The 72,089-nt window shown below is 40.5% G+C and overlaps 1 protein-coding gene across 3 annotated transcripts; it reads right to left on the reverse strand.

Moving 5' to 3' along the window:
* Positions 1–852: 852 nt before the first annotated feature.
* Positions 853–59,632, reverse strand: MBOAT1 (membrane bound O-acyltransferase domain containing 1). Of its 3 annotated transcripts, none has more exons than XM_015854750.1 (14): positions 59,473–59,632; positions 37,207–37,352; positions 36,600–36,677; positions 32,965–33,060; positions 29,394–29,405; positions 21,932–21,987; positions 19,250–19,304; positions 16,487–16,670; positions 14,925–15,117; positions 10,701–10,804; positions 7,737–7,801; positions 5,512–5,644; positions 4,184–4,335; positions 853–2,711 (listed from the first exon to the last, which is right to left on the reverse strand). In XM_015854750.1, the coding sequence occupies exons 1-14, from the start codon at positions 59,560–59,562 to the stop codon at positions 2,579–2,581; spliced, it is 1,497 nt and encodes a 498-aa protein (XP_015710236.1). In that variant the 5' UTR covers positions 59,563–59,632; the 3' UTR covers positions 853–2,578. The 3 variants fall into 3 exon arrangements, with proteins under 3 accessions (XP_015710236.1, XP_032298399.1, XP_015710237.1); XM_032442508.1 differs by lacking the exon at positions 29,394–29,405 and adding an exon at positions 33,874–33,935; XM_015854751.1 differs by lacking the exon at positions 29,394–29,405.
* Between the last annotated feature and the right edge of the window lie 12,457 nt (positions 59,633–72,089).

Here is a 72,089-nt window from a genome sequence, read left to right on the forward strand (position 1 = left end):
AGTACCTCAAGTTTCTAATAGAACGCACTTGTAACCTGCGTTCCTGCTTTGGCTCTTTGTGTTAGTTCCAGCCAGCAGAGTCCCCCCAGCTAGCAGTGACCATTTGCAGTCTTTCTATAAAGCAGGAGTTTCTCCCCCTGAGAAAATAACAAGGACAGGGAGACTCAAGAGATTTAGAAAGGCAGCTCCAAAGTGAATGCCTCTTTTCAAAAGAATATTTTACAGCAATTTAGATCTAGCACTACTCTTGCAAGGCTGACATGTAAGCTGCCTAGTCTACAGTAATAAAATATAGTTACAATTTTGAGTTCCTTTTTTTTCCCCAGCTTTGAGATTAGACTAACTTGCTAGTTTCCTTACAATGAAATATTTTGGGGAAAAAAAACATTAGAAACTTATTTCACATAATAATATAAACTAAATATAAACACCGTGAATGGTGTTTATTCAACCTACCATTTTCAGGCAGAACTGCAGACTGAGAATACAATGTGATGAAAGGATATGAGTTTGCTACCTAGCATTGCAGAAGCTGAAACCTACAACAGACGTGTATGGCATTAGAGTGAAGCAAATTCCATTCACATGAACCCCTGCAGAAGGTGCCCCACTGACAAGGCCTGGCCTCTCATACAGTGCCACTCAGAGAGGTACCACAAGGACAAACGAGCACCAGCCAAGTTAGGGACAGGTTCTACTTCCACAGAAATACATGGCGTGTTTCTTGTCTCTGTTTCAATAGGAGCATGACCTAAAACACATCATCCGGTCCAATCCAGCAGACATGTGGAGTTCAAAAGGCGCTGACTCAGTCACCCATTTTCACATTTGACTTCCATTGACAATGCCAGGCAGTGACACAAAGCAGTTTGTTTATTCAGAACAATCTTTTAATACCATCTCGCCTTCCAAATAAATTAGCAAATAAAATCTCTAAATCATGAGGTGATCACAGGACAAAATCTTCCCACCAGAGAAAAGAAGATCAAACACTTTTTAACCCTCATTCTGGTTTCATTGATTTGTTTCCTCCCAAAACATTAGGACTCTGCACAATTTTCATCTGCCATGAATAACAGAGTGCAGTAAACAGCAGATTCTTCTCTCAATCATGTTGGTTACATGATCAAGAAGTACCAATACTTTAACAAGGGAAGTGCTGCTACAAAATCCTGAGAAAAATATTCCTGGAAAAGTTTTGTTTTGTTTGCTTGTTTGTTTATGCTTGTTTTGATGCGTGCTGTCAGCCTGTTTTTGTTTTTCCTGGGTAAGTGTGTACAAACAAACAAACAATAATAAAAAGACCTTGAGGCAAGTCATCCCAAAGCGCTACAAGCCCTTAAGAAGGAAACCTCGCGTCTCTGTAAGCTAGGGACTTCATAAGCAGGGAAACCTGCACTGAAAGGCTCAGTCACTTGCTGAGATCACACAAGGACTTGGTTGTGACTCCTGTGATGCTCAGAACCCATCAAAATCTTTATCTTGTACTGAATTAGTTATGATTCCTAAGATAATTACTGTTTAGATCTTGTTTTAGTGTTGCCATGCTGGAAAGTAACCCCTCCACAAGAAAGGAGGTTTTTGAATAGAACAGTCTGATCAATTATAAACCCTTTTTAGATTTAACTCGTAACTGTGAGCCCTGGAACTCAAAACTTGCATTGCTTCTCAGTTATTTTCATACTGAAATGGAAGGGCTGCATCACTGTAAAACTGCAAAGTAATGCTGATGTAGCAATGAGTACCAGCTGCGTCATTACTGAAGCCCAACTCTACAGGGTTTGTATTAATTCCTTTGCTACTCTTTTCTTTTGATTTGATTTTAGACGTTGGTCTGGACAGATGACAGTGTTCCCAGACATCTATTCCCAAGGGACTTACCCTCATGCCAGCAGGTGCCACTTGAAGGGATTTGAAATACCCCTGCCACTGAGCTCAGGCTGCAGCCCTTGCACTTCTGGGTTTGCCCTGCCCGGAGAGCAGGAAGAAGGCAGCAACAGCATACTGAGCTCCTCCTTTCTGTAGTTTTTTGCTCGTGTGTCGGAAGGATCGTGAGGCCCCACTTTCACGTTCTGTATTCGTACTGAAAATCAAGATCAAGCGAACTTTTGCCCTTCTGCTCCAAAACCATGTCATCATGCCATCTCCCTATTGAGACAAGATATGAGAAGCCCTCCTGTCAGCCATCCCAGCACCAGACTATCAGGCAGCAGATTTAACGCTGTGATTCCTGCTTCCTGTCCCTTTAATCACCAGATTCTTGATTAATAATTGTATGTTTCTGTAAAAGGGCAAAAATGCCTCTCTGTGTGAAAAAGTTTAAATATATAAAAAACATTTCATAAAAATACTTAAAAAATCAAAATGCCCCATGAGCCTGTAAACATAGCCTGTAAATCTCTGTTAACTGGAGTCATTTGAAATGCAGTCTTTCAGGCTCTCTTCTGCCTTGTCCAGTAAGATTTTAAGATAACCTATATAAATGCCACTTGTATTTCAACTCCCGTCGCTCCCGTCTTCTTCTTTGTTTCCATTATGACAGATCGTTTCCCAGTGTTGGCAATTTCCTTTGGAGATATCATTTGTCTTTGCTTTTAACAGAGTTCTGGTTGGCCTGATTTTGAGGTTTTCTTACAGAGTGCGTTCGAGGTCTGATTGGTAATAAAAGCAAAACCAAGATGCTTAGAATGTGCATGTGAAAATACATAGACCTGGGAATAAAACCAGAAAGAGAATATTATATGTTTGTTGGTAGTAACATGAATTGAGCAACCTCATTAAGCCCATATAGAATTTAGTTCTAATGGATGAATGCAGATTGCATGAACATGACCTAGTAAGCACCAAAATAAAACCCTGAGTCTCAGTCTATGCATCAATGAAAACATTGTCATAGACGTTAATGAGGCAAGGAATCAATCAGCTAACTCCAGTATCCAAAGTCTGACAGCTCAGATAAGCCCACATAGATGAACCCTAGATTCACCGTCTCTCTTTTAATGTTAGAGTACACCGGGCTACGTTCTGAAAATAAATCCTTCATGAACATCAGATTGTACCAGTTAAAATTAAAATAAGCAACTGAATGGGAAAGAAAAAGAAATATTTCAAATGCTGAGATCTGAAATAAACCAAAACATTCACTTTTTATCTGAGGAAGGTAAGATATTGGCAGCTACAGAAGGGACTTGTTTTTTATGGCAACTACTCAGAGATACCTTTCTTTGATATCTTAGTAAATATCAAATATTTTTATTTCCAATAACTTTGTACACACAAAATTGAACAGAAACCAAAAATACTTAAATTAACCACATGAGGCTGTGCCCGCTTGGAGAGGAACCAGTTTGGGAGCAGTGTGGTCCAGCTCTTAATAATGGAGATGCATCTTTGTGTGGTCTCACTTGCGCTTTTTGCTGCAGTCATTAATATCCTCACATGGTGCTTACTACCACTGTTGGATATGCAAAGCTCCAAAAACTCATGTTCTAGTCCAATGGTTTAAAATTTCCTTGATTCTGCATAAAGTGTTAATTACTTTGAAATTCACTAGGGAAAAAAAATACTAAAGTGATGATTCAGCTGGGGACAAGGATGGAAACATAATTTTCTTTATTCAAAATTTGGGTATTCAGTACTTTTTTTTTTTTTTTTTTATACTGGCACAGTATAAAAGTTGTAACTAACTTAAGTTAGTTATATATATTTATTTCTGTTGTTTTAAGGCTAGCAATGTGATTTCATATTGACCATCATTTTTGTTTTTATGCTAGAGGAATGAATCCTCTTTCTTCTTATCAAATACTGTTATTCTGACATTTCATTGTAGAACCAAAGAAAAGCTCTGTCAGGCACCCTCCTTAACTACTGCTCCACACAGCTGGCAGCTAGAAACCTGTTCTTATCTCACTGAGCCCCTCCTTCTGCCAACTCACATTATTCTTAGCCTCTCCAGCCTTGGCCACTGCTAAAGGTGGTTGAGACCTGAGTACTTTGAAAAAGGAAGCTGAGTATGTGAAAACTCAGATGAACTGAGAACATAGAAAAACTGAGAAGTAAGCACGAAGATCTCTGCCTTGGCCTTCATAGCTTAAGTTATAGGAGTGCAGAAATCACTTCTTACGTTACCAAATATCCTGCTTATGCTGATCTGGAGTGCTGTAGTCAGGAAGAGAGAACTTACTTGTAAAACTTAATTGTGGGCTCAACAGCCAGCATCACAAAGGGTGCAACAGTATAGCACACCGCCAGCTGTGTGACAACCCAGGTAGCAACATCATAGGCCATCTTGAGAGGCACTGATGAGAGGAAGTAATGTCTGCAAGTGTTTCTTATCTGAAAGTCAAAGAGAAATAAACAGAAAATAGCATAAATTTATTTCTTAGGCTAAGTCACAAAAACATACTAAAGTGTACGCACTGCACTCTCCACAGAATGTTAGCATGGAAAGCACCGAGAATAAGAAAGCAGGCAGAACTGCACTGATAGACGTACAAAGATCCTGTAGTCAACCAGTGGTAAACAGAAGAGTGTCCCATTTCCTTCTGTTATACTCACCAGAGAAGACTCTCACGTTACATATCCTGGACAAGACCTTTGAGGAGGGAAATTGTCTTGATTTTCCTCTCCCATTTTTGATTTAGTACTGCTTATTAACTGTGAAACAGTTACTTCAAATGAACAAGTGTGTGTTTATATCTGCAAGCATACTCAGCTCTCCGCAGATTTTGGTATAGCTTCCCATCTTTTAATTGGATCCTCATAAATGAAGGGCAAAGCACAGGTTAAGATAGCACGATCAGCAAAATGCTCTAGCCATAGAGGGTAATACTGACCACTACTCTAATGCACCTTTCAAATTCACTTGATTACCTATCCATAGTCAAACACCAAGTCAATAGTGCTGCTTCCCAGCCCCACCCAAGTGGCTGGTTCATCCTGAAGGACCACCAGTGATAAACGCATCATCAGTAAGATGCAAAATTTGTTTGGCCTTTGGTGGCTCTTCCAAAAATCAGGCCCATGAACAGAGCCCAGCTTACTGCATCGATTGTATAAACATTATAGCACTCCAACTTAGGCTAATGCTCAGACCATCACAATGTCTTGTGAAAGACTGTGCTGAGAGTTGATTATTAGTCAGCACACACACAGGACATGAACTAGTAGAGGTATGGACTCAAGCTTAACCTTGAATGCCAAGCTATTTTGACTGCATTCATCTAGCCAGTAGCAGTACCAAACTTCTAACCGTACACCCGTGCAATGTTTTCTCTGACAGCCAGGGGCAGCATTGCAGCACACACAGAATGAGTGCTAACTATAACTGCTGGGATGCTTGGTAATTAGCATTAACAAAGAACAAAGTTGCAGTGAACATCAACCCCTGCAAAGGCATGACAGAGCTCACAGCAGGGACAAGCTGCTTGGATGTGCCAAGGTGGTCCCTGCAGTTGATAGCTGAAGAGCATCTACTAAGGGCCTTGGAAGAGAACAACAAAAGGTACATACTGCTCTGGCTGCGAGTGTGATAAGGATTCCAGTGAGAAACGTAAAATAATATCCAGGATAGATACCATGCCACAGGGCCGACAGGATGAATGTTAAAGCAGTAGGATACCACGGAGCTCTGTCATAACAAACACTGTAAAGAGGAAAACAAAACAAGTGGCTGAATATAGCAGAAGAATGGAAACTATGCTCCAAATCTCTTAGTTTTTAACATCTCACTGTTTTCCTACATGTCTCATCTTGCCTCAGTTACAGACCAGGACATGAGCTGTTCTCTCTTCATTTATTTGGCAGGTTAGCTAGAAAGAGTTAGCATGCTTCTTCGCAATGAGGATCTAAAAAGCACATGTAAAAATACTTCCAGCACTCACAGCAATCGAATAATTAAAATGGCAGAGAGCAGGCAAGATTTCTTATTTACCGTTACACCTCTATACTGGAATTACACATTTCTCTACAAAACTCTGATGGTGAATCAAGAATAAGTAGAAGGACAAACAGACATCACCCTTCCCCAGTAAAAAGTACTTTTAGGCACTGTCATCAGAGAGATGCTAGGAACAACAGAAAGTGCCTTTGGCTATTGTAAAGCAGCCCAAAATCTTACTTCAAAGATGCAGGTGAGTGATACCAGTTCAAGAACACGCTAGCAAATCTGTGTATCCACTTGAGTTTTAAATGAAATGTTGTGTTTCAAAGAAAATAGTCAAAATAATGCATTTCCTACCACATCATTGGAATTGTGAAAAACATAGATAGTAAAATTAACTTAGCAGATAGTAAGATAACATTTAACAATAAAAATAGTAATGAAAACTACAACATACCAGTGCCATCATTTCAGGCACTACATCAGCTGACTGTACTCTGAGCTTTAATCATGCCAAAAAGCGTAATTAGCAACAGGAGATTGTTAGAGCTATAAAATCTAGGCTTATGCTAGCATTTACATGAGCAACAGATAGGGTTTAAAATAAGAAACTTCTTCTCCATATCCTAAACAGAGGCTCAGTAGCAAGCATCTTGTGATAACTCAAAGCTGGACTGCACTCTGAAGATTTGGACTTCTGTCCAAGTCCTAATTGAACTGGATCCCAGTGACCCAAAGAGGTTTGATTCTGATAGTAACGTGCATGATAAACATAATATAGTATAGCAAGAATGATGAAGGCAAAGAGCAGCCTAAAACCTGATTCCTAACTTAAATCTACCCTCCCTGAGCTTGTGAGAACCAATGAGGTTCAACAAAGCCAAGTACAAGGTGCTGCACTTGGGTTGGGGCAATCCCAGGTAATTATACAAACTGTGAGAAGAACCTCTTGAGAGCAGCCCTGCAGAGAAGGATTGGGGGTCTTGGTAGATGAGAAGCTGAATGTGAGCCAGCAGTGTGCGCTTGCAGCCCAGAAGGCCAACTGTGTTCTGGGCTGCATTGAAAGAGGAGTGGCCAGCAGGGAGAGAGAGGTGATTGTCCACCCCTACTTATCTTATGAAACCCCAGCTAGAGTACTGTATCCAGGCCTGGAGCCCCCAGTACAAGAAGGACATGCAGCTCTTGGAATGGGTTCAGAGCGGGGCCACTAAGACGATCAGAGGGCTGGAGCACCTCTCTCATATGAGGAAAGGTTGAGGGAACTGGGCTTGATTAGCTTGGAGAAGAGAAGGCTACAGGGAGACCTCATTGTGGACTTCCATTATTTGAAAGGAGCACATAAACAGGAGGAGGTATATCTGTTCACGAGGGTGGATAGTGATAGGACAAGGGAGAATGGTCTTAAACTGAGACACAGGAGGTTTAGGTTACATATCAGGAGGAGGTTTTTCACTCAGAGGGTAGTGATGCACTGGAACAGGCTGCCTAAGGAAGTTATGGATGCCCCATCTCTGGTGACCCTGTACATAGCAGGGGGGTTGAAACCAGATGATTACTGTGATCCTTTTCAACCCAGGCCATCCTATGATTCTGTGATTCCCCTTATTCCATCATCACAAACCCAGCTCCAGAGTCTGTCTCCTTCTTTCCTGTAGTTCCAGTTTAGATACTGAAAGGCCACTATCAGATCACCTCACACCTTTCTTATAGAACATCAAATACCACTACATTCCACTAAATGTTATAGGCAGAGGGAACAAAGAAAGAACAAAAGACTATAAACGTATAGAGATCCACTGTCAGTTTTTTTTCAGGACGTCTAAACCCAAGCAAATTACTCTTCCATTATGCTTACCGTTTTAGCCAGGCAGCTGTCTGAATATTCCAGTTTTCAAGGTACATTTTAAAACTTGTTGCAGTCTAAGAAAGAAGTTCATGTGAAATGTTAGTATTAAAACCTGTAATATAATACTGGCATTTTAGATTAGAGAAATGCTAGACATGAAAAATATTCCTTCTACTAGCTGATTATCATGAGGGTTGTGCCACAGTCCATCATTACACTAACATATTTTGGAATGGAATTATCTAGTTTGATTGCTGCTAACACTTGGCACTTGCTTTGTTTTGTAAAATTAAACATGTTTAATTATTTTTCGAAGGATGGGAAATACGAAGAGCTTTCTCCATTTTAAAGTTTGGCCTTCCCTACAGTTCACAAGCAGCTTCATTTCTGGAAGAGAGATTTTGCTACCCATTACAAAGTGTGGAATTCCCTAGACTGCCATTAAAACAAAGTGTTATGAAAATTAAATAAATGCATTATTATTTGGAAAAGGAAGAAAATTGGAAAAACGTGGACAGAGTAATTACAAGACTAAATTTAGAACATAGTTTTCAATCTACTATTCAGCTTGAGATACTGGAGCAGACCCCAAGGTCCTGGAGGAACTATTTGTACATCCTCACAGAATCAGCTCCCCTAACCTGAGGGAACTGCTGGAACCTGTCCAGTATCCACTTCCTCCCTAGCAAATCCCATCTCTGGTAGATCCCTGACCCCACTCCCCCTTGCTCTATGCTTGCTGACAGCAACTCCCCAGGGTCTCCTCATCAAGTAGGGATAAATGACTAGTCTCCGGTGATTCAGTAAAACCACATCATTTTGTCCTATCAGGTGAAGTCAAAAGAACACTATAAAGAAGGAATAAAGAGAAATGTTTCTGAGGGGAAATATTCAGATATTTTTGTGCTTTCACACAAGAATCCTGAAGGTTGGCACTTCGCACTCTGTTGATAAAGTTAAAAATGATTAGTAACTCCCAATGCAGTACTGCTGCATTGTAATTGTATTACTGCACCTAAAGAAGCCAAGAAAAATGTATTTCTCATCCAACTAATACTGATGCTGTCTTTTGTAAGTTCCCCTTACACCAGTAAGAAAGAAAGCAGTCACTGGCTGCCAGAATATGTATGCTGCCAAGGTTTTCTTTAAATTCCCACCCCCCACGTTTAAGCACTTGTCACATTTTAATGCCCTCACAACTCTTGTTATGTGCTTTTCTACAACAGACTACTACAAATCAGGTCCGTCTGTAGTCATATTTATCACTCAAGTTCTCAATCCTCATGTAGTTTTACACATAAAAGTGGTGATTCCTGCATAAAATGTACTGTACAGTCACACTTAAGCTATAACTCCCAGAACTGCCATTGGCATATAAAGAAACAATTCAAGGCTCACGTGAAGTGACACTGTCTGTAGCCTCTCTTCTCATTACATGACCAATCAAGTGAGGACGTTTTATTTCCTGCTGACTCAGGTGCTCTCTCAAATAAAACTGGGAAATTTGGAAAGACACAGCAGATCATCACACCTGGCAGGGCTCCTGAGGCTGGAATGGCCCCTCTGCTTTACAATACTTTCTCCACTCCAAGCCCTAATATTTGTGTAAAGGAAAAAAACTTCCATGGGTCCCACAGTTCAGCAGGTAGAGAGGAGTTCCTGTTCCTGTTTACTTCATTCAACTTAACTGGAGAACACTACCTGTACTTAACTGTCCTCCTTTCAACATGAATTGCCTTAGCTCACCCAGCTGGGATTTGTTTCCTGCCCCAAAACCAAATTAGATATTGATCCAAGATCTCAGAGTGGTAATTAGGGTGCTGCTAGCATTGAGGAGTATAAAGCATTTCTGGGATGTGTATTCTGTGCCACTGAAGGAGGGAAGTGTAAAGGATTGCAGTTAAAAAAAAAAAAAAAGAGAGAGAAAGAAAGAAACAGATAAATGATGTTGAGAAAGAGAGAATGTACAAAGATAGTTCCAGCTTTGGCATCTTTCAACATTTTTCAGCTACGAATTACAAAAGCTGTTTCGTTTTTGAGAAGAGCTATTACAGCACATTTGCATAGTCACAGGTCACTCAGCCATAAAGCAATCTGTTTTAGTCTGCTTTTCCTTTTAAAAGCATAACTACAGAATTACAGGGGGAAGTTCCTCCTATTTCTAAAGAAAAGCAGCTTTTAGAAAAAACAGTCGCAGACATGAACGTTTTCACATCCCCCTGGCATTCAGAGAATATTCTCTGAGGCAAACAAATAATGATGCTGGCTATTTCTTACATCAAAGAAAATATACAAATATCTTACAAAAGACTAATGGACACTTAAAAGCATGCTGCAGTAACAAGAAAAACATGTGATATATGATTGAGAAAACACATGGTTTGCTGGACAGATCTCCAGATCGGCTGTCATCTAAACTCAGCATGGCACCAGCAGTTTCCATTCAGGTTTCCCTGTATCTGTTACAGCTCCCACCCCTGCTGGTCCCTATTTAGAAGAGGCACTCCAGCCACATGCAGGAACTCAGCTCTTCCATGTGTTTGTGCATTTTCTGCTGCTGATAGCTTCTCTCACTACCAACACTCGTCTCAACTGGATTATAAAAGGGGAAGACTGCTTGAAGTAGATGGATGGAATACACTGCAGATGGTGAAGAATCATAGCTCCAAGCAATTTATTGACCCACTGAACTCAGCTACAATCTACAGTAATTGACTGCTCATTTATTAAACATCTGATTAATCATTTATTAGCCCTCTATAAACTATTTACAAATGCAACCTGAATATAGAGCATTACAAAGGCTGCGTGACAGATGCTATTTATCTGCCCAACAGATAAAATGCAAACCCTCTCCAAGTTAAAGACAGGCACACTGGTGGCATGGATTTACCTTCATTCCAGCAAACAGTCTCCCCACTATCATACTTAATTATCTGTAGTCATGCCGATGTTGCTATTCCTTTAACTCACCTCAATATTCCAGATATTTAAGTTGGACAACAGGTCCCAGCGGAAAGCACCTTTTTCGTCAACTCCACTGAATCCATACCCAGCTGCATTGTTGACTGCATCTGCTGCAATATGAAAGCAAAATGGGTCAAATCAGACTGTTAGAGAAGTGTTTTCTTGCAGCTGCATATGGCACTAAACATTCAAGCCATCTTCGTAGGACTAGTATCTTCTCTTTTAAAAACAAGTTTGTCTTGGCAAAGGGATGACCTGGACAAGGAGACTGAGTACACCTTCAGTAAATTTGAAAATGACACTAGGTCAGGAGGAAGTGTCGACTTGCCTGATGGTAGGAAGGCCCTCTCAGGGATCTGGACAGACTGGATAGTTAGACTGAGGCCAACAGGATGAGGTTCAGCAAGGCCAAGTGTCAGGTACTCCTGTACTTCAGCCACAACAACCCCAGGCAATACTACAGGCTTGGGGCAGAGTGGCTGGAATACTGTTTGGAAGAAACTGTCCTGGTCAAAGCTTGGCTGAACATTAGCCAGCAGTGTGCCAAGGAGGCCAAGAAAGCCAACGGAATCCTGACTTGTATCAGTAATACTGTTGCCAGCTGAAGCAGGGAGCCCTTTCCTTGCTCCAGCCCACTGACTATCTCAGTGGCCCCTCTCCAGCAGCTCCACATCTTTCCTTTCCTGGTGGCCTGGATTCACTACTCCAGATAGGGCCTCACAAGGGAAGAGCAGAGAGGGACACTCACCTACCTCACACTGCTGGCCACCCCTCTTTCAATACAGCTCAGGATACTGTTGGCTTTTCAGGCTGCAAGTGCACACTGCTAGCTCATGTCCAGCTGTTCGTCCACCAGAACCCCCAAGACCTTATCCACACAAAAAACTCATTGAGAACACCATGCACTTGACTTTGTTAGACTTCATCTGGTTCATGTGGGCCCACTTTTCAAGTGTGTTCGGGTCCTTCTGAATGACATCCCTTTCTTCTGTTGTATTAACTACACCGCTCAGATTTGTGTTGTCCACAACCTTGGTGAGGGTGCACTTGAACCATCAAATATGCTATAGATAAAAATGTTGAAGAGCACTGATTCCAAGACAGACCAACCCCTGGGGGACACTACTCAAGAACTGCCTTCACCTGGACATATAGCCACTGACAACAACCCTCTGGCTACAACCATCCAAACAAGTATTTTTCCCTTGAAGAGCCAAGTCTTCAAATCCATATTTCTTCCATTAAGAGATAAAGATGTGGTGGGGCATCATGTCAAAGACCTTGCACAGCTCCAGGCAGACATAATCAATTGCCATCCCTTTGTCCACAAAAGCTGTTACTTCATCACTGAAGGTCGTCAGATTGGTCAGGTACTATCTGTCCTTGGTGAAGCTGTGCTGGCTGTCTCATGTCACCTCCTCATCTTGCATGTGGCTTAACATATCTTCCAGGAGGATCCGTTACATGATCTTCCAGGCACAGAAGCAAGGTTAATCAACCTGTAGTTTCCTGGATTTCCTTTCTCACATCCTTAAAAATGGGAGTGATGTTTCCATTTTTCCAGTTGCTACGGACTTCACTTGACAGACAAAAAAATTCAAATATGATGGAGAATAGCTTGGCTACTGCAATTCCTTTAGGATCCTAGGAAGCATGTCATCTGGCTTCACAGACTTGTAAGACACTAAGCCTCACAGGCTGAAGTTCTTGTAGTTTCCCAAGACACCAAGTAACTATTTGGCCCTTGCCTGGGAGCCATTTCATCAATGGAGCTCAAATCCTGCTTTTAACATGCCCCTATGAGAAACCTATTGTCTATGTAACAAAAAAATAGGAGGTGGTCATTATTTTATAGATGGAGACACCACTGAAGATATAGGAAGAAAAAGGAAAGCAAAAATACAGTTAAGGCTTTTCTTTCTAGATCAATTACAAAATATAAGCTTGCAATAAGTCAAGCTTTAAAAAGGTTGGTGTTTATTTCTGGAGAGTGAAAACTGATTTTGCTATGTAAGTGCCAGGAACATGGGCACAACTTCTTGGAGAAACTCTAAAGTGAAAAACCAGGGAGAGAACTTAAATAAAAGCAACAGTGAAAAAAAAATAAGTAAATAGATAAATAAATAAGCAACATTGTCTAACCTGACACTTTCCGTTTATTAAACAAGCTAGATTTTATTGTTGGAATGAAAGGTCTTCCAACTTTTATATCTTTCCCTGTTAAAAAAACAAAACAACAACAACAACAACAAAAGTTTGTCAAAAATTGTATTTACTGTATGTCCTGCCAGCACCTTGCTATGAGACCAGAGAAAAGCTGTAAGACTTATAGGATTCTACCTGCTAATAGACTGTCATTGTCAGTAGAGGTTTGTTCCTCCTCGCTCGATGGGTAGTAGGGACTACTTAGTGCTTTTTTGTCAAATGCAAGAAATCAGAAATCCAGGGGCACAGCATCACCACAGATATCCAAGACTCTTGCCTCACATGCTAACATCCAATAGAAAAACATGGCTTGAGCAAAGAAGTATCTTAGCTGTCCTGACTTCCAATTACTTGTGAAAACCCAAACTCCATGAATTTCAGCAGAGGTTTCCCTGCTGATTTCAACAGCTCTAATATATACATTTTGCTCCACAAAAACCCTTGGAGGTAGGCACTCAATTCCAAATTGCTTTCAGCAGCAGCTCTGAGTCAAGTTTGTAGCCACGCTTCGCATAAATATTGTTCGTGCAAAGAGAAACCACATTTTTCTGTCTTGCATCTGACATTTCATGAATCTGCAGGAATTCAATATTGCAGATCTCACACAATAGTACAACTGTCCCCTTCTAAAAGCAAGAAGTGCTTATAAGCAGTTTCAGCAAGCACTTTTAGAATGCCTTATGCTATAGCATTGAAAGCTAAACAGCAAAAGGATAAAATATCCGCTGTTTTGTTTCTTGAGTTTGTAATGTGAATAACTGAGAACTCAACAATCAGAATGCAGTGCATGCTTTTCCCAGCACCCCTCCACTGCATGATATTTCTGCAGCCTTTAAGGGTCACCCATGTCCTAACTCGATTAATCTCTTTGATAATGACCTAATGGTTAACTACGATGTTGGAAAAAATTTAGGTGGCGATTTAATGCTGAGCACCCCTAAAAAAGAGTTACTCAGAAAAGAATTCTTTACCTCATAGCATTTCCTGCCCCAGAGATGCTAATCCTCAATGTTTTTTTCTAAATCTGTCAATTTTATTTTCAGCATCACAATGAATTTCTCTGGTTCTTCCCATGCTATCTCAATGATATTCTCAGACTCAAACACACGTGTCTCTGCAGAATCTACCTACACACGAAAGTCTTGCAATATCAGCAAAGAATTCAGTCTCACAATTTTCAGCCTAGACAAGAAGGTTTTGAATCCTCACACACAGGCAGGAAAGGTGACTTCAAAAAGGAAGAAAGTAAAATAGAAAAAGATTATTTTGACCCCTGAGCTAGTTGGATTCTAATAATGAAGCCAAGGCAATTTGCTACTCTCAATAATGAATTCTCTTCTTTTTCTTTTCATTTTCCTTGCAGAAGCTCTTGGTCCTTCTCATTGCCTTCATCATTCTCCACCTTCCCCATGGTTCTTTGTTCCTTTCTCATTTGCTCGAGGATAGCACCTCACAGTGCCCTGGAGGCAAAGCCTAACTGCAGTCCCCCCACAGTTTTCTAATACAGATGCACATGCAGAAGTCCCATAACAAAAGAGAGGTCTGTTCACATAGTAACATATTTGTAAGCCCGAGCCAGACTGAGTGTAAGCTTGAGTATGACTAATTTTAACCTACTGACCCCACTGACATAAGTGTCAAATAATGAACAAAGCATAAGAATTGAGGTTTAGAAGAGGTAATCTTTCCCTTTTTTTATTTTTTTTTTCCTATGAATGCATGTAAAAATTATTTTAGTGTAATTATGAAACTTTAAGAGGAAATTGTTACACTGACTCTACTGGTGAGAAGCTGAAAATTAGAACAGTTTCCAGAGGCAGAGGATATCCGACAAATTGGAAGAGATTTTATGCACATCTCCCTACTTCATTGGGAATCAGCAGAAACATGCATACATCTTCTGTGTAAACTACAGGTCTATGCACTATTTTATTTCATTGCCCTCTCACCATATCAGACCTTTTCACCCACCTTCCCAATTATGAAATGATTTGTTACAAAAATAAGTGATGTAGCCAGACTTACCTAACGTCCATGCAAAGTAATACTTTGGTTTTGCAGACTGTGTCACAACATACAGGTAACCAAGTCTTGTTAAGAAGGGCGTTTTATCAAGAAATTCATTATCAATAATATATGCCATAGGAAAGTTCTTGGTAAGTGTCAAGAATAAAACAAGAGATACCAGTGTGATACACAACTTGTACATCACTGCTCCCTAAAAAATAAATGACATTAAAATGTAAATTAGAAGCATTTGCTTGAAGGAAGAAAAAAGCAATGTTCATGACAAATAAAAGCAGTGCTCATGGCATATAAAAATAACATTTGAGAACCAATTAAATCAGCAGTGACAACGCTGACAATAATTTAGAAGACATGACCAAAAATAGACACAGTCCAAGAATATGTCTAACACTGTTTACTGAGCTAACTAGAGATAGGTACAAACAAGAAATAGAAGTGAAAATTGGCAGTGGAGGTCCTAAAATGAGAAAAAAAAAAGAAAGAAAAAAAACAAACAAACAAAACTAACAATAAAAGAAGCCAAGATAAAAAGGAAAAAGCTTTACTATATGCACTGTCATGTTTTGGAACGAAAGACATGATTCCTCCTAGAAGCCAAAAAGCATCAGTATTCAGCACAATGGCAGGCCTCACTGTCCAGCTGCCATCCAGATGTCTTGCTAAAATCACTTGTCAAAAAAGCATAATCTCATACAGCAGCATACTTTCCCATGAAGTAGGATATCTGCTACACAACGCTGCTTTCTATTACTACTCTTCAGCTTTTTATATAAATATATATATAAAATAATCATGTTGTTTCAGTAGTTAGAAGCTCAACTTCATGTAGACATCAAGAATAAACACTCCTTGATACGGGCACAATAAAAAAAGTAAAAGAGGCACTTGGCGACCACGCAAAAATTGACTCATGCACTATTAAAAGATTAATAAAAGTGTGATATGTTATTGAAAAAACAATGCATTTCAGAAAATATAAATATTTCCCACTGTGCATTAATAATGGGTATTTATTTTTAAATGGTTACAGTGCAAATCTTAATATTTGCTGCCGACTTGCAAGTAACACAGTGAGGGCTTTAATCTGATCTCAGTAAGACTAGTGTAAATCTGAAGTCTTGCAAGGCACCTGGACATACTACAGTTTCTAATTAGCCACGATTTCTGTACTCCTAACATATTCTGCATTACAAGTGGGATGTGACTTTGCTTTCTGATATGTGTGCTGTTTTCCTCATCTGTCTGGAGCTGAACTGCAATTTGTAGTTATTAGAACCTGAAGAAAATTCCCACTGCTGCGCAAAGGACACCCATTGACCAATGAATGACCCATTCTGCAAGCTGAATATATTTGGGGAATTCAAGGGAAGATACAGCCCCTTCACCCCTGACCCTGCGATGAAAACAGCAGCCACTTTACAGGAAAAAAAAATAACAACAAAAACACATTGTAACATTTACTGGAAAGTTAACTCAAAACTGTTTATTTCCTCTTTGTTTTAAATTATGAGAACCCTCTCTTTTCCCTTGCAATCAATCTTTGTTGTTTTAAAACTTACAGTTGGAGAAGGATCAGGAAGTCTGTCATAACCCTTCTGCTTCCAGTTCACTTCTAATAGTTTCATGTGCACATGCCTCCCTTCAATGAAAGCTATGTAATCCTTATAATTGCTGCAAGGTCCAGCTATGATGCTCATAAAATTGAGGAGATAGCTTAAATACTCCAGTAAGGAAGGTCTTGTCCTGTAAGAATCATCCATGTACAACAAAAGAAAAAAAAAAAGATAAATCTTAGCAAATGTTTTAACGAACACTTTGAGTTGTACCATCTGCCTCAGCCCTCTCCTAATACCCTCCCATAGCTGAAAGCTAACTTTATCTTTTAGCTTTTCTTACATCCCACTGTTGTCTGGCAGATGGCAGTCAGAACAAGGGTAATGAGTAATGTGGAAGCACGTAAACCCCAGGTGAGCAAATGCTACCAATCTGAAAAGCTGTATTATTATTATGAGAAGCCATTAGCTTAAAAATAGGCCATAAATCTAAGTATCCACTCTCCAACAAACTGACCTGCATGCTATGATCAGGCCAGCAGTAACAAGAGTGAGAAGCTGGTGCTGTTCTGGACATCTGCCCAGTAAGTCATGGGTCAGTAAGGGCTAGAAGACCACCAGCTGAGTAATGTCAGCCCCACCAAGCTGTTGCAATGCAACACTTTGTGTTGTTACGCAAACTATAGGGCAGGGAGCTTTTAAGACAACTGACAGGAGTGCTCCACCACACTTTTGAAAGCAGCTGCCTGCACAGTTTAGCCCTCCAAAAAACGGAAGCATAATGTGAGACATACAAGGAACAGAATGAAGAGGCTCTCTGTCCTTCTGTGCAAATAAAGGAAGTAATTGCTTGTATTGCAGCACGAACAGGAAAAGGAAGTAGGGTGAAAACACTTAAAATACATCTGAAGAAAAAAGTCGGAGAAGGTTCATCTTGTCTGCTTTTTGCATTTCACAGGGCATAAATCCCCAGTTCCTTTGGAGGTTTTAGCATCAGATATAAAAAGATCCACTGTCACTGCAACAGAGCGGTAGGATTGAAAAGAAAGATGTGCAGGCCTTTCTCCACTAGTACAGTTTCTAAAGTGTTGAGCTTTCTTTATTTATGTGGCAGAAAACGTGAATGCTTAAATTCTGTACTGAGATACACAGTGTTGTCTATTAATGTGCTAATAGCTCCCAGATTAAAAGAGAATCCAGAGCACGGTGTTTTAGGACTCTCCAAGATACAAATGAACACGCACAAGCAAAAGCCCACTTAAAATTCTTTCTGATTTAAAGATAAATTTCTAGCAGAAAAACTAAGCAACAGTTAAGCAATTGCTCTTGCGTACTTTTATTCTGAAGTGGAATTAGTTTGAATAAACAGTTAGCTTAGCCAGGATTTTCTGCATTCACTCTGTGGGTTACTGTAGATGCTAGTGTCTGAATGATACATTCCCTGCTGAAATAATTTCACAGAAAGATGCAGAGAACTATTTGAGGCAAGGCTCGTCTTTTCTGTTCTGTGAAATAAGAACAGTGATTTGGGTTTCTGAGAGTAAAGATGAAAATAAGATTCAAAATAAAGTCATTAGTTTCAGCTTAGATTGTGCATGAAGGTGGGTGGGGAGACATGAGCAATGCATAAAGGAATGTACAGAGGATGAGTGATAAACAAGAACAAACCGAAAACAGGGAAGACAAAAGGCTGTATTACCAAAGGGGATTTTAAACTCCTCAATTATGGTTTCTCTGCCACTGACACTTGAATTATTGACATCCTCTTCTACATTATGAGCTCCTCTACTGTACAAGGAAAAAAAAAAAAAAAAAGCCTGTTTGGTGAGAGTTTGACTGCAATTAATCATATGGTCACAAGGGCCCAGTGCAGCTGAACAATATGCTGTAAGCTTTAAAAATAGGCAAAAAGCTACGGGCCACAGCAAAAGTTACATAAACGTTCCTACAAGATACTTGCTTCTCAAGAAAGTGCTCTCTTAGTTTCAGAAATTCACAGGCAGATTTTTTGAGAGCTCTCTTTTCTGTCACAGAAATAATTTCCTTGGCCTTCAACATACACTCCAAGGTGAAAAGTAGTAGCATAAAGCTGTATGAGCACATGTTCAACGTGTTGTCTCCTTGTGAAAAATGAGCAGACAAGGCCCATAACTTGGAGGAGTAGGAACATTAATGTTGCAGAGGGAGACAGGAATAAATAAAATTTCAGTGTCTGAGAATTATGGTGAAGAAAAGCTGTACTTAAGAGTGTCAGAGTAAAGTCAAAAAGGATTTTTAGTATCTAGTTTGCCAACAGAGCCTAGAAGTACTCTGTTGTTGAAAAATAGTGTATTAGAGATAAAATGAAGACAACTGGCAAAAAAACTACACAATACAACCTTAGCTTGAATGTTAAGGGTTTAAATCAACAAAAGCCACTTTTATTGTACTTGGAGGATACAGTTAAGCCAGTGAGATGATGCCAAGCACTCAAATGCTTTAGAGACAAGCACGGGGTGATAAAGGTTCAAGTCCTAGGCTGAAGAAATAAGGAATACAGCAGAGAAGCTATGTTCATATTAGGAGGGTAGCAACAGTACTATTACAAAAACAAAATTCCTCAAGCAAATAGAAAAAACTGGAAGCTCTTTTATCCCGTTATGGACTAGGAAGAGGCAGGTGACATTTTCATGGCCAATTACTATCAACAATGAAAAAAGAAAAAACCCAAATTATAAATTTCTTTAGATGAAATTAAACACACATCAATGCAGGAATTAAAATTCTTACTTCACAGCAAGTCGATTTTGCTCGGCAGTAAGTTCCTCAGCTTGTCTCCCTATTCCTAGAAAGAAAAGTCACATTAGACCTTTTTGAAAGCCATCTCCAAAGCCTTCTGTTTCCATGGATAGGAAGTTCCTAAGGCTTCAAGATTTCTTTGTCACGAGCAGCTGTAATAGCTCAATTCCCAACTTTTAGGTCAAGTACATTCACATTCCCTTTATCCTGTTCCTTATCTCATGCCCCCTTTTTCACCCTAGATACACTTCCAGGAGAAGCAGTCATAGTATTCCCACACAGACAATGCAACTCACAATGCCACCAACTGGCAACAACCCCCAGCAGCCTCTGCTAACAGTCCTGTGCAGGAAAAACCTCTGTTCCCAGAAGCTGCTGGCTCATTCAAGCTCCAGCCTCCTGCTGTCTCCTTGGTGAGAAATGGAGCATTTCACAGCAGGAGGATCAGGCAGTGGAAGAGAAATGGGCACTCAAGAAACAGAAGCTTCATGAGTGTGAACTAGCAGACTGGCTGCCTGCTGGTGGAGCAAGCTGAAACTCACACATTGGTAATAACCTGGAATTGTATAAGGTCCAGCCTGGAAGAGTAAACTACTATTGAGTTCATTAGACCTTTGGGGCCAGAAGCAGAAAAGTCAGGAAAATCTTGTATAATGGCCAGCACGTAAACAGATGTTGCTTACAGTAGCAAACATCTTAATAACCTTCACTCTGAAGCCTTAGTTGTGCTTACTGTGAGAAATCCTGCCAGCTTCAGCAGAACTCACCATGGAATGAGTCACAGCACTTGATGCTGAGAACACATATATACATCTTCACTACATCAGGGGCTTTATATCACTTATCATTACAGTCCTCAATGTACTGGCCATAATTATTGATGTATATATATAGGACCCATTACTTAAAAAGACTGTTTATAAGCTGCTCACATCCCTTCTCTCTTCACTACTTCATTTCCTCAATACTGAGAGAGTGTAAGCTCCAGAGAAACAGTTAAGCGCTTAGTTACTTCAAGAGCTGGTTATTTTGTCCATTTCCATTTAAGGGCAGCTGCATCAAATTTCTACAAATTTAGATTTGTCTGAACTGCAAGCTGTCTCCATTTGAGCAACCATTCCATGTGTGGATATTCACAATTTAATAAGCTTTTTCCATAAGCAGTTTTGGTTTAAGATGCTCCTGTCCCCTTCTGCTATCTCTTCCCTTCTCCCTTTTAATCTACCTCCAGTATTCTAGGGGTAGATATAGGCTGCACATCAGCCTATAGGCATGCAGAGATACCTGAGCTGACTGGCTTAAATAACAGGGGCAGAGAAGCCTCAGCAACATGAAAGTTAACAGCAAGGTCAATTAGCACATGCAGACCTTCAAGCTGTGCAGTCATGAAGGAGTAGCAGATACAAAGCATTATGAACTGACTGCAACTCCTGTTCCCTGTTCCCCTGTGCTGCTTGGGGACAGGAAACATAAGAAAGTGAATGGAAGAAAAATGTTTATAGTTTGCTTTTAGTTTTAATGCCCTAATCTGTTAGTAATAGGCTAAAAATCAGTCTTGTCTGTCTTGCCTGTGATGCTACCTGATGAGTGATCTCATCCTGGAGCCCTTCCTCATTGGATTTTCTCCCTCTCTTCCTCTGAGAAGGGGGAGTGAGGGAGCAGTGTGGTGGATTTCAGTTGCCTACCAGTGTGAAATCACAACACAGACCCATCCAACATAAATTTAACTTGCAAATGCCAGATCCTGCAGTCTGTAAGAGCCACCACCTAAACACAGCAGTTCTAGAGGCTAGTCACCCATAGCTTATAAATACAGTGAGCTTCAGGCCATTGGAAGTTCATAGTTCAACACCAATACATATACGCAATAATAGTACTGATGACAATTAGCATTTCTAGTCTTTGCTATTACAGCACAGAGTAAGAATGGAAACAACACTATTTTACCTGCAACTCTGCTTTTCCCACAGAAAAAGCAATTGGATTCCATCTCCCACAACTCATTGAATACGTCACAGAATGGCTTAGACTGGGGATCTTAAAGATCATCTAATTCAAATCCTCCTGCCATAAGCAGGGTTGCCAACCACTAGATCAGGCTGCCCAGGACTCCATTCAATCTAGCCTTGAATGCCTCCAGAGACAGGGCATCCATAACCTCTCTAGGCAACCTGTTCCAGAACCCCACCACTCTCTGAGTAAAAAATTTCTTCTTAGCATCTAACCTAAATCTCCTTAAAGCCATTTTCCCCATTGATATCACTTATGCTGTCAATACCATTGACACCATAAACTTTCTACACTGATTTTAATGGCTGAAGCTACAGATCAAATAAAGCTCTTGATTTCTGAGAATCAAGAATTGCTTCAGAAAGCTTAACAGAGATACATTATAGCACTTAAACAGTAAATGCAGATACAGAATAAAATCCAAACTTCATGCCAAAGAACCAGAGGTTGCACAAGGAAAAATAGTTGTCTTCATTACTGAAAGGACAGTTTGATTCTATAGAATTGATCAAAACTTGAAATCTCTTGTTTTTCTCTACAAAGCATTTTTCTTCTTCACTTGGAGCAGCCCACTGAACTACATTCATCTTCTCTGTTATTCCACCACAGAATGTACTGGGAATAAAAATGCTGTCTTCATGGGAAAAAAATTCCCTTACTTACCATCATGTAGTTGGCATGCAAGTGTTGTGATCTTCTGTGTAATTATCATCAGCGGACTGTAACAAAGACAGACACAGCAGTTACACATCTTGTAACACAAATTATTCTCAACTTTCTTCTGGAATGTCTTTATCCCTTTAAAAGGCATAACTGTATTAGCAACAAGTGGAAAACATCCAATTAAAATTGAAGGAGCAACTCAGGCATAAGACAATTGCCTGAGTTCAAAACAACCCCACAGTAACTTGCACTGGAATTTTTAATTGCTAAGCACACACAAAGCCTCATTTTATGCCTCCCCACCCCACAGCAGTGCAAATTGTAATTCAGAAGTCATGCCACTAAGGACTACCAGATTCTGCAGCCCAGCATGCTTCCTTCCATGCGAAAACCAAATTCAAGCCCCATTGTATGCAATAGCAGAATAGCAATATTGCTGTAACATAACACTGCCTTTCCTTGCTGTAACTCTCCAATCATGTTTCCTCACTGCCCTAAACAAATGCCAACTCTGCAGATACACACACTTATTTCCATATGTGAATAGTCCAATTGATAAAGTGCAAACAGCAGAATATCTGTCAGCATGACACAGCATCCCCCCTGCTTCTTGGCTTTGTGACTGCTGGGTGGACAGCCTGCCCATCCAACTGGGTGTGTTTGGCACATGGGATCTGGAGACTCCCAAACATACAAACCAGCAGAACCTGAGCCAGGTTTATAGGCTACAGTGCCAGCAGCTTTAGGGTCAACCAAACAAGCAATATACAAACAGACATTACATTCAATAGCGCTGCTTATATTTCCAATATCTGGCTTTACCAAGATTCTTAATACTGTGGGTTGCCACAGCTGATGTATAGGGAGGCAGGGGGAAAGGCAAAGTACAGCTTTGTGAGTAGAAAGAAAAGGAACAAACTGTGAGGAAAATCAATCAGACCCTCTCAAAGAGAGGCTCCATAATTGCTATCCATGTACTGCTTTTAAGTGCTGTAGAGCCCTAAACACCAAACCCACCACTGAGCACCTGTAATCTGGAAGAGTCCATGTCAGGAAAAGGGAGTGATGACCATGTGCTGCCCTTGCCTCCCCATATTATTCTGCCACCACGGACGCCAGCAAAGGGTGCCCAAGTCTCAGACCCCTACAGAATTCTAACAGCCACTGAATTGTGAAGGGTGATGAGGACACAATTACTTTTAAAGCATTATTTACAATGATTACATGTCACACCAGTTCCACTCAATAATTTTTATTTCTCTGAGGATTAATACAATGGATTATTTCTTAACAAGGTCATAAACTAACAGGATAAGCCATAAGAGGGTTCTACCTTGAACAGTAACAATGTCTTCAAAACAAATTAGAAGAGGAAACCACCTATTTACAGAGTTTGACTGGTATGGAGAACTTTTTAAAGACAAATAGATGACCATTAAAAATTGTATGGCTATTTATTTTAAACACCTTGATAAATTTTCTGGGATCCAATGAAAGAAAAAAAATGTTGAAGGCTTTTTTTGTTGTTGTTTTTTAAGCTCAAGCACTGTATTTGCCCCATCCACTTCACAAGATAAGGAAAAAAGAGTTACATTCAGTGGCATCTCTGTCTAAAATAACAGTCAAATGTTAATATCCTGCATGGTTTTACAAGAGATTCTGAACCATCCTTTTACCCTAAACCAACCCACTGGTTACAATCAAATGTAAACCCAGAGGCTAGATAAATTGTGTACAATCTCATCCTCATCATCCCACTGTGATAAATCAAGCTGATTTTCAAGATAATTAATATGCTGCGCACAGTAAAAAGATTACTGGGAAAAGATATTTTTTTTTCATTGTAAGTGGTTTCTTATTTCTTTATTTATTTTTAATACTAAATATATCCAATCTGCTTCAGGAATCTACACATAATTCTGCGTAGGTAGAATAACTTGCATTTTCTAACCAACATGTATTATCAGTCAGTTTTTTAATCAGAAACTATTTCTATGGTTTCAGGAGCATCCCCTTGAAATATCAGTAAAAACACTTACTTGCACAAGAAATTCAGAACAAGCTTTTATATATAGAAATCTGGAATACAACTGTAACACAAGTGTCTCTGTAGCATTAATTCCTGGGTCATCTAGATCATAGATTACAGCTAAAGAATTGACAAAAATGACTTTTCTCCATTGTCCAGGCAGCTTCAACAATGTGAAAAAGTCATTCTAAGTTTTATTCCAATTAATCTTTCCATTTTATGAAAAGTTCATTATAAGCTGTTATCGCCAGTACTTTATACAATGTATTTCTCCAGTTTTCCCATTCAAATTCTAGCTTTTCTTTCAAAGATGCATAAACCCCAACCCTTTAAGGATACAAAAAAAAGCAGACTTTTTAATCCTTAGGAGAGACAGAGATTTTCAGTTTAGACTTTTATTTTGTCAGTACTTGACCCTTTAGCTCTATGTGTGAACGCTAACACTAGTTTAAAATTGCTTCAATTTGTAGCGTGTCTGTCTTACAGCAAGCACTTTATGCTGAAGTGTGCAAATTTTAACCTCAGGCCCAGAGCCAAAATTCTACACCTTTAAGAGACAAAAATCTAGATACTTGTCTTTGAAGATCAGGCCCCCCACTGTCAGCCAGAGAGATTATACAGAGAGTATAAGTCTATGGGGCCAGATGGCGTGCATCCCAGAGTCCTGAAGCTGGCTGAAGGTGGTTGCGTGAGCCGCTCTCCCACATCAATATGTGAGAAAGTCGTGGCTGCCAGGTGAGGTCCCGGATGATTGAGGAAGGGTCACGTCACTCCCATTTACAAGAAGGGAGCAGGGACGACCCGGGGTAACTACAAGGCCGGTGAGTCTCACCTCTGTGCCTGGGAAGATTAATGGAACAGATCCTCCTGGACAACATGCTTTGATCACATAAAGAACGAGCATGTGATCCGAGACAGCCAGCATGGCTTCACCAGGGGAAGGTCAATGCTTCACTAATCTTTGGCCTTCTATGATGGACAGTGACGGCGTTGGTGGATGAAGGGAAGGCGACCGATGTCATTTTACCTGGACCTGAGCAAGCCTTTTTGAACATGGTCCCCATCACGAAATCCTCATCTCCAAATTGGAGGGGAGGTGGATTTGATGGGTGGAACAACTAGATGGATAAGCAATTGGGTTGAAAAGGCCGCAACAGAGGGTGAGTGGTGCAATGCTCTATGTCCCAGGTGGAGGCCGGTAACGAGCGGCGTCCTCAAGGTCTGTCCTTGGGACCCGGTGGCTCTTTAAAACATCTTTATTAATTGAACATCGAAATGAGGGAATGGAAGTTGCACCCTCAGCAAGTTTGCTGATGACACCAAGCTGAGTGGTGCAGTCGATACGGTGGAGCGGAACAGATGCCATTCAGAGGGACCTTGACAGGCCTGGAAAGCTGGGCTCGGGTTGAGCCTAATGAGGTTCAACACGGCAAAGTGCAAGGTTTTGCAACTTGGGGCCGGCAAGAACCCCAGGCACCTGTACAGGCTGGGAAAAAGGGAGTTTGTCCTTGAGAGCAGCTCGCTGAAAGAAGACTCTAGGGTCCTGATAGATGAGAAACTTAACATGAGCCAGGCAGTGCGCTCTGGCAGCCCGGAAAGCAAATGGGATCCTGGGCTCCATCAGGAGAGGGGTGGTCAGCAGGGATAGGGAGGTGATCGTCCCTCTCTACTCTGCTCTTGGTGAGGCCCCATCTGGGCAGTACTGTGTCCAGGTGTGGAGCCCTCAGTACAAAAAAGATATGGAGATTTTTGGAAAGGGTCCAGAGGAGGGCCACAAAGATGATTCAGGGGGCTGGAGCACCTCCCTATGAGGACAGGCTGAGGGAGTTGGGTTTGTTCAGCCTGGAGAAGAGAAGGTTGCGGGGTGACCTCATTGCAGCCTTTCAGTACCTGAAGGGAACTTACTCCAGGAGGGGAGTAAACTCTTCGAAAGGGCTGATAATAGCAGGACTAGGGGAAATGGTTTTTAAGTTGAAGGAGGGGAAGATTTAGGTTGGATGTTAGGGGAAAGTTCTTTACTAGAAGAGGTGGTTAGGTCCTGGAACAGGCTGCCAGTGAGGTTGTGGATGCCCCATCTTGGAGTGTTCAAGACCAGGTTGGACGGGGCCCATTGGGCAACCTGATCTAGTAAAGGCGTATGTTTGGTGGCCCTGCTAGGCAGGGGGGTTGGAACTACATGATCCTTGAGGTCCCTTCCAACCCGGGTAATTCTGTGATTCTGTGATTCTGTGATCCCAAATGCAAACAGTTCTGATGGGCTGATTAATCAATGGAAGCAAGAGCACAGCCTGCATTAAAACTGTATACCATGTAAACACAGAGAACCCAGAGGTCGTTTTTATCTATATTAGGAATTCACTGTCTCATTCACAGCACATTGCACCCCAGTAGAACAAATGAGTCTCATGCGCATTTTTCATCAGAGAAGACACACCATCTCCCTCCCTCAAGCCTGAACTCCAAAGAAGATAACAAACACGACACTCCTGGCCCATGGTTGGGAGGGCGACTCTCATGTTACAGATCCACCCATGTATCCCACATCCTGCTTGGGGAGGTGGAAACCCACTGCACAGGAGCAACGGATGACTCTCTCTAAATCTTTCACAAGATCAGCATTAGGTATCATCAGACATTTCACACAATGAGCGAGCAAGGTTTCAGGTGAGCAGGGAGTATCTTCTTCCTCCTTCATCCATCAATCATTCTCCCTCTGGGGGCCCAAATCTTCACTGCAAGAGAGGGCATAGTACTATGCAATAGGCAGCACTGGGACTCTATCCTCCTGGCACCCTACTGAGGTGTGGGGCCACCCCTTCTGCACAACCATAGCTTGTTCCATTCCTCTCTGCCACTCAAATGTCTCTCACATACACGGACAGAGCAAGTCTAAAACTGCTTTTGTTTCTTTAGAATAACAAATACACCCTTTTAAACATCTTCACAGAGCAATGCACGAGAACGCAAATCTTAAATCAATATTGAAGTCAGACATGGAAAAATTGGATTTTATTTAGGGGAAAAAAAAAGCTGAACAAACAAAAGAACACAATTTCCTAAATATGCACAGAAGTTCTGATTACTAAAGCTTGAAAATATAAGAGCATTGAAGAAAGGGAGTAAACAAAACTATACAACTTCCAATGACCTTTTCTTTCTCCCAGATTCTGAGAGAAGTGCATGAGATATTGAGAGTGGGACTAATTGTTAGGTCAAAATGTTAAAACTTAATGAAATATTTAAACAAATTTTCGAAGACGGTCTACCTGCTTGTATTTATAGATAGAACTACTTGCATTTACAGATAAAGCATTAAGAACTACCCTCAGGAGCAGAGCATCTGAAATAAACTATGTGTTTAAGAAGCCCAAAACAGTTGAACCCCATCATACGCGGTTGGACTTGATGATCTTTGAGGTCTTTTGCAACCTGAGTAATTCTATGATTCTATATGAGAACAACTTCCAGTTGATTTGCAGCTACTTCCTATGTTGTATAAATGCACATCCTCCTTTTTTTCACCTGTATTACTAAACACTACAGTCACAAACTAGCACAGACATATAGAATTACATTTTTTGTGATTTTTTTTTTTGTGATTTTTTCCTCTGTGCTTTACACACTGACTAACAGTTTAATAACAAATTGTAGCTGTATTGCACCTCCCATACACGAACCATACTGGCCAACTTTTATTTAAAAAATTCTCAGGAATTCAATATGAAATAGTAATATAATTTTCAGTGAATTTTATATAGTACATTATTAGTATGGAATATTTCAACAAATAAAAAATCTCTTCTCCCACTTAAGTTCAGATGTCTTGAAAAACAAGACAAAGATGCAACACTTTACAGAATACTGAATAAGGACAAAGGGTTTTGCTCCCCTAATTAAATCTTCCAAATGAAAACATGCCAGTTCATGTCATTTTCAAACATGACTTGTCCCAGCAGAATAAATATGCTCAGCAACACAGACCAATGGAACTAAGGATGCCAGCATCAGCTTGTTGCCTGTTATGGGGATCTTCCCCATATCAGAAACGGGATTCTGTGCTAGGCAAACCTCAGTGCTTATGAACCAAACAGAGACTGCCTGACCTTAGGTAATCCCATGGAGAAGTCTGGCACACCAGAGCTACAAATAGTTTCCACTGACCTGATTTCACTAAGTGAGTAGGTGGAGTATAAGGGCTCACTGCAACAAAAAAGTCAGAAAACATTTCTTTCAGGTTTATCTCTTTAGCCTGGAAAGCAGTACGAGGAGCTCACATAGTCACACTCTGCTGTGATATTAACTGTGCTGGCAGAGGGATCGCTGAGACAGGGACACAACAGCCTCACTGGCAACAAGGTCAGATTTCCCCTTTCAATAAAAAAAAATGACTGAAGCACACACAGAGGGGAAACATTTGACTGTATATACTCATGCCTAGTCCTCCATTCCCAGTTTGCTTCATGTAGGTTGTTGTTTTTGTTTTGGTTTTTTTTTTTGGTGAAAGCATCCAAATGTTTTGGTTTTTTGTTTGTTTTTTTTTTACACTTTCATGATAGAAATATTTTGCTTAAAAGATCATTTGTTTCTGGAGACATATCCCAGGGAATACTAGATACATGGAGTTCTATCGTGTTGACTGACAACTCAAATCTTGGCTAACTGCTACTTGTCATGTGTGGCTCTTTCAGGACTTCTGTGTAATCAATGGTAAGACATCTCAAAGTGGTTTCAAGAGCACAAAAAGCCTGGCAGAGCAGCCAAGCAGTGAGCAAGCAGAGAAACCAGAATTGCCCCTTAATAAAACAACTACCTTTACTAGTAGTTGTAATAGCAGAAACCAGCCCCAAACTTCACTGCTCACCCTGCATTTGTTCTGCTATACCGCCACTGGATACTTGACCAAACCAAGGTCATCCAGAGCTTCTGGAACATACACCACAAACAATGTACTGCACTGCACATGTTTTAAGAAGAGCAAACAAACCAGCAAAACTAAATCCAGAGGATCGAGTAGCATTTCTGCACTGTGGTTCAACATGGCTTTAGGAAATAGATTAGATCTATGCCTGTTTTCTGCAGTATTATGAAATTTTGCTCACATGAAGCACAAATTTAAAGATGAAACCAAAATGCTTTATGGTCTTAATCAAGCAAAGGATTAAAGCAGACATAGAACTTCACATGGATAAGGAGCTACCCTGAATTATGTCCAGATGATCATATGCATGTGGTATTTGTTCAGAAAGCTTGCTAGACTGGAAACATATCCATTCATAATTTTCAAAAATCCCGACCAAAATCCCTTGATTTTAAACTCATTTTTCCCTAACACCATAACATGACTATACTTGGTCTGAAGCCTTGACACAAAGAACAAAAATGTATGTTGTTATTACTGTTTTTATAACACTGTATAGAAACCAGGCAACTTACCAGCATAATCCTCTTAGCATAAAGAAGAAATAAGAGAAAAAGAGTTAGGATTTGGTTTTTCTAGGTACAATGTATTAATGCCAAGCAAACAAAGCAAAATGAAATATGCATGTTTCTCCCAAAGATTGATTTGAATTATGGGGGAAGCAGAGAGTTCAGTTATTATACAATAAGTGTAAAGTAAAGAAAGAAAAAAAAAAAAAAAAAGGAATTGAACTTTCACTGAGATAAAAAGTTATGTCACCACATTTTTTGAGATAACATAAATTAAAGAAACACAATTACAATTAAATATACAAATATATATCCTTATATAATCAAAATTTAAGTGTAACAAATTGGGATTTATCACTATTTTCCATAATGTAGTTTAAAACAAGTGAGCTTTTCATCTAAGTACAGTGAAACACATGAAAACTCAAAACAAGAAGTTGCTACGATTAGCTTGAGCATAGTCTTGATTGTTAGCGAACAAACATGCTGTTGCCAGGACTTAGAAGTATTAAACAGTCACCAGTACAGAACAAGTTTCCTTACTACTTAAACTTGAAGTGATGAGTCACATCTTGATCTTTCATTTTTGTTTACTTAAGACATGACTCAAACATTACCTTGCTCTCTGTCCACCTCTCCATGTACTTTAAAAGCTGTGTTCTCAGAAAGGAATATGGAATCCCAAACAAATAGTACAACCATTAGTAAGGAACCAAAAAATACATTTACTAACACACATAGCAGGGGTTATGCATGCACTTTTGTGCACTGTTTAAGGGCACAGAGTAGGTCACAAGAGCAAATGAGCTATGCCACAAAGAAAATTAAGGGTCTAAAGCACCTCCCTTATGAGGAAAGGCTTAGTGACCTGGGACTCTTCAGTCTGGAGAAGACTGAGGGGGAGTGGGGGGGGAAATCTTATCAATGCTTATAAATATCTAAAGGACAGGATTGAAGTGGATGTGGCTAAACTCTTCCCAGTAGTGCCCAGTGAGAGAACAATAGGCAATAGGCACAAACATGAACACAGATGATCCATAAAAACATGAGGAAAAACTTCTTTGCTGGTTACAGAGCACTGGAGCAAGCTGCTCAGAGAGGATGCAGAATCTCCTTCTCTGGAGATATTCAAAACCTGTGTGGACACTTTCCTTTGTAACCTACGCTAGGGAATTTGCTTCAGCAGGGGAGTTGGACTAGACCTCCAGAGGTCCCTTCCAACACCCATAAAAAATATCTATTTAATGTCTGACATGTCTCTGCTTCAGGAAATCAACACTGGAAAGAGCTGATGACACCAGAACAGGTTACACGCCTTTGTGATTAAAACTGCCTTCTTGTAATGGCATATTATCATAGGCTTATGGAATACTGAGATCTCAAATACAAGTCAGCAGATGACAGGCTTTTTGTTCACTCTAAAGATTCCTCTAAATCCAGTGGTTTGTTTCTTCAGTATATCCCCAGCTGTGTTCAATGAAAAGGATGGGAAGTTGAAGAAGGGAGGTGGACATCACTACATGGATTCTGTTTTGGTAGTTTGTGAAGTCTTGAGAAAAGATTTAAGGACACTGTCTTAACCAGAAGCATATTGGAATGGTTCCCTTCTGTTTCATATGTGGAACCACCAAACAAGGGAGAATGAGGAGGAGGAGGTTCCGTTTTTGCAGATGCATAGCAAAACTGATGTCTATGAGAATTAGCTTGGAGAAGAGGCTTTCAAGAGACCTCATTGTGGACTTTCTATACTGAAAGGGCAAATACAAACAGGATGGAAACTAATTTTGTTCATGGTCTGATAGCAAAACAGTTTTAAACTAAAAGAGGGGGAGATGCAGATCAGATGTTAGGAGAAAAATTCTCTGTTCAGAGGGTGGTGAGGCACTGGAACAGGTTTCCCAGAGAAGCTGTGGATGCCCCATCCCTAGAGGTGCTCAAAGCCAAGCTGGATAGGGACCAGGGTAGCCTGACCTAGTGACTGGTAATCCTACCCATGGCATGATAGTTTGGAACTGAATGGTCTGTAAGATCTATTCCAACTCAAGTCATTCTCTGACTCTATGATTTTGTCTCTTCCAGTCATAACATCTCTTTAGACATGTTCACAAAGCCTCAGTGGGCATGTATTATTCATAGCTGAGGAAAACAGGCTGTAAGACAGATTTATGACACTGATCTCAGTTTGAACACTTTGGATGCTGAGCTTTTCTTAATACTACTACAATAGCTTTATTTAGTCTTCATTTTTTAAAAATACCATAAAGATTAGTTGCTCTCTGTATTACATTATCCAGTTGTTTCCTCTTTGACAGTTTTATGTTGGACTGAAGTTTAGGAATTGGTCCATATCTTAAATATCAGGACAAAAATAAATAATAGAGTAAGTTCAAGTATTAATCTTTCAGTGCTATTATTCTCAAGCTCATCATTAGATACACAGCTCCTTTTTCACCAAGGGAGCAGAAACTGCTACCTAGTCTATAAAACAACCACCATTCCTCTTCTTCCACCCCCAATCTCAGCTGGATGTTCTCAGACAGAGACAGCTAATACGCCTCACAGTACATTCTGAACGCTATTCAGAAAAGCACGCTCTCTCACATTTCTTCCTCTGTCTAATACACATAGAGCTATAACATTCCAGTCCCATTTATAGGCTTCTTGGTATGCCATGCTCATTCAGAACATGCTTTTGTGCATTAAGAGAATCACAGAAAAATCAGAGAACTAAATTTCTCTAAATGTGAGTTCTCTTTTCTGCCCCATTCTCCAATAAAAAACTCTGAAGTCCTCAAAGAACATTCATTTATTTTTTTCAGAAATGCAATTAAATGCTTGAACCCTCCATTACCTCACAGAGACACACACACACTCTTTCTTACTTTATGCCTGTAAGAAGACAGAGGACTGAAATAGGAGTCAATAACTGACTGCCAGTTTACAGAGGTTTTTCATGGTATGTTCATAATTCTTCTGTTCAGACACTCGATTAAACAAATGGAATATGAATTAGCATACTTTTAAAATAACACAAAAAATATGCCTTCCTCTCATAAACAAAATATATAACATTATCTGTCTATATTTCTGCAAAGCATTCTCAACCATTTCCGCGAAATCAAATGTAGAGAGCCTAGAGTTTCTGTGAACAACACCATTCCACAGAAATGCAGTGCCCACAAGAAGCTGTGCTATTTAACAACAGCTATAACCTGCCATGACAACAGAGCCCACAACACTAGCTGACTGCACGCCTGTCTGCACTCCTCACTCACACCCCAGCTCCCCCAGACACTTGTCCCCAACCCCCTTCCCACCAGCTGCAGCCCTTTGCTAGGAAACTTTCCCCATCAGACTACAGAGGAATCCAGCTGCCCCAAGAACCCTCTGAGATAAATAGGAAAGGGAAAAGGGATGACTTGGAGCCAATGGAGGTGCCTGGGAAGATGGGATGCCCAGCCCACCTCTCAGAAGGCAAACAAAATTGCAGGTCCCCTCAGATAATATAAGCATTATTCTTAAAATGTAATTCAACTAATATTAATTTATACAGGACACAGCCTGCAGACTCACTCACCCAGAAAAATCTGTAGTCAGAATACCATAATGAAATATGTATATTCGGCTTATGTGGCACAAGGTGAGGTATCCCATAGCTACAACAAAGGAGTACCTAAAAACATAAGATACAGAATACATAGTTACTGACACAAGTACCAACAAGAAATGGAATCACTCAAATTGGGTTTGGGCTTGTTTAGGGTCATGGTTTGATCTTTGCAAACAACATTATTCACAAGTCTGAATCAATGTGACAAGATCTGGCAAAAATCTAAGTTCTACCAGGATTTATGAGGATTTAAATGCAACTGAAGCATTACTCCTTGCACTGTTAATAAATAAATAAATAAAATAAAATAAAAAGTGATAATTCCAAGCATTTCAATTTCAGAGTTCCCTCTCCCACATACTATTTGAAATTAATCTCACTCAGGCATTTTGCACCCAGTTATGCTGTGTATGTGTAGCTGAAGTTACCATTACCTTTTTCTACCTATAAATGTCCTTTGTTTACACATACGACTCTTCCTGATCCACTAGAAATCAAAATATTTGAGATGTTTTCCCTTTTCTGATTATGTGTAAAACTAGGTAATGACACATAGCCTGATGTTTTCAGCTCCAACTGCTGAATTATGCCATTTTCCAGAAGAAGCGGTTACTTAAGCTTGATAAATTCACTCTCAATTTTTCAGGATGACCACAGAATTGTTAGGCAGGAGAACAAGATGACATTTTCCATTATAAGAGTTGAGCATTGCAGCATCCAGGTGTGACAGATGCAGCCTTTCCCATAATTAATTTCTCCCTGCATATACCCAACCAAGAAAGAAGATACTGAAGAGATAAGAAGTGAATGGACACTTGGAAAGACTGACAAGTGAAGTAAACTAGGCAGTACAAAGGTGTAAGCTGAAAGGCTTACATTTCATGAGCTTGAGATGGGTCAGGACCACACCAGTTAGCATCCCTTACATCAGAAGCCAGCTACATGCAAAAAAAAAAAATGCCCAGAATAAGTTGGATTAGAGAAGGGAACTAAAGGCAAAATAAAACAACAGCAACAGTCAGCTGGCTGAAAACTAGACATGCCTTCCTCATATCATGGCTGGCTATAAATGAAATAAGCTTTTCCTCCCTGGGGACTAATAGACTGCAGTGTGAGTGACAGTGATGGATTTGAAGACAAGGATCACAAGACAATCTGTAGTTCACATGGCTGAAGCAAACAGCTGTCTGAAAGGCTGACTGAAGGGACATGACAGCTTCTTCAGGAGATTCCAAGCAGAATCTGTCTTACTTTATCTCAGTCAGGCATCCAATCCAGTTCCTTAGGCTCCCTTTCATCAACTGAGAATGGCAGGTCACCCAGGTGAAACATGTAACTGTGATAAATGGGATGAAGTGTTTAAAATAAGCCTTGATGCTCAAGTGAAAAGACTGAAAGGGGAGCAATGACCAGGTGGAGACAATAGTGAATTGCTGTTGCAGCTTGGAGCATTTCCAATGCTGGATTAATTTTTCAACTTACAAGTCTTGAAGGCTGGTAGCTTCACCAGAGAGCAAACTAGCTGAAAATAACCAGGGATAGGAGCATGCACATTAAACTATGTTGTTGCTTTTATTTCCTTTGTTCACTTACACCCGCATTTTGGGGAGGGAAAAGAACCAGTTCTTGGACTCCCAATACAAAGGTCCCAGTGTTCTTAGTGGACCTCTACGCAACAATCTAGTCACTACACTTGAATTTTTTAAACTTATTATTCTCATGCATCTTAAATATGCTGTAATTTTGCTAAAATAAATACTGACATGTACTTCACATCTAGTGAAATACAGTAAAATAACCCATTCTTCCCAGGCCTCCTGAGGTTTTTCGGCATGTTGACTGACTTATTCACATCAATTCTAGAACACACATGACTATCTTGTATTAGTGGGTGACATTATACCAACTGGCTTGATCTGTGTTGCAACATACAGGTGTTTCTCCCATTATGACTAACTGGTTAAACAATCAGAGCAAGGAGGTTTCCTGTTGAAATCAAGCCTGTTTCCTTACAACCACACTTACTTGTCTAAGAAGACTTAAACAATGGATGATTACTTCTGTAATGTAGTTCCTACAGTTCATTTGTTTCATGTAAATGAGTTACACCTGCATTTCTACGAAGGATGGGCAGGTACAATGACTGGGAAACAAATATTACACACTTTAAGCACCTTTCCCTTACAGCCTCTAGATGATATTTCTTTCACAAACATAGCCCAACTGCATTTAAAAAGATATTAATTATCTCTGGACTTGTAGGCTTTGCTTTTATATACAGCTGGGTGGCCAGTAACAAGATCTGCTTCATTATTATCCTGGTGCAAAATGCTATTGACTGCTGTAGGACAAACTTGTTGCCTGTGGTTCACACTTCTAAGCAATCCTAGATGAGTTTATAATGGACGGTTTTCATTTGGATATCAGGGAGGTGCTACCTCAGGAAGCACTAGAGAAGAAGGGGAGATCAGAGCATTAGATGCTCAGACAGTCCTGGCCCTGAAGACAAGTGTAGGAAGGGCTTCAGATCCACAGTTCAGACTGATGTAAATTCACCATGCTGCAGCCATTAGTAGCTGCAGAAATAGCTATGCACCCAAACAAAATCACATTACGAATTGTATAATCTTAGGGATGCCAACGTAGAAGTAAAGTAGGAAGAACTACAACCTGATCCCTCAAGTCTGCTGTAAAGTGGAAGTTTCAAAAATAAAATTTCCCTGTCATGTAGGTCAATGGGGAATAAATAAGCCCACCTACACAATTTTAAAAACTCCTACTTGCTGAACTCTTAACAGAGACCCCCATGAGAATACTAAATGACTGATCAGAGAAGTTCTTTCACACCAACTTCCCCTAACACAGTGGAAGAAGAAGATGTAAATTCCATGTATTTTTCATTTTTATGAGAGTGCTTTTCATCTTTCAGCTAGGAAAGCACTCACTTGACAAAGCCCTTTGTGTGTCATGGGTATCTTTCTCCAAGACATATATATATAGGGGGAAAAAAAAACACAAAAAGATCCCATGGTTGGGAACTTCTCATGGTGATGCTGTAAGCTTCTGCTCCAAAGTAATAACATATGTGACACTTCCTACTTTTTCAAGTTCCAAGTCCAGTACCTAAAGCAAGACTTATTTCACAGATCACTAAGTTAAGTTGCCACAGTGACCTTAACTGAACTACTTAATTCAAGAATAAGTGGAAAATACCTAAAGGCCAAGCAGCAAGGGGAAGAACACATTAAAAAGGATTATTGAAAGCAATCCTCAAGGACACACTACTAAGGAGAATATGACTTCATTAAGTTAAAAAAAAAAAAAAAAAAAAAAGAGAGAGAGAGAGAAGCTTGGGCATAAATTACTAAGCCCACAAAAGCCTACTTCTGGAGCCAAGAATTTCATAGAGAAATGCAATGTACCAATGCAAAAACCACAAAGATTACAGCTGCTTCTGTAACTGAAAGAACAAAGCTTGTGCAAGTAACTTGGAAAGAAAGGTAGTGAAGAAGATAAAGCGGTACTGAAAGAAAAACACCACGTATTCCTCAGTGAAAGGAGACCAGAGGGGCGGTTCCAGTATCGCTACCACATGTGCTCACCTGTGGATGTTGGGAATACTCGCCAAATTCATAATGCCATAATTCATCAGCACCAGGACAAAAAGATGAATGGAATACCTTGAAGACAACAAAGTGAATATTTAGATAATTTCTACATGACCTGGAGGGGCTGGCAGTTCAGAGTGAAGGAACAGTTTCTTATGAGAATGGCATAAATGCAATGCTGTATCAGAAAACATGGATTATCACAATGACATTTTTATAGCCTGAATACACAATATAGATTAACTCATACTGACAAGATGTTGTCAGTGTGTTTCATTCAGAGAAAGGGCAGCCTAGCTTAAAGTGCTCATTCAAACTGGATGCCTCTTTTCCAAAAGAGCTGTCTTCACAACAAACTGGTGTGACTACCTGCCAGAACAAATATATCACAGATTAAATGTCTCACTTACAAATGCTTTTGTGGCTCATTTTACTTAGTAGGCTCAGAGTGGTTATGCTGGTATAAACTTTGTCACTTTTTTTCCAAAAGGACTGCAAAATTAAAAGGGTCTTGAGACTAAAAAGACAACCCAGAAAACTTGATATGAAGTTAAAAAAAAACAGTACCCAAGTCTTGCCTGCCTAGTGATTAAATACTCACCACCCAAAGCAGAAGACAGCAAAGTATATTCCAAAGAGGGTGGCAAATGCATGGCGAACTGCAGAGCTGGCATGACTGGGACCCAAGTAAATACGAAACCAAAAGGCAGCCAAAAGGGCAAATAGTTGACAGGCTACAAAATTTATCTGTAAAACACAAAACAACAACAACAGAAAAACTTGTAATTCTTGAAGGTGAAGGAAGGAAGAGGAGTCTCTCCATTCTCAGAACAAAGAACAGAGCTAGGAAAGGGGAAAAGTGAGAGAAATTAATCTCTTGTTTGTTTCTCCAAATTCTCATTTGTGAGCCCAAGCGATAACTCTCCTTGACAAAAGAAGAGAATAAACAAAAGCACAGCCATCTGAAAACTCAGAGAAAAGCAAGAGCAAGCTGCAGCTCAGTTACCAGCACAGTCCAGGTACAGAGGACACCCACTCCTCTCTTTCTGGTGCAAGGCAGAGGCCAGAAAGCAGACCCCAAAACCCAGCCACATCAACAGATCTGATGTGAAACACTTCTGCAAGCAGTATCTGGACAGCTTTGTTAGCTAGCTGAAAAGTTCCACAGCACAGCATCCTCCAAGGAGGCTTTTCAATGTGCCATTTCCCCCCCCCCCCCCCAAAAAATTCAAGAATGCAAAATAAACCAAAACCAAAAACCTTGATCTACCACGCAAATAGCTTTAGTAAAATGCTTCTTAATTGTTCAGCTGCTGCTGCAAGTCTCTGATGTGCCTAGGAAGCAGTTGTAAAGAGCTAATGATGGCAGTAGGAGCAACAGGACAGGAACACATAGAGGACAAACAGTTCCTGTCAGGCACAAGGACAAGCAAAAGCTGTAGTGTCCTCTGAGTAATGCTGACACCAAGCTGTTTTGTTCCAGTCACCTTCACTTTGACAGCTTCAGCAAAAGTCACAAGAAGTAAAGGAAGAGCTCAGGAGCAGTCCCTAAAAGAGAAGTAGAGGACTTGGATACCACATCTACAACTTCAGCCTGGGCCCTAGACAGATGGGGTTAAATTCATTTATTCAGCAACAGTCCTTTTATTTTAAATTCATTCTGAGCTTTCCATCGGCATGTCATCCTAGAATGAGCAAAACTAAATAAGCTGCAACATTTTAGCAATCACTTGGATTAGATGATTATCCAAGGATTTCAGCTCAGGACAAGATGATATATCACAGTTGGAAATGCTCTCACATGCCAGCTGCCCAGAGCTTGTTGGATTCAACCAGATTTTTGTCAAGAACATTTACAATATGTTTAATAAGACAGTGCAGCCCCCAGATTGTTCTATTATGGTAAGCAATAACCAACATGGTGCTGTTAAATCAAATGCTTTCATTAAAAGGTTTGCTGGCTACATTACCACCTGCATCACTGAAACAGAGGAAATTCAGCAACTCAATACAATAATGTAATTATTCAAACACTTGGATTCACTTAGTTTTCTTACTTTGTAGCAGGAACAACATCTATTTATTAACTGTTTTTGTAAATCACCAGCATCTCCAAACAGAAGATAGATTTATCCTCCAAACAGAAGACAGATCTATAACTGAATTAAGGAATTGGGCGTGTCTTATCATGACAGCACTTCATATCTTACTTGAATGCTACAGTTCTTACTTTTTAAGTCTTACGCTGAAAACAAGAAAACAAAATGACACTGGTCTCACTAAACCAAAATGCTGTGGCGCAAATTCCAAACTCGCATCTGATCCATTGCAATACCATACATCCAAAACAGCAAATCTTCAAACTTCCCCTTCCAGAGAAAAATGGCTGAAACAAGGGCATCTTCTACAGGGTTGCTCTGACTGAATCCTATCCATGTAAGTTTCCAAGATTGATGGATGCATCCAAATGAAAACTCGGTGAACCTTAAGTTTGCTGCAACATGCTCCCACTTATGGTTATACTAGTACATTCAGGGAAGCTCAGCTTCATGGCATACAGAGGCCCTCTGATTCATTATAGAGAAAGAAAGACCAAACAGTCCAAGAAGCATATGGCCAACTGTTTAAAAGGCAATATTTCTTTCTGTGCAATATTGTTCACGGAAGCTTTACACCATGAAAATAACACCAAGATAAGCAACGTCTTCTTTTTTGTTTTCATCTACTTCATCTACGACTCATACTACAGTCTGAGATGTTAAAGATGCTGGGATTCAGAGGTTCATATATGCCGCTAAGTTCAGTGTGAGTTTCCATTGCAGGCAGGCTCATGTCAGCATTTATGTAGTTTACATGACAGGTAAATACAGCAGCAGCAGAAAGCAAGCAACAGCAACCTCATCACAAGCTGACATGAAGTGCCTAAAAGCATTGCAGCCTTGTGTGCATACCCTGCTGCTACCCTGTACTGCTGCTTCCTCAGAGCAGGCGCTACCTGGGCTACTTGGATTATGGGGGTACACCAACCATGTCACTATTACATCTTCACTTTGTTGTGAAAATTCACCAAGAAAATTTCTTCCTTGCATGGCTTTTGTCAGAGTCGAGACAAAACTCTGTAGCAGGATAAAAGCAAAATTAAACCCTTGCCTTACATTGCATTCTGTTTACAATGTTACAGGGTTTTCTTCCCAGAGCAGCCAAACATCACATACCTAATATATTCAGCCAGTAACTGTCTCAGAATACTAGCACTTATTTACATTTTTAACTGAATTTAGCTAGGAAGCAGCTTGCTGAGGAATGGCTACAACATACCATTAAAAGTTACAGAACTGATTAAAAAATACCCAACACCTAAAGATAAGCCTTTCAAGATCTGATTAAAATAAATAAAAATACAAATTAAAAAAAAAAAAAGAGAGAGAGAGAGAGATATTTAACACTTCAGGATCCATAAGTGACTGTGATATTGTCAGAGACAGAAAAATATACCATAATCCCTGAATGTCGTTTGAACATTACATGACACACCACAACAGCATAAGGGAAGTGAGAAGGGAAGTGAGTGGGCTGCACCCAGTGCATTGCTCAGGAGATGAAACCCAAGATACAAAAAAAACCAAAACAAACAAACAAACAAAAAAAAACCCAAAAAAACAAAAAAAAAACCAACACACGCAGGAAGAAAAGACTCTCACTCATGAGCTAGGAACACACATGCTTTGCTTTTGCCCTTCCTTCTGAACTACAGCAACCACAAGTCCTTCTGCAGTTTTCTCCCCCTCAGGTCTGTATTTTTCTGTCAGGCAGCCATGACCCAAAATACAACATGCTGCATTTGCTTGTCTTTGTCTATGATTAAGGCTTGCAGACTTTTATTATTATTATACTCTTTTGGATTCTCTCCCACAAAATAGCTATCATCTACACTTGGTTTGTAGCTCCATCTCCTTATACAGCACGTAATAGGATGCCTAACACAAATAGGCCAGCTCCAGATCTTCAAACATGATACAATAGAAACACTGAATCAAACTGAGGGTTTGCCAGGGAGTCACAATGCTTCTGGAGAAAGCAAGATGAAAGCCAACCAATATACCAACTACTGATAAAAGTGCTATTTGATATCTGTTGGGGAATATAAATAAATAAATGTGAGCATTGAGGAATAGTTTCTGTATGTCTCCACCTGGACACCTGCACTCACAAAACAAAAGCACCATCGTGACTTCTGGTTTATACGAGGTGCAGTCTGAGGATCAAATTTAGCAGTACAGAGCTCCCTGAAAGGTACAGCACATAGCTTACTGCAAGACTAACATAGTTAACCTTCTACTCTAAGTGCTGTGAATAGTCAATCTGTCTGGAAGGTATAATTCCTCATTTAAAACCAAGCACTGGACCTAGCACTGGATCTGATCTATTATCCCACAGAATAACAGCATGATGTGATAGCTTTCCACATGACTACCATCTCTATTTAGTTGTTAATAAATAACACTGTAACACATACACCTGCATATGGACATGAACACTGCCTGTTTGCTTGACAATGACTTTACCACATCCCATTTAAAGTACATCGCATTCTCCACTATACACATTTAAGGTGCTGAAGTGAATTTATTCCTGAGAGTTTAAGCAAGCTTGTAATGGATCACAAGCAAATTATGAGTCACACTTTCCTCCCCTTTCTAAATAGGAAAGAGTTCATACTATTCACTATTGGTTATTTTCACTGTTGCTAAAAACAATTTGTAAACAGTAAATTGAGGACTTCTGAACTTTAATGAGTGGCGTCCAAACAAAAATAATATAGAAGCAGAAAATAAACTATATGGGAATTAACACTTCTGACAACAACTCATCATTATAAATCATTTCACCCATGTTTTCCTCTCATTACACATACTCAACATGTGGTCAACACAAACAACCAAAGCTTTCCACATCAACTTTGTTAGTAGAAAATAAACACCTTTACCTTCTATGCAATCCTTTTTTACATTATCCATGCAATAAAACTGGAAATCAGAACTCATGATATTGACAAAGTAGATGATATATTCATTTCCTGTAATAAAACTTTAGAGGACATAAAGCCTACCTCATCGCAGTATCCAGTGCTAATATATGAAAGTCTTACATCTCATTCTAAGCCAGCTTAAAGGAGCCTTGAAATACAAAAGTATCTCTCCAAAACTTAAGATGCTTAAAGTGTGGAACAGCTTCAGCTCAACTGGAGCAATGATGGCTGTAGATCGGTTAAAAATACCCAGAAACAGAGTTTCTAAAGGAGAAAAGAGACCAACAAGAACCATTTAGTTGAACTCATTCCTACACATGGGATGACAAAATATTTAAAACCTATGTCTGAGAGTGTTGTCCACATGTCTCCTGAACTGCAAAGGCTTGCTGCCACAACCACTGTCCTGAGGACCTTGTTTCAATGCCTGACCACCCACTCAGTGAAGGGCAAAACACAGACAGCTGGGGCCATTGTGATGCCCAGAGGCCTCAGGGACAGCAGCTGATGGGTGTAACCAAACATGGCTGTATTGGGCATGGTGGTTCTGTGGTCTGACAGATACCTTCATGTGAAAGACAAAAAGGCTCAAGAGGAACTGGGGACCCCTTTCTAGAAGATGGCTTCCGTGTGCCACTTTGCCATGCAGAGAGAAAGGACACAGATATTGTCCCATACCATCATCCACCCCCTGCTTGAAAACCATGCACGATTCCCATACTATTCTCTGAATGGTGGCCATAACTGTGCCTCCTATTGCTGGAACAACAGTGGTCATGTCTGTGCCTTATGACATTCTCTGAATGATGTTTGTATCTGTGCCTCTTGTCACTGAGCAAAGAACGATGGCTATGTCTGTGCCTCTTCTTGCTCTCTGAACGATGGCTGTGTCTGTGCCTCTTGGCCTTCTCTGACCAGTTGGCATGCCTTGTCTCCAAGGCTGTTTTCTAGGCATCCAGCATGCCTGGACCTCGTAACACTTGGTGGAGGGACTACATCCATGGGCAAGACCATAGGCATCACAAGGCCTCCTGCCATAACTTTGTGTCATTTTCTGCACGGTGAGTATGCTGGGTTGCCACATGATTCTCCAGACATTTGTCAAAGACCTTCAGATAGGCAGATTTTCAAATGAACCAGTGCTGGAGGATAAATAGACTCCTTCTCTGGAGATATTCAAGTCCTGCTTGGATGCCTACCGGTGCGACTTGGTGTAGGGAACCTGCTTTGGCAGGGGGGTTGGACTCAATCATCTCTTGAGGTCCCTTCCAACCTCTACGATTATGTGATTCTGTGAAATGGCAGTGGATACTCTAGTTATAGTGCTTCAGGAAATATCACTAAAACCTAATTTAGCAGAAAATCACTGTCTGCTTCTTTGTCCCAAATAGCTGTATTTTTACAAAAAGACCCACAGATCTTCGCTCTTTTCTGATATCCGATACTACAGGAAACCACAAGTTTGTCAGTTGGTCAGCTGAATAACCCGCCAAACTTTGGTTTATTGTCAAATGTTTGCTTTTGTTGTGAGAGCAAACTAGGCCCAGGGGGATAGGAAATAACAGTCTGGGATACCTCCCCTTCTGAAGGAGACTGGTAAATGATGGACAGTTTGGTATACTGGAAATTGATTGTGGAATTAAAAGAAAACAAACAAACAAACAAACCTACCAACCAACCCAACCAACAAAAGAAAAAACCTGAAGTCTTACAAGGAAAAAATGGAAAGTGCTGTTCTTAGCTATAAATTCTTGGGTCATGAAACACAAAATGTGGCAGAAGGCCAAACCCGGCTTTACACCCTTGTAGTAAATCATGACTAATATAAGTCTTGGTTATTGCTCACCACAGTTCAGGGTAGTCACTCTCCTCAGGAAGTTTCATTCCACTCATCCCACAATCCCTGTATCTGCAAATCTCCCTCTTTAACAAAGTGGTAATAGACATTTAAGGGTTACTAGATCACACTCCAGGAAGAGAAAATAAGTAAGCTTAAGCACATAGTCTGTTATTTTAGGGCTTTTAACATTTTCCTTATAAGAATCTGGAATAAACATCCTCTATTCCGTTCTGACCACCAAGATACTTTCCTTTTTCTTTGCTACTTTTTTCCTCCATTATACTTACAGAAAATCTGATCTCACTTTCCAAAAATCTAGGAGAACATAACAAAAAGACCAAACCATTCTCTCCCAATTCCAAATGGCAGCTAAGTTCTTTACCCAGAATGGCCGGTCCTCTGTATGTGAAAATCTTATTGACACTACTAATTTGAACTACACCTCATTGACTATGGAAATCTATATAAAAAATACACTACTAGATTGTCACTTATTTGATGACAAGGTGCTGATGCATCCCCTGCAACACACAGCCTTTGGGCATAAGTAGGTATGTTGCAGACTCATACATGTTCACAAATAGAGGTGCAAAGGTGTTATAGCACAGCCAGGCTGTGGGAATATTCCCAGCTGGCATTCAGGTCCATGCCAGCTTCAACAGGCAACAGAGGATGCAGACTGCCCTCAATTTATAGACAGTGAAGATAACTATCATGTTATTCCAGGCCTTGTGCTTACTAGCAATATTGGACAATGAGGCTTTAAATCTACTATTCATCTGCTACACAACAAGTGTGCAAACAATATAAAAACAACATCACAGCCCACAGTCAAGATACTCAGTATTTGCTGCTGCCTACTAAGCCGCTAAGCAACAGTTTAGGAGGCTACTACAAGGTTTTTATCTTGTAAACTAGTATTTTTGCTCACTAACTTAACACAGATTACAAAACAGCTGCTTTCAGTACTTGGAAAGGCATAAGGAAGCATATTAATAGAAACTACTGACAGCAACAGCAACTCCCTCACAAGTCAAACCACTGATTGTGAAGTCCAACAGAGATGAGGTACTGTTTTGAATAGGAGGTATCAAAATAAAATATTCCTCCTCACTAAAAATCAGCCCCAACTTCCATGAAGGTATCTTGCTTGCAAAGAAAAAACAAGCATTAGAGAGGTACAGTAACTTGATTTTCTCTGTTTAAAAGATTGTTATGCACATATAATCAAAGACACCAGGCAAACAACATGTTTAAGTTCACTTTGCTGGAGACATCTCTACTTTGATGTTGAATAATAGGCCTGCTGTTCCGATAGCATTTCATAACATCCAGACTGTGATATTTGCAATGGGTGTGTTAAGAATGAGAGATGGAATATCCTTTAATCAGATCATTTCAAAGATATCTGATACTTACTGATTTTTTTCAAAATATTTTGATCTTCCAGACTATTTTTATAAATCCTAAGGACAAATATTCTCTGCAGAGATCGCTTTACTGATAAATGCCCCCCAAAAGGAGAGTAATATCACTGAAAACAAGTCAGGTATCCCATTGCTACAATTTTGTCTCAGGCTTCCATGAAGAAAAGGGATTCATCTAACATCTAGCTCCCCTAGATGGTCACATTAATACTCCTCTGCACAGAACTCAAGGCACCAAGAGTGAGCACAAACAGGCATTTGGGAAGAAGTCAGATTTGACTACCATGTACAAAATCTTATAATTTCTGTTCTCATCCATGCACTGTGAATTGCAAACAGCATGGAGACAAACTCATTTACACAGGAGCAATATTGATAAAGCTACTGAAAATTCAAATCTCCATTATTACACTGAAACAACTAATTCGTGTCACAGGGGTCCTGTGGAAGGTTCTGAAGGGGCAGAAGCAAAGCAAACAGCACTCTGGGAAACAGATAGTACATGCATGATCAATTTCAGACTACCAGCCTCTTCAGCAGCACTAAATTCTTACAGCCATGGCTTTTATGCTGATGTCTTATGCTGAATATGGAGTTGGTAAAGCAGAATATGCCAGATGAACTGCATTTTGGACTGTCATGCTGTTTTCATGGGTAAATTCTGCTTTTTCCCTACTTACAGGGTCAAATATCCTTCCATGATTTAGACTATAAACTTGAAACAGATGTTCTTTCTGGATTACCTCTACAAAGTCACCAACAGAATAATCACTAGCAGGACACACAAACAGAGCTTCAGAACAGATTAAATCCTGAGTCATCAGAAAGCAAAAAAGAAAAACATCTGAGTAAAAAGTAAGTCTGACAAGTCAAATCTAAATCATCATGCTATGTTGCACATTCACACACTTAGTTTTGACGGCTGATAAATTTAATACTTGGACCTGCCCCAAATTCAGCTTTAGCTTGCTGTAAACAACTCTTACACTGAACTATAACGACTCTATATGTTGAACAGATGCTGAAGTTGTGATCATTTATGTGCAATGATGTTCTGCTACTATCACCTGCAAGTCAGTAATTACTGTTCTCTCAGCAAGTAATGCCAAAACAGTGTAGTCTTTCACCAGAATAGGAACTGGCAAATCTAGAATAGCTTGCCCCATTATGTTGTTGCAGTGTTTATGCAATTCTATTTTCAGTTCCTTTTCTATAGAAAAATGTGTCCATGATCTTCAGAAGAACACACCAATAAACTGAGCAGTTGTGTTCACATTATTTTAATATCTCAGTGAATACATACGATAGAAAGAAACAAACATCTGTAAAGGGGAAAAAAAGTGCCAACTTCATGAGATATTTGAAACAAAAAGAAAGTTGTTGTCCTGTCCCATTCCTCCACTCCCTGCAGAAACTGTCAGCACTGTGCTAAATTTGAACTCATTGTCCTTGGAATAAAGTGTCTTGATCAAAGACTTCTAGACCTATCAATGGCATTACATAAGAATTTATCAGGCCCTTACACATCTAAAATCTGGAACACCATGTATTAAAATGATCTAAATCATGCCCTTAGTAACTTAACATAAAAGCAATGTAAAACATAAGATATGATTTAAAACTGCATGAAAGGATTTCGCTCAAGGGAGGAACAGAATTTATGCTTCCAAACACTGATGTTGCTGCTGGAGTTGGCCCATCACAATTTCCTTTATTGTTAGTGGGGAATAAAGGCAGTTCCAGGTTGCAATTCATCTAATCTTAAAATACAACTCTGACACAGGTCCTTCTAATACCCATAAAAATTATCTAGATGAATAAGCTTAGCCATAGAAATGCATATTGCAGATGTGGGAAGATGAAGCCTACTCCATGCATTAACAGGAGGAAGAAGTCTCCAGACTATGAAAAAGAACTTCAATTTTGTTGGAAGAGGTGAGATTTTCCAAAATGACCCCCAGTTCCTGGAGCTCTTTTTTTTTTTTTTTACCACTACAAGATGTCTTAAAATAACAAAACATTTCAGAAGCACACAATACACAGAGCCCATTTCAATTGCTTGAAATAGAGTTGGAAAAGATTTCAGAAAACAATGTGCCAGTATGTCAACTACCAGGTATGTGTGGAAGAGTTTTAAGGGAGCAGTGCTCTTATGTAATGGCTGTTATCGCTCACAGCCTACTTCCTACTTCTGCAGGCAGGTGCTGCAAACCTCAACGCTTCCTGCTCTCCTCCCTGAGTATTTCACATCGTCAAAACACTCCTACCAGCGCTTACAGAAGAAACAAAGGAAAATGCTGGTTATCACAGAAGAAAAGTCTAGATGGGATGCAGAGGGACATAGATAGGCTTGAGCATTGGGCCCAGGAGAACTACACAAGGTCCAACAAAGACAAGTGCAAGACCTTGCAACTGCACTGAAGCAACTTCCATTATCCATACAAGCCAGGGGATGAATGAATAGGGTACTGCTCTGCAGAAAAGTACCTGAGAGTACTGGTGGGTGGCAAGCTGGACATGAGCTAGCTGGACATGTGCCCCTGCAGCCCAGAAAGCCAACCGTACCCTGGGCTGCATCAAAAGATGCGTGGCCAGCAGTATGAGGGAGGTGATCCTGCCCCTCTGCTGCATGCTGCTGAGGCCTCATCCAGAGTACTGCATCTACATGTGGAGGCCTCAGTACTGGAGAGACATGGACCTGTTGGAGTGTGTCCAGAGAAGGGCCACAAGCATGATCCATGGGATGGAACACATCTCCCACGAGGAGGACAGGCTGAGAGAGCTGGGGCTCTTCAGCCTGGAGAAGAGAAGGCTGCAGTATGACCTGATAGTCGCCTTTCAGTATCTAAAGGGGAGCTCCAAGGAAGAAGGGGACAGACTCTTGAACAGTCTGTGGTGACAGAACAAGGGGACATAGTTTCAAACTTTAAGAGGATAAAGGTTCAATATAAAGTTGCTTTTGTTTTTTTTTTTTTTCTTAACAGTGAAGATGGTGAAGTTCTGGAACAGGTTGCCCAGAGATGTGGTGATGCCCCATTCCTGGAGACATTCAAGGCCAGGTTTGTCTAGGCTCTGAGCAACCTGATCTAGCTGTGGATGTCCAAGTTCCTGGCAGGGGAGATAGAACAGACAACCTTTAAAGTTCCCTTCCAATTCTAAGCGTTATATTATTCTATGAAAACATTTTAAGTTGAGCTCAAGAAAAAGTATTCCTGCAGGATACAGGCACACGCACACCATTGTTCATCTGCCTTTGGTTCAGCCCAGCAAAATGTGGGGCACAGACCTCAGTGTACCACCACACTCCTTGTGACTCTACATAACCACAGCATTTCCTGAAAGAGGTACTGTAGATATTCACAGCTACCTTCAAGCACGCATCTCCCTCAACAACAGAAGTGGATACCCAGCAGTTTGGGGAAGCTATCAATAAGGGCCAGCAAAATCTGCAGTGAATCCACTTAGCTCTGGACTCCCAAGACAGAATGAGTTTTCCATGCTTCTCCAGTGCCACTATCTGTGGGCTCAAGTGCTCCGTGTTTGCCCTGGGATGGGAAAGATGGAACCAAACCAACAGTAAACCATTTGTACAGAGTAAATTTTCAGTCTAGTCAACCAGTGCAACTGCAGAAGTGGCAAGTTTCTGCATAAGAGAGGAAAAAAGAACCTTGTACAGGGGGAGGGAAAATAGGCAGAACTACCTTTTTTTGTAATAATCTCATTATAACCATTTATTTGACTGGGAAATCACAATATATCATATCTGCTTTCACAGTCAGGAGATTTCAGTCATAAGATACTGTTCTTCCCAAATATAATACAGTTTAAAGGAAAAAAGGAAAACTTACTGCTCTGTGGTGTTTAATATAAAATGAGTATATCTGCCCTTCATTTATACAGGCTGCAGACTTATTTTTAATCACTTTAGAACTGTGGCAGGAAGAAAAGCCACCAACAAAACTTGTGCAGCTACAATATCCTGTCATGGCTGTTCTTCCCTTCCTTTTTTCTGCTCACAATTAGCAATTTTGTACCATGCAAGATGACAAGAACAAAGCCAGCTGTTCAGTGACATCTGTGTTAAAGCACCTTACATCTGCAGCAAATATCTCTGGAAGCTGGACTTAGGAACATGTCTAAATTTAGGTGCTCAAATTTGGACACTACTGAAAACAAGCAACTTGAAAGTAATAACCATTCAGGACTTCCTGCAAGTCAAACATCTCAACTGTCACTAAACTAAGCTATCTGGAAATCATTAGAGCTTTGCTGAAGCATTGTGCCCTGAATGAATTCCAGGGGCTCTCCTCCACACACAAAAAAAGTCTCTGGTTTTCAAACTTAGCAACCAAAACACAACAAAAACTAACAGGAAAACACACAGCATGAGCAAGTGTCAATTGGTGAGTAAGAAATGTAAACAGTAAACAAAGAGAAACTTGGACTTTGCTATAAGTTATATCTCACTGACTTCATTTACACTATGCTACATCTAAAGAAAAAGAAAATCCTTGTCTCGTTAAAAACATACCCACCAGGGGCCCATACTTCTATATTTATAATTCAGCAGAACTTCGGTTTCTAACACTGAATTTTTCCAAAGATAGCTGTGATACCAGGAGGGGAAACAAAACAAACAAAAAAAAAAAAACAACCAACAAACAACCACACCCACACTTATATTACTTTGCCACAGCATTATATTTTCACCATGCTTATGAGTCAGCAATAGAAGAAACATAACTTGATTTCCAGTGCATAGGAGAATAATCATTATGCAACAGGAGCCAGAATCTTGAAACCAAGATTCCCAAACTATACTGTAAACTTGAACATAGCTGGAGGAAAGAAATTCAACAGACATCTAAGTTACATAAATAACTGTAAGTTCCCCTTCAAGTAAGCCCTTTACATGTAAATCCTAAAAAACTGCTTTGAAAGCACAGTGCATGATATGCATAGCTCGCCTGCAAAACTTATTTCCATTTATCAAAAGGTTTTGTACTACTAATACCTGGCCATCACCAAAGCACTCTATAAATATTTAAAGTTTGATTTTTGTTTGTTTATTTGTTTTTAAAGCAAACTTAAGCTCTCTTGAAATAGAGTTGGAATTTTTCCCATGATATAGCAGTGGGTTGTTAGAGTTAGGATAGCATGGTTACACTGTGGTTGGACTTGATCTTTTAGGTCTTTTCCAACCTGGAAAATTCTATGATTCTGTGACTCTATCACTTTTCCTGATTCTGGGAAGCACCCGAGCATGTCCTTTATATAGGACAAGTGAAAGGAGCCTTGGAGGGGGATGACAGCGACATTAGTACCCATTGATGGCTTGAAGCCTCTTTAGGACACAGCCAGCAAGTAAATGAGGTCTGCAAGCAGAAGCAGTCAAAGTAATTGCAAAGAGCTGATTACAGACATGGGAAACAGAGCAACACCTGCCATTTATTAGGGTCCCCTAAACCAGTCTAATACATTGCCCTTATTAGTGATCATACTGAAAAAAGAAAGAAGCATTGGAGAAAAAGAAAAAAGAGGAGGCAGATATGGAATAAATTTTCTCTTCATAATTATTTAAGCACTGAAATCTAATTTAAAGCCTGGCTCAACCCCATCTAAGCCAGAAGAACAAGAAATCCAACTGAGACAGTCAAGCAATTGAGGTAACGGCGCATGACGAGTTTATGATTGATAAGCAGTTAGATGACAGACTAACAACTGGCATGTCAGAGCCCCATCAAAGTTGAAGAAAGACTATACCACAAACCTGCTGCACCACATCAGAGAGAACAGACAGACCATTAAACACAAATACTGTACAAATGATATGCAGCATGGCCTGAGCTGAGAGGAAATGCTCAGCATAGAATCACAGAGTGACCAAGGTTGGAAAAGACCTCCAAGATCACCCAGTGCAATCACCCACCTACCAACAATACTTCTTAACTAAACCATGACCCTCAGTACAACATCTAAGCATTACTTGAACACCTCCAGGGGTGGTGACTCAACCACTTCACCGGGCAGCCTATTTCAGTGCCTGACCACTGGTTAAAACAACCAGTTAAAACCAGAAGAGATGTAGAAGGGAAGACAGTGCAAAGCATACAAGGAGACAGTTATTTTCTACATAAAACAACAGGATAGCTGTAGCCTGGGCTCCTCAAATGCAAGACACTGGGCAGGTGAGCCCCTGAGTGCTGGCTGCCCTCCCTGCAGAGATCTGCTTCCCACTGTATCAGGGTGAAGAAACTCAAGCAATGCACCCAGCACTGAGTCAGGCCCCAGGATGGGAAGAGTGCCATGGCAGCCACCCACTCATAATGGCAGCAGCCATGCTCTAGGCTGACAGCTGCAGTTCAGTGTCCAAAGGTGTCAGCCAGAAGGCAGTCACCACGGAGGGGACAAACCCTAAAAGCAGCCTGCAAAATAAAAGATTTCCCTTTTAAGCTATTAAGTATTTCACTCTGGATACTCATGTTTTTTTGTATAAACATCCAAGTCCTCACTGGCTCTGGGCAAGTTCTTGGCCTCAGCAGCATCCTGTTGAAATTAGTTTCACTGACCAATTTTGGACTGCATGAAAAATCATTTTAATCCCTGCTGAATCTGCAGCCTTCTGCGTTATCATGACTTTCTCCTCATGCAGAGAAACACTGGGGAATGGAAGGGAAGAAGTCCTAGATCTATTTCCCTTATACTGCACATGTATACTTTCTCTATGATCCTCTCTAACAGTCGTATTTCTAAAGCAGATGGTCCAGATCCTTCACTTTGATTCTGCATGTTTAAGAAATTTATCTTGTTTTGGTTTTTTTCCCTTTTTACTTTGCTCACATTTTTATTTTTGTTTCATGGCAAAGAATACCTACAATCATCCTCCAACTGACTTGTACAGCTACAAGATAGAAGCATAATTGCGTTATGATTTCCCTTCTACCCTGGGCCATTCCGGTTCTAACACTGACTTGATTTGCTGTTTAGAACCAGCAGAATCTTTCTAACACTTTCCAAACTGCTGAGCCCAGTTTCTTCTCTGCAACCGCAGGTTTGCAGTCAGGAATGAGCATCCTTGTGGAGAAGCAGCAAGAAAGGTAACACTACATCAAAGTTACATACTCTGAATAAGAAGGTAAGCAAATGTTTCCTCTTAGAAGTCTACTGTATATCACAACACACCACAGCAATATGCCAACACTTTTAGCATTGTGGTACAAAACAGGCAGAAAAAGAAAAAAAAAAAAAAAAAGAAGAAGAAGAAAAAAAAAGAAAACAGAGTGTAGTGTTATTGTTGCTGTGGCAACTACAGACCACAAATTTATGCCTCAAGGGAATTAGCATGAACACAAACATAGACACCAAGGCATAAACAGCTGTGGGTGCTAACAGTGCCTACAACTCATTGCAGATGTAAAACACCATGCCATCAGAAACTGGATGTAAATCAAAGAGTAATTCCCTTAGGTTCCCAGCTGCTGTCTCCAAATCATTTGCCTACACCTCTTTTACAGTATGTCCTGTAACGAAGACGAGGAAAAACATTTCCAGAAACCCTGTAGTGTAAGAAATATAAATGTAAGATAAATTAAACTAAGAAGCAGCAGCATTTCTGAGTGAACAAAACAATTCTAAAAACATCACTCCTGCAAGTAAATAAATCACTGGTCTATCAGCTGGAAACTGATGGTGCAAATACTTCCTGCAAACTTCAGTGGTCTGAAGCTGCTCTCACTGTGCACACATGAGATACACAAAGTCAATATTGTACTTTTCTTTAACACTCCCTTGCACTGATAACAGGAAAAAACTACTTTTAGTAGTTTATAATGCCATTTAAGCAACGTTAATAATTAAATCTTTTCTGCTCAACTGGACTTGGGGAAAAAAGCAAACAAACAAAAAACACGACAGTATGTGTGAACATGAAAACAAGAATGGAAATTATCTGAGAAATTTTGGGAGCGGGGGATCCTCAAATGTTCTGGTTTCTTTTCCTTGTCTCCTTGCTTTCCCCATTCCTGCCCTATCTGCATACCAGTGTGAAATGACACTTGAACAAGAAACCACAAATGAAGAAATTGCTCAAGTCGACCTAGAGCTTTTGTCAGAAGCCCAGGGCCTGTCAAAGGAGCAAATGATCAGCCTGAGCAAGAAAGCCAGCAGCTGAATTGTTCTCTTGGCCTGAGATAGCTATTGATTTATTATTACACATGTCATCCAAAAAAAAAAAAAAAAAAGAGCTAAAGGAATATTTTCCTTTCCCCTTTTTCCCCTCCTAGTTCTCCAGCCTGACTTGCTTACTGAACTGGAAGGCTGCAGAATATAATTCAATAGTGAATTTTAAAGCTGGAAATTTTTGAGACTGTCATATTTTGGTCTAGGATCTACGAGGCAGATACACGCACTCAGGCCCCATCTACTATTCAAATAAGTCATCTAGACAGACAGCCTAAATGCTTCCAGGAAGCATCCCACTCACTATGGTGCAGAGTTCATTCACAAGAGGACACACCCAGCAGACGTTGGCAAAATCCCTATCATCCAACAAGCCCTCCACCCAGGAACACCAGGCAAATGTTTAGAGTCTTTAAACACCACCTGCAAAAAACATCCAGAAAGAGAAAAATGATGTTCTGGAAACCAAGAATGAAGATTCGTTCTAACATTTTGTACTTGTTTTGTCTAGGACCAGACAGCACTGTGAAAGTCATGCTATAAACAGATCAGTTAACTTATTGACTTACTTACTTACTCAGTCAATTATTTATAGAGGAACGATGGAGTGCTACTACCTGAAAATTTATTCTGATGAGGCAAGTCTGAAACAGTTAAGATTATTTCCCATCCAACCCCGTTAAGGATGCAACACAATGCAAGCAGACAAAAGAAATTGTAAAAAAAAAAAACAACAAACAACATCAGCAACAATTGCTTGTATTTTTCCTTTTTTGCAGTTCCACAAAGCTGTGTAAAATGCCTTAAGCCAGGAAATAAAGAACCACTTTTCAAATTAAGCTTGTAAAAGGGGATAACGATCACATCCTACCTTTCTCTGGGGAGGGATCAGCCAAAGGGTTTTCCTTTACTCATTTTTTGCCAAGTGAAATTCTGCCTGTTTGCCGAGCCACAGCAGACTGACCTGATATGGAGCAGGCTGGATTCCACCCAAAAGTAACCAAACAAGCCTGACCGGTGCTGTACCCAGAAGAAACCATCAAATTCAAGTCAGAGATGTTGGCCCTGCAGATGTTAGCAAGAAACAAGGCCCGGAGAAGTAGATCTGAAGAACAAAACAGCTAATGTCAAGTCCACACACTCACATTATTCAGCATCTGGAGAGACTGGCTTTGGATAACCATTAGCATGCATCTTAGCAGCTGAAGCACTGCGGAGTCCTGGAGCCTATCCTAGCTTCACCTGGTCTGAAAGCAACCCAGTTCTCTGGACGTTCCCCATACACTTCATGTACAAAGCAGTCAAGTGAGGAGAGTCAGGAGATTCATTCCCAATTTGTTACATTAAGTACACATCAACATAAGCACTCTTATTAGCAGAGGACAGTAAAAATCTATGCATGACACTAATTCTAAGAGCAAGCCTGACTGTCTGGAAACCTTCTAAATACTTTTACTTGACTCCCTGAGCACCCAGGAGACTTGAGTTTCTGTACCCTGAAGGCCACCTGTAGCTGCCAGGTCACATACAGCATTGTTTCACACCAAGAGAAACTCAGCTCGTTGATATCAAATCCTTCACTTGGTTTTGGATAAGTACAAAAGTTCAGGTTCACCTCTGCACTGATGTTAAGTCCAATGCCCAGGGAACACCAGCAACATCTGCAGTTTGGCAAGCCTTCATCCAGAGCTGCCTATCCTCACTAACTGCAACAGCAGCCAAGGAGCAGTCGGGTCACTAAATATCATGCCAGCCCAGCCAACACACAGCAAAACCCAAGCACCAGGGTCTCCCCTGCAGAACAGAGTCAGCTCTGCGCTCATTGCCTAGACCCCTACGCTGATGCCCAGGATGCTCCATCACTACTTCACACCATCTCAAAATAGCTGTGGGGCACTGCTAAATCATTCCAAGTGTGATTAATGAACAGGGAAAGCTTCAGGAAACTTTATGCAGCACTCTTAATGTTTATTTTTCCAGATATCACTTGACACAAATGAGAAGGAAAGTGCTTAAAAAGGGGAAAATTGCAGGCAGCTGATTCCAGTTGCACTTTTGCCTCTTGCCAAATTTAAAACTTAATAGGACAGACTTTGTTTCAAGGAATGAAGGGATGTGGAAATATTTACACATATAGTATCAAGAGATTGGCCATGTGGTCCAAGACTGAGATGCCAAACCAAGTGAGAGCACAATGAAAATGGCAACGCTAGTTTCTAAGGCAGAGGAAAATGTGTATCGTTGCAATTGTTAATAATAACTGACCTGAACAGAAAGCAATGCTTTGGAGGTAGCCCTTGCCCTTTGAAAAGCACGATGTCTCCACCCCAGGGATGACTCAGTTGCGGATGCCCCGTCCTTGGAGATGTTCAAGGCCAGGTTGGATGGGACCCTAGGCAACCTGATCTAGTAATTGTGGAAGTTTGGTGGCCCTGCCAGGCAGGGAGGTTGGAATTTCATGATCCTTGAGCTCCCTTCCAACCCAGGTCATTCTATGATTCTATGATATCTAGCGTCTCAGAGCTGGCACAAGCAGAAGGGTGGATTTGCTCATGAAGCACAAAAAGGCTGGGAAGGCCATGGACACTAAAAAGCCTAGTGGGATCCAAGATGGAGTCAGCAAGGCTGTATTTCTGTTCCTCAGTGGAGCGGTATATCCTTCATTTCTTTTATGAGCTTTATGAGTCTTTTTTTAACATGGGTACTGAAAAGTCAGAAATACATGGGCATCAAAGCTGGTTTTGGTAACCTATGGGCTGCCTCTTTGTAAAGGTGTGATATCACAGTGATTTCAAATATCATTTTTCTCAAAGAACTAGGGTTTATACAGCCTTATTTTTTCCAACTAGGGTGTGTCAAGCAAAGAGGCAGTGAATCTGACCATACCGCTGCAATTGAACTTTAAAACACTGAACTTCCAAATGCAGAATGACTGGCATTAAGGAATTAAAACACAGAAAAGTTCATACCAAACATGAACAGTTGTTGCTGTTAGCCTCAATTCCCATTTTTCAAGTAGAAAAATCAGACATTAACCCCACTTATGTTTTCAATTAACTTTTATCTTCAGATCTTGCCTCAATCTGTAACAAATTAGGTTTTTTTCTTCTGTACTGCATCTTCTGATGTTTCTATAAAGACCATTAAAGAAACCCCAAAGTTCCTTGCCTAAGTCTGCAGAATTCCTAGAAAGCTACATTTCTGTCTTTTTAGACTCCAAAAACTGAAATAGAAAAGCCACGCAGGGAGGCTCAGGACTAATAAACATCCCAACCAGCTAAAAACAAGAAATGGGGAAGCAAATTGAAGTTGAAAAAAAAAAAAAAATGCTAGATTTAACAACAATTTTGAGATCAGAATTTCTGTCGATATCTGTTAAACGAGAGGTATATAAATAAAGGAAAGGTGTACGTATATATTGTATATATATACACACACACACATATATATATACATACATATAAAAACGATAATGATAACAATACAATTCATGAACATGCTTTGAGTTATTCCAACCCCAGGAATGGGCAGAAAGACTTCTCTAGTACTTCAGCTATTTCAGGTCTCAGATATGCACCCTTCAGCCCCTCAAAGAGTTAGTGTTTGATTTAAGCTGCTGCCAAAACACAAATACGCAGCAGTGAAAGGACAAACCATGGCATACAACTAGCAGCCAAAGCATCCAGTGTTACATTTGAACGCCCATTTTTCACCTCCGGGGCAACGCAGCAGGCCCCATCTGTGAGGAACCTCTGATATAAAAATAAGACAATGCTCATATGCTGCTTTTTTTGAGGGATGCTCCCTGAGCATTTCCTTGCTCAATAGCCTTCATGCTGTCAGAAGCAGGTGAGGGTCAGGCCTGTTAGCAGCTCTGGTTTGCTGTACCGCAGCTGATAAGACAGCACACAAACAGTTACTGCCAAGGCAACTGGTAACCCAGGATATCAAGGGGCTGTGCTGCAGAACAACCCTGAGACCCGAAACTTTGAGATCAAATGTCTTCACCCTTCAAGCCTCAATTACATATAGAGATGCCTAGAGCCGAGGAAGGCATAGTAAAAACATCATATAGATAAATGGTACCACTAAACAGACTTCTAATAACTTTCAATAGAGTATCTTCACTGTATCCATTCAAAATGCACTTTGTTTAGAGACATTACACTGCTAAAAGTTTAATCTCTAATTACCATATCTCACTGATTTGTCCTAAAAGAAAACATCGCAAAAAAATCAGTGACTTAGGGTACATGTGACAGAAAAAAAAGTACTATATAAGCAATACTGGAGGGACAGTGCTCCAGAATTAGTGATTTGTGGCTTATGTGACAAGAAAAACAATCAGTACTTCACACAGCACTTCTCCCCATCCCCCCCCCCCCCCCCCGCCTTTCCCAAATGTTGCTGAAGGTGTGTCATTGACGTAGCCAGATATTTTTAGCGTACAAGTCAGCTAAACTTCAAAGTCTGCTTTCCTGGGGGATGAGGATGAATTGAACACAGAGTCTTTTCATCCTCTTTCAAGCTCATTAATCTTGTTACTGAATATAGCTCTCCTTAAAAAATCATATTTCAATGCTAAATTCAAAGATAAATCATCCATTAAAGAGACAAGCAAACGCACTCTGAGACTTTGGGAGAATATTAGCATCTCAAGCAGCAAATGCTGTTCTCACGCAATACGCTGCCTAGTAAATAAAACGTGAACAGCCTGCCTGGTACACCACACAGCTACTAATTACAACTCAGCATGGTTTTTAAACCTCCATCACCATTTGTAAAATGAAGAAAAGAACCCATGTGAAAAAAAACATTTTTCAGACTCACCTCTCTTTTTTCTGATCAATGTGACACAAGAGCTGCTTAACAGATGACAAAACATTTTCCATCTATCACTGCTGCAGCTTTCATAACCTTGCTTAGAAAGGGTAACAATCACTACTTTTGTTTTTTCTGCCTTCAGCTCAACTCTTTTTCTGATCCTTCTCATAGATTAGAACCTCTCTCAGAGCACAGAGAAACCCAAAGAGAGATCACCAGAAGCCCTGGCGCTCAGCATAGCCCCATAGGCTGTAGTGGCAGGGAGTCCCTCTGTTCACTGTGTGTACTCAAGGAAAACATGCAAGTGCACCAGTGCCCGCCATCAGCAACAGGGACAAGCTGCCCCTGGGACAAACACAGCACACAACCAGATGTATTTTCCCTACACACAGCATTGCCTTTTTGTCACCTTGGCTGGACCAGATGTCAGGGTGCTGAGGGCTCAGGAGGAAAACCTGCATTCAGCCTGGTGTCATTGTAACATCACAGAATCCTTAGAGTTGGAAGGGACCTTTAAGGATCATACAGTCCTTACTATATGGCAAGTCAGCCAGCCTAACCTAACCCTGCACAGCCATGGGGCTGTGGATATACCAGAGGGGCAGACGTGTGCCATTCACAGCTCCTGTTTGCTGTTCACAGAGATGATTGCCTCTCACACTGATACAGTTCTCATTGACAGTCAGAAGCTTTTATCATCTGGCGGATTTGGTGTTGAGCAGCAAAAAACTGCTTTCTGTTAAAGAAAGGAAAATCAGCATGTTTTGTATTTCAACCTCTGAAATTCTGCGTTTCTTGCACAACTTTGTAAACAAACAGTAAGAAACGGCTCTCAGAATCAGACCCTCTGTCCATAGAGAACAGGTGAGAGCAGGTGAGACCCCACCTCTGCTCTCTGTTCCCAGCCTGTCTGCAGCCCGTGTCCGTGGAGCCAGAGCTGAGACTCTGCAGCTCGGCCAAGCCCTGCACAACTCCCAGCCTAAACTTCCTCGTCCCTGAAAGCGCACGGGAACGGCGCAGGTGCGTGTGGACACGGACAACGCGTGGAGGTCAGCACAGCCTACAAGCAACCGGGAGCCACGAAGCGTTTGGTCCAAACCCACCGCGCCGCCAGGCTGCTGCGTTTCACCTATCTCCGGACAGGGGCAACATCTCCGGACAGGGGCAGCATCTCCGGACAGGGGCAGCATCTCCGGACAGGGGCAGCATCTCCGGACAGGGGCAGCATCTCCGGACAGGGGCTCCGCGTTTCATCACGCACTCGCACGCTGCCAGAAAAGCCTGCCGTACCTCCGCCCTACAGCAGCGACCTCAAACGCAGCTCCGAGTTCTCCGGCCCCTCGCAGGAACGCATTAGGAAGCACCTGAGCCGCTCGCGTTACAAACTTCCTGGCAGCAGCTCAGCTCGAGCCGCTCCGCAGCATCCCCAGCAGCAGCCACCCGTCTGGGCACCGCCACAAAAACACCGCAAAGCAGAGCAAGCCGAGCACCTTGCTGCCGTCGGGCCGCCCTCCGGGCATAGCACAGGGCCGCGGACTCCGAGCCGTCCCTAAGCTCCGAGCAACTCACCTGGTCCAGCGGGATGCCGAGCAGGGCGCTCAGCGGGTGTAGCAGCGTGGAGCCGGTGGTGCGATGCGGGAGTGCGGGCGCCTCGGCCATGCCGCATCCCCAGCGCCACCGACGACGAGCCCGGAGGCACCGCGCCGTCCGCCCGCCGACACCGCCCGGCGCCGCGCCGCCCGCCGGGCCGCAGGGGGCGCTCGGCAAGGCGGGGCCGCCCGAACGGCCGCCCTAAACAGCCGGACTGACGGGGGGAGGATGGTGGGAGGCGGGAGAGTACGGCACCGACGGCGGCAAACAGCCGTCCCCGCCCCGAACCCGCCCACCTCACCTGTCGCTTCGGGTCGGTGCCGTCCGAGCGGAGCGCGTTGTAAGCGGTCGGCAGCTGTAGAGTGGAGCTGTGGGAATGGCTTTAAAAAGCTGCGAGAACGGCTGAAAAACACAGCAAAATTGTAAGGGATGAGTTTAACAGTCTTTCCTGTACTGAGGGGCCCAATAGTGAGCGCACGACTTTTGAGGTATGACCTCACCGGTGATGATCACCTCCTACTCCTACTGGCTACGCTATTTCTGATGCAAACCAGGATGCTGTTGGTCTTGGCTGCCTGTCAGCTAACACCTCCAGATCCTTTTCCTCCTCACTTCTTGCCAGCCTGTAGTGATGCATGGGGTTGTTAGGACCAAAGTGCAGGAACCAGCACTTGCTCTTGGTAGAGCTCATACTATTGGCCTCAAGAACCCTCACAAGAGAGGAAAAGAAACGTGACACAAAGGGAGGGAAAATACATAGAATTACCTTTTTTTTTTTTTTTTTTTTTTTTTTTTTTGTAATAATCTGTAGTCATAGCCATTTATTTGACTGAAAAATCACAATTTATATTTGGGTAATTATCTTTGCAAACATAACAGTTAGCAACTGTCCTTGATTCTATAAACAGTGAAAACTGAATGCTTTGCAGCTGCTTGTGCAGTCTACTATTCCCATTCCATATCCTAATACTACTGGAAGCTAGATTTTTTTAGACAGCATTTTTTGTTCATTTTTTAGGCTTCTTCCAAGAGGTTGTGTATGGTTTATATTATTATTAATCAAGAGAACAGTCACATTCACCCTCTGCTATAATGGAGATTGCATAGAATTTGCAAACCTCAGTGACCTGCTGCTATCATATATCTGCTTTCACAGTCGGCAGATTCCACAATCCCTGCATCTGCAAATCTCCCTCTTTAACAGAGTGGAAATAGACATTTGAAGGTTACTAGATCACACTCCAGGAAGAGAAAATAAGTAAGCTTAAGAATGTAGTCTGTTATTTTAGGGCTTTTAATAATTTCCTTACAGTTAAGAATCTGGAAGAAACATCCTCTATTCTGTTCTGACCACCAAGATATTTTCCTTTATCTTTGCTACTTTTTTCCTCCCTTATACTTACAGAAAATCTGATCTCACTTTCCAAAAATCTAGGAGAACATAACAAACAGACCACACCATTCTGTGGTCTGAGAGATGCCTTCACATGGAAGACAAGGAGATTTGAGAGGAAACTTGGGGCCCCATTCCTGGCAATGGCTCCTCTGTACTCTATTGCTACTCAGGAGGAAAGGCTGCCCTTGGACACAGGCACTGCTCCATGCCCATACCCACCCAATGGACACTTCTGGCTGTCAAGGCCAGCCATACTCTTGTGAAGAGCCTTTCCCTAATACCCAGCCTCAGCCTTCTCTAATGCATCTCTGTGCCTTCCCCTTGGGTCCTTTCACCATCACCAAGGGAGATCAGTGCCTGCCCCTCTGCTTCCCTCTTTGGGAAACTCTGCTCCACCATGAGGCCTTCCTCTCAGTCTCCTGAACTTGAAAAGGAGAAAAGAAAAAAAAATGGAATCACTTTTAAAATCTTTGTAATTGTAAATGGTGTTGAAGATATAAACTAAAAGAAGTAAGAGGGTTTATTTTGAAATCCCACATATTTATAGCTGATTGTGCTTCATCAAGAGTTTGGGCCGGGTAATCCCCTTAGGACCTTTCCAATCTGTCCTACCCTGTGATCACAGAATCATGGATTCATCAAGGCTGGAAAAGACCACTCTAGTCCAACCAACAACCCGTCACTACCTCACCACTCTTCAGAGAAGAAATTCTTCCTAACATCCAATCTGAACCTCCTCTGATGGCAGCTTCCCCCCATCTTATACTATGGCTTTGTTCTGCTGGTCACTAAGTAGTGTCACAAGGATGGTGAGAGGTACTTCCTTGCTTTCAGGACAGCTATCCATCCAAATGGAGCAAGGAAGTACCTCTCACCATCCTTGTGACACTACTTAGTGACCAGCAGAACAAATATTGGGGAATAAACAGACATAGCCCACCTGGAGAATCAGGAGCTCAGTGTATAACTTCTCTGAAGGCCCTGTGCATTCTTCAGCCTCTGAAGATGTGATGAGCTTGGTGAAGGGAAGCGGAGCAAAGTTTGCAGAAGATGTGAACAAACCCTAATTGATCAGACCGAATGGTCCCTTCTCTCTGGTGGTGACAGCTACAGGTTGCTTAGTCAAAACATACAAGAGCAATGCCAAACATGGATTGGCTCTCTCATTGTACTCTCCCAGCTTCTAGCCATCAGGACTGCCTGATGAAAATTTCATTTGTGATATCATGTCTAATAGCCACTGGTGGGCCTACGTTACAGATCTGACAGCTTTTTGAATTCACTTATGTTTTGGTCTCAACAATGCTACTACTTAATTACGTGCTGTATGAAAAAGTATTTCCTCTTGTTTGTTTTAAATCAGCTGCCTTGTAATTTCTTTGGGTGCTATCTTGTTTTTGTGCTGTGAGAAATAAGTGAATAATCATTGCTTAGTCACCTCCCTTGTTCTATTCTTAACTTTCTATATCCTGAGTAGTCTCTTGTCCTCACTGACGAGTCAATTTAATCTCTCTCTATATAGAAGTTATTGGTATCTTCCTTTTGTTCTTCCTTCTTTTTTTTTCTTTTTTCTTTTTTTTTTTTTTTAATGGAGATTATATATTTACATGATAACAATGTTTTGTTCTACATTTGTCTACATGATAACAATGTTTTGTTCTACATTCATCTACCAACAATTCTTAATGCCAATCCTACTGACTTCGAAGTCTATTTTCTCAAAGGTCGTAGGTAGAGACTAATGTATCTGCATAATCAAGAGTTGTTATTTTCCTCTCTGTACATTAATAAATATTAAATTGTGGTAGTCCTTAAAATGCCCCACAATAGGATACTGTGAAATCTTCTTCAGTTCTGTAATCAAACTTTGATTATCCTGAGTTTTTTGTATCCTTTGTAAGCTTGTCATCTTACCTGCTTTTCTTATTAGTATGTTCAACAGGACAGATTGCTTTGTATTAAGTTCTATCTTGACATTTGTTCTCACCCTTTGTTTATTACTTTTTAAACAGCTGGAAATCCTTGACGGGACAGTTCCTGCTTATTTAATTGTTGTGGATAAGAAATTTTACCCTGAAGCTCTGGAAATACAAATGTACTTTCTTGACAGGATTGGAAGTAGCCACACATTTTTCAGAGAGCACTAACAGTTTTGTGGTGTGTAACTTATTCACAATGGCTGTATTTTTCCCATTACATTATATTTATCTCAGTGCCAACTTATTTTGTCTTCTGTTCTACAGTTTGCATACAAGTGTGAGGAGTGCTGCTCAGTAATTCTCTGACCCTCTCTGATTGACATGCTGAGTTTTAACTTTCAGTGGAAGTTTGTGTCCTTTGATTTAAGCAGAAAAAGATAATCCAATGGACAATGTAGAGAGGCTGTAATGACAGCAATTGAATAGGGAAAGCTGAGCAACTGTGAGAGGAAGTGGTTGTTGTTTTTTGTTTTCTCTGGGTAACATCAGTGTGTGCTCATGTTACTGAAATCTTAGCACTGATGATCTTTGCCATTATCAAAAGAGAATATTACTTGGACATTTACCCATCTACATAAATCATGGAATAATGATTTTGGTTCTTTTCAAATAATAGTGAATTAGAGGCAGGATCTATTGATATAAAATTAAAAAAATAAATAAAACCAATGAAAAATAGCTTATGTTTACTTTATAGTTTGTGGCTGTCTTTAAAAACATAAGGCTCTCTCTGTCTAGACTTGAGATAATTTTGCTGCCTCGCTCCTTTTCCTGATGCTGAGAGGGATCTCTTGGCCTTTAATAAAACCGATGATGACAAGGCAGGGACACATAAATATGGAAGGATTCTTTCTTTCCATTTATTATTACTTGAAAATGAGGTGATTTATATCAGATCTTTTTGTGACCTTTGCTACTGTTTACTGAGGAATACTTTGAGAGCAGAGTCTGTAAGTCATACAGCTCGAAACTAAAAGCTTAGAAGGCTTGTGATGTAGAAAATAAGAAATTGCAGAAGTTGAGGTTTTGTAAGAACTAATTACTTATAACTAATAAGAGAAACATAAGGGTTCATGGAAATACCTCAGGACCTACACAATTATTATTGGATGAGTGTTGATTTCAGTCCAAGGATTTAAGGAAATCAAGTGAAGAATATCATAAAGAAAACAGAAGATGTCCAGAACTACCGAAATAATGTTTTATGTTAAGGAACAAACAAACAAATAAATAAATAATTTTTGTATTTCTAAGAAAGGACATGAATACACTCATGTGAAAGCAAATCATGGTCACTGAAAGGTTTTGATATTAAAATTCCAAAATTCTAGTCGTAAGTTTATTAGGAACCATAAGGACACCCAGAAGTTAATTTCAAGTAACACAATTTTTCAGCCTCCGTGCATTATTCTTTCACAGGCAAGGATATTTTTCTCTACCATCAGTCTTCATAGTACGAGAACCTTAGAGTTTGTTCTCTTCTACCATCTAGAGGGGAAACTGTACAACATGAACAAAAATCATTTTATCCTTGCTGGCAAGTTAGAGATAGAGAAATAGTTCCAATTCCTTGTATTACTTTTATTTAGAGAGGAAAAAAAAAACCACTTACATTAATGATAGTTAATACATTCCATGACAGTTAATCAATTTCTGGTGTCAATCAATATGTAAGTTTTTTGTTGTTTTTTTCTAATACTGTTTTCCACAAATTTTTCTTGCACCAAAAATAATCAGTAGGAAAAAAAGATGCTGAAACCAGCCAGGGCTGAGTCAGTATAAAACTATTCTGGTGTTTTTAAAGAGGTAGGTTTTATCCTGTAGTATTATATAAAGAAAAATCGAAGCAAACAAGTCCTTTCAACTGTAATTAACAATTTCATGAGAAAGACTAAATAACATGGGAGAAGTTATTCAGTGCTGTTGCATGGATTTGCAGAGCCAAATAAATACTTGTATCCAGTATTATTGAATAATGCTCTTAGCTACATTGACTGCTCCACTGCAAGTACAGCCTGAATAAGATAGCTAGTAACACTAGCTTTAACTTTTGTCCTACAGAGAACTTCCAGAAGGTGCTATCGCAAGTATGATTTGAAGCAGATCAGTGTTATTTAAGATGAGCAATATATTAATAATGAAACTACAGGAATTTCTGAACTGTAAAGATTTTTTAAATCTATTTGTCTGATAGAAATTGCCTTTTCCTGTTTTATATTTTCTTCATTATTCTATTTGAGTGAATAGCTGTAGTAGTCCAAATCAACACATGCTCAGCTGTACTCTCATACATGTTCTCATTATCTCCTTTTATTGATTATTTACTATTTTTTTTCTACATCTTTGGTAAATGTACTGTCATCTCATCAGAATCACTCCTGTGACCAGCATTTCCTGATCTCACCTCTTTGAACATGTCATTTCTATACATGCATCCTCTTTATTTTGTTTCATTCTTCCTTTTTTAGGTTCCCCACTGCCTTTCCATCTCCTGTAAGATAAGCATTGGCTCTTATGTTAGATTTTCAAACAAGCACTTTTGAGTTTTCATCTGAACTCGCCCTTTTATAAATAAACGTTGACCCCAATACATATGCAAGAGTAATATATTGACTTTTATTTAGTTCTTAAAACATATATTTTTTCTCACTGTTTTAAGGAAGGAAAAGCTTTTCTATTAAATGCTTTGTCAACAGAGAGTTGTTATGATGAGATCACAGCATATTCACTGATTAATGCTGTCTTATTGTTTCCTTGGCCTCCTCTGCCAGCTGGTCTATATCCAGATTTGAATTCTCCTCCTACTTACATCATTAGACTTTTCAACGAGGAATGCCTGCTTTATTCTATGCTTGTGTAGCAACACCAAAGCTGTGTCTTTCTTCATACAGGTGAATGTATGAAGGTGAAAAGGCCCAATGAAACATAATAAATATATTACTGTTGTATTACTATAATATGTATTTGCATGGGGAAAAGAATGAATGTAATGTGAAAAGTCCACCAGAAATAACATAACCAAATTAACAGGGAGACTTTTAAGTGTATTTCCATCATTGGCAGAGACAGGACCCCCGCTGGCTGGTCTGTAAAACATTAATGACGTTTGTTTTAATGGGACCCACTGCACAGACCCTCCTGGGTGGATCAATTCAAGTCACTGCCTCAAACCAGGATCATCAAAGTAAGACTGTACGCTACAACAAAGAACCTTCAAAGTCTACTGTCAGTCACATCCATCAGCATTTATTTGGCAGACACTGTGGATGTTGGCACAACTTTTAGCTGCCCCCTAAGCGTGAGGTTACTTCTTTTGGGTAAAAGACACCTGAGTCAGGAAAGTATCATCTTCTGGAGCAGCTACTTGGAGGGAGTAACATGCCTGTATATATCCTACTACAAATGTGGGTGTATGTATGGTTTGTTTTATCAGTGGTCCAATTAGACCAATTCCATAACACACAGCATGCCTTTCTTGCATGGGTAAAACAGTGTGGATGTCTAGAAAACCAGACCTCAGTGTGTAATCAGGATAATGCAACAGAAGACATACAAAAAATATTTGTACTGAAGAGGCTGGTGTTGTATAGATAATAACTCACATATTGAAAATATGTTTGGATATTACTCTATCAGCCTCAGTCCTGCCCTATAGCTACTTTTTCAGAAGTCAATTCCCTCACCAATAGCAATAAAGCACCCCTCCTTTGCCCAAGCTGTCTGAAATGTGTTATTTGCCTTTGCTGAACATTGTTCACTGTATCTGAAAGACATATCTGAGAAGTGGTTGGTCAGCAGTGATGCAGTCTAATGGACTATGTCAGAATTTAATGAGAATTTAGCATCTGTTGTCTTGTTCAAGTGATGATTCTTTCAAACACTTTAGGGAATGTAAAAGTCCAATGTGAAGGAGGAAGTGATGGAAATGGCTGATGCAGATGAAATTTCCATTCACACATTGCTGTTACTGAAGATGCACTGTTGCAGGACAAGAATCAGCTTTGGTGGTCACAAAGGCTGAATTAGTGGGAGAGTGCAAGGTATCAAGTTTTATTTTTGAAATGCTTAGCTAGGTAACTATTTTATGTAACTATTATTTTTGTAACTGTTATTTCTTGTTCAGAATAGAGGCTAACTTTGAGAAAAGCAGGGAAGGTAACTTTTAAAATTGGTAGGGATAGAGAAGTTCACCTCCAAGCTCAAGTTATTCTAATGGGTAATCGCTTTAAGAGACAGAGAAAGGGAAGTGAATACTTAGTGAGTCTTCTGTCATAAACAAGGAAAAAAAGGAGACTGACACCCCAAAAATTTAAAATATGGTGCATTGCCATTATCATTTTTCAGGTGGACAGTAAATGAAAGATGCTGAAGCTGGTGATGTGTAGAGCTGGTCCAGAAGGCAGCTAGTCCTGGTAATCCTCATTAGGTAAGTTACAGTCCTCTCTATGATAATAACCTTCAGAACCTCTTTCCTTGTATTCCTTCACCATAATTTCTGAGGTGTAGTTAGACCTGTTCCAGAGTTTGCGTTGATCGTAGGAGTAGCTGAGGTCTATTACTTCTGGTTGATTCCAGTGGAATATTTTCTTTTCTCTATCCCAGTGTTAAAATTCCAGGTCAGATAGAGGCTTTATTCGTATGAGATCATTGTTTCTTTCACTACAGGTGCAAAACAACTTCTTCTGTGGATGACCCTATTACCGTGATAAAAGAAGGGCCCACGCACAGTGCACTTGCCAGCTGGCTGCTTGCAAATAGGGTTTTAAGCAGGTATCATAATTTGTGACACAAGTCTTGACAAATTGCATTATATTTGACAGAGTATGATACATATCTACCATAGTGATGGCCTCGTGTACAGTTAATGAAAGGTCTCCTTTTTTGAATCATGCACAGCCAAGATTGACAATACTGGTAATCACCATCACGTAGTTATTGAACTCCTGCAGTTCCCACTGAAGTCTGCTGTTTGTCTGAGTTCTCCTGTAAGGAAGACTTCAGTCTCCTGATATAATGTGAATTCATCTTCTCTAGCTAGGCTACCTTATACATAGCTACTGTAGCTCACTGCTGATTGCCACTATGGGTGGCATATATTCTAACTATACATTTTTCTCAATGCTGCGACTGCTCTCATGGGCCCAGCCTGAAAGATCATTAGGGAGAATTAAACATTATTCTCCCTGCTGTCTCAAAATCAAACAGTGGGATGGTTTTGGTTTAAATCCATACCTTAGAGGACTGATGTTTATGCCTATGTATAAAAAGAAGGATGCATCCAAGTGTTGCTTGTCTTGAAAAATATAGAGTGGTTCCCTCCACTGTATCTACCACTGGGGAGCATTTTCTTCCCACTGTGGCCATGGGACCAGCAAAGAAAAAGGAAAAAAGAGAAGCAGTACAGTAGTTCAGTCCCAAATCCCCACATATGCAAACAAAGCCTGCTCCTCAGCCACTGCAAAGGACCATATTCAGAGTCTGTGCTGTCATTGCCTGGCTGTTCCTATAAGATGCTCTCACTTCTGAAAAGTGCAGATAACACAATTGTATGCAATGAAAGTTTAATATTGCTGAAAGTGTTATGCTGAGTATCCCTGTTCAGTAGTTCCTATCTCGCTGTTCTATTGGATTTGTTAACATTTTCCATACACATTTTCCTACACTGTAGTTTGGACGCAGGGGCAGGTAAGGAAGAACAACATTTTTTTGTCTTCTTCACGTTGGCAAACTGTGGCTTTTCACAGTGATTTTTCTTCTTGCAGGGTATTCAGAGGCATAGGAGTGGAATGGCAGGTTGGTAAGAGTGTCACAGAGCTTTTTATTAGAACTTAGGAAGGCTAAAACTAGGCTGTACTGTACAAGGTGTAAAAGTTGACTTAATATTTTAAATCCAAATCCAAAGTTTGCTTCTTCACTTAACTCAACTTAGTTGAGTTTGTGGATACATTATGATTTGACTGCTTGCTTAAGCTGTTCTTTTCGTTCTTCACATGAGCTGGAATTCAAAAATTAAAATCATTTTTGAGATCAAATGTGTTGCTTTAAGATATCTACAGGCATAACATCCATTCTTGTGCACAGTAAAGAGTGCAAAATGCAGAGATTGTCTTTTTCTTCCCAAAGGACATAAAGAAAAGACAATTAGAAATGTAAACCTGTAAATGATGACAAGGTTTGTTGTGGCATTAAGTCAGAAATCTGAACAAGACATGAATACAAACATCACTCTGTTCCTAAGAGCAGGAACCTTTCGCTAAGTTTTCATAGAACCATAGAATGGCTTGGGTTGGAAAGGACCCCAAGGATCATAAAGTTCCAACCCCATTGCTTCAGGCAGGGTTGCCAGCTACTAGATCAAGTACTAAATCTAGTACTAATCAATCTACTACTAAATAAAGTACTAAGATTGCCCAGGGCTCCAATCTAACCTGACATTAAACAACTCCAGGTATGTGGCATCCACAACCTGTCTGGGCAACCTAAATCTTCCTTCCTTTGGTTTAAAGCCGTTGGCCCTTGTCCTATCACTATCTACCCATGTAAAAAGTTAATTTTCCTCTTGCTTATGAACTCCTTTTACGTACTAGAAACCCACAATGAGGTCTCCTGCGGCCTTTTCTTTAGTAGGCTGAACAAGCTCAGTTCCTTCAGACTAACTCCATAGGAGAGATATTTAAGTTCATGGATCATTTTTATGGCTCTCTTCTGGACCCTCTCCAAAAGCTTCACAACTCTGCTGTGCTGGAGGCCCCAGACTTGGATGCAGTACTCCAGCTGGGGCCTCATGAAGGCTGAATAGAGGGGGACAATCACATCCCTTTCCCACCTGGTCACTCCTCTTCTGATGGAATCCTGGATACGGTTGGCCTTCTGGGCTGCAAGAATACACTGTTGACTCATGTCAAGTTTTTCATCCTTCAGAACCCCCAGGTCCTTCTCTGAAGAGCTGCACTCAAGGAGTTCTTCTCCCAGTTTTTATTCATACCTGGAATTACTTCAATCCAAGTACAGCACCTTGCACTTGGCCTTGTTAAACCTCATTACATTATTGTGTGCTCACTTTTCCAGAGTGCCTGGGTCCTTCTGGATGGTATCTCTCCCTTCTACTGTGTCAGCTGCACCACTCAGCTTGGTGTCATCAGTAAACTTGCTGAGGGTATATTTGATCCCACTGCCTATGCTGTTGGTATATATATTGAAGAGCACCAGTATCAAGATGGACCCCCGAGGGGCACCACTTGTGACCTGCCTCCACATGGACATAGAGCCATTTTGTAGTTCATACGGCTTTTTTTTTTTTTTTCTTAAAATATTCTCAAGTATTCTTCAGACATATTTAAGGAGCTATTACAGATCAGGTGCTTACTGGTAACATTCAGATTTCAAGATCATTTTCTCTGGGATAGGTTTATTTGAGTTTGGGGTGCTTTCTCAAGATCAAAAAAGCCTGAATAAGAAAATATCCTGAGAAAGTTTTGCTGTAAACTATGAAAATATAACAGCAAACAAAAATAATTTATCAAGTTGTTGATATTCCCAATATCATTTTTTTAATCTAACCAAAACCAGAAAATTAAAAATGAGATTCTATATTTCATCTCTCAATCTTTTCTTCATGCCTCCCTTTTTCTGCAGATGTTTGCTGCTACTGTGTTGTACGTGATAGGCTCTGAAAGGAAATGTTATACTCAAGGTGGGTGAAGCAGTTTTGAAATGAATGTATCATAGGCTAAGTTTGTGCTGTTTGCAAGAAGAGACTGTTAGTTAACAATTCTCATCATTTTATCTCTTTCATTAAAGAATTCCATAATTCCATGCTGTATGAAAATGAAGTCAAAGGGAAGAAAAAAACAACAAACCTTCTTTCCCAACACATTCCAAACTGTACTTTCTATTTGTGGCCTGCTCAGCCAAAAAATATCCAGATATGCTTCATCTAAGTGGATCTTGTTGGAACAAAAGATCAGGCAATATTAAAACTTAGAAACAGGAGGATATCTGTTTCTTAGCCTGCACCCTACTCCCCACCTTTTAATACCAGTCTTATCTCCATTATTCCTTTCATTTATACCCTTTTTTTTGCCTTTAATGCTTGTATGTTGGCTTGATGCAACCCATTAACTCTGCATGCAGCACATCTTCATTTTAACATTATAGCAGAGAATCTTCAGATGTCTAGAAGTGAGCAGGTGCTATACGAGTTTTATGTTACAGTTTCAATAAGCACAAGAAGATGCTCTTAAGGCAGTCGGCCCTGCTTTAAACAAAGAGCCTCAATGGCAGGCAGAAGGAAGGCACTTTGCTTCTTCATTAACATACTCTGCCAGCATTCCTGCAAAATCACTATTCACTGTGTTCCCCACTGATCTCATACTTGTGCTAGCAAACAATTTTTTAAACCTTAAATCCTTGCAAAATCAAGGACAGATAGCTATTAAAAAAGCTTGACTGCATTTAGTTTTTCCATTTGTATCTTTCCAGTAGCAATCCTTGCTTTAAAATGATCTTTAACTGGCAGGAGGTGCAGAGGGATTCTGAGCAACAGCAGAGATGAATTGGTTATGTGTCTTTTTGCTTGTTTGTTCTTATTTCACACATTTATGTTTTTAAGTGGGTGACTAGTGCTTTTATAACTTGGAAGAGAACAGAGAGTTGACAACTGACTGAGGAAGTGTATGTGGATAAGGTTAAGACTAGTGCATTTCAATAGAGCAACAACAAAAAGAGCAAAGCAGAAAATCTACTGTTTGTTATCAGAGATCTGATGATCAGAAGATTGTTCTTGCAGTTTATCATGACGCTTTCATTCCAAAGTCACATCTGATGTGATCTGGTCAGTTATTCTGCTTCAACCTGGGACCTTGACGTGCATATCCACTAGAGGTCCCTGTAGTCAACATTTTTTCTGCTTATACAGCTGCTAAGTTAATTCCACTTTCCCCCCTCCATCAGCAACATGCAGTCTGCCAAGTAGACGCACATAATGCCAGGCTCTTCATTCTGCAGCATGGTGCCTCTCTACTCGGCTCTTGTGAGGCCCCATCTGGAGTACTGTGTCCAGGTGTGGAGCCCTCAGTACAAAAAAGACATGGAGATTTTGGAAAGGGTCCAGAGGAGGGCCACGAAGATGATCAGGGGGCTGGAGCACCTTCCCTATGAGGACAGGCTGAGGGAGTTTGGGTTTGTTCAGCCTAGAGAAGAGAAAGGTTGTCGGCGGTGAC

Source organism: Coturnix japonica, chromosome 2 (assembly GCF_001577835.2).
Source record: "Coturnix japonica isolate 7356 chromosome 2, Coturnix japonica 2.1, whole genome shotgun sequence".
Taxonomy (NCBI): Eukaryota; Metazoa; Chordata; class Aves; order Galliformes; family Phasianidae; genus Coturnix; species Coturnix japonica.

Excerpts from the sequence above, each read along its gene's own strand:
- MBOAT1 (XM_032442508.1), bottom strand. The coding sequence starts at position 59,569 with ATGCGGCATGGCCGAGGCGCCCGCACTCCCGCATCGCACCACCGGCTC. Across the intron at positions 19,305-21,931 it reads TGCATGCCAACTACATGATG|GAATAGGGAGACAAGCTGAG; the intron begins GTAAGTAAGGGA and ends TTTTCTTTCTAG. Across the intron at positions 2,712-4,183 it reads CCCACAATTAAGTTTTACAA|GTCTATGTATTTTCACATGC; the intron begins GTAAGTTCTCTC and ends TTTTATTCCCAG.